The 60,948-nt window shown below is 37.0% G+C and overlaps 1 protein-coding gene across 2 annotated transcripts; it reads left to right on the top strand.

The window, feature by feature from the left end:
* Window positions 1-28,810: 28,810 nt before the first annotated feature.
* Window positions 28,811-57,176, top strand: ASB15 (ankyrin repeat and SOCS box containing 15). Of its 2 annotated transcripts, XM_025380400.1 has the most exons (11): window positions 28,846-28,885; window positions 31,982-32,108; window positions 34,211-34,319; window positions 35,921-35,973; window positions 36,064-36,195; window positions 37,274-37,432; window positions 44,120-44,365; window positions 46,676-46,847; window positions 48,429-48,999; window positions 49,533-49,686; window positions 56,098-57,176. In XM_025380400.1, the coding sequence occupies exons 3-11, from the start codon at window positions 34,213-34,215 to the stop codon at window positions 56,268-56,270; spliced, it is 1,767 nt and encodes a 588-aa protein (XP_025236185.1). In that variant the 5' UTR covers window positions 28,846-28,885; window positions 31,982-32,108; window positions 34,211-34,212; the 3' UTR covers window positions 56,271-57,176. The 2 variants fall into 2 exon arrangements, with proteins under 2 accessions (XP_025236186.1, XP_025236185.1); XM_025380401.1 differs by lacking the exon at window positions 31,982-32,108 and having other exon boundaries at window positions 28,811-28,885.
* Window positions 57,177-60,948: the final 3,772 nt, after the last annotated feature.

A 60,948-nucleotide genomic window follows, 5' to 3' on the forward strand; every position in this document is an offset into this window, starting at 1 on the left:
TGTGCCAGAATAACCATTTCAAATATACCAGGGGAAACAATTCTATTCACAAAGAAATAAAAATCACAAACTATTGAGGAATAAATATGTCAGGAATATTCAAGGCTTTGGTAAAACTATGAAACTTTACATTTGTTCAAAAGAAAAGTTTTGAATAAATTAAGACATATTTTCCTGGGTGAGTGAGAGTGAATATTTTAAATATGTAAAAATATTGAACATATTTGTCAAAATATGTTCATTCTTCCCAAAGGAATCTTTTCTTAGTGTACTTCCAGTCACAATTCCATTTTGACTAGATGATTCTAAGAGTCACCTGAAAGAAACAATGAGTGAAATCAAAATATTTTTAAAAGGAAAATTACGAGGAAAGATCTTCCCTCCCAAATAAAAATAATGTGACCCCAGTAAAGGAAAAGACCAATATATGTATGTGTTAGCATTTCCCTGACTCTGTTATTCAGTTGTAAAATATAATTATCTGAACAAAGAATTCAAATAATCTTGCATTTGAATTTTGTACCAATTCGCCTCTTAGAAATTTATTTTTAAATTTCTGAAAATTGAAAAAAATGTTGTTTCTTAAAAATAAACTGTTTAACTGTTAAATTGTTAAAGAAACAAGCAAATTTATCCAAGCAGAGAGAAAACTTCCTCCCCCTATTCCCTAAACCTCAATTTAGGACACACTAGGATAAAACTGACACATTACACGTAGGAATTCATACGTAATATTGCTGGATTAACATCAGCCCCCTCTGACCTGGATTTCTTACCTATGTTTATGCTTTACATTTTTCCAGCTTTATTGAGGTATAATTAATAAATAAAACTTGTATATACTTAATGTGGCAATGTGATTGTTTGATATACTTACACATTGTGAAATGATTACCACAACCAAGCTAATTGACATATCCATCACCTTACGTAGTTACTATTTGTGTGTGTGTGTGTGTGTGTGTGTATGGTGAGAACAATTAAGCAAACTCTGTTAGCAAACTTTAAGTATACTATAAGTTATCGTTAACTATAGTTATAATGCTGTACATTAGATCTCTAAAACTTATTCATCTTAAAACTGAAACTCTGTTTCTATGAGTTCAACATTTTTAGATTCCACATATAAGAGATATCATGCAGTATTTGTCTTTCTGTTACTGGCTTATTTCACCTACTGTAAGGTCCTCCAGTTTCATTCATGTTGTTACGAATACCAGAATTTCTTTTTTCTTAAGGTTGAATAATCTTCCATGATAAATATATATTACATTTTCTTTATCCATTCATCCACTTATGGACATTTAGGTTAATTCCATCTCTTGCCTTTTCTGAATAATGCCGCAATGAACATGGAAGTGCAAATGTCTTTGAGATACTGATTTCAATTCCTTTAGAGATGTACTAAGAGGTGGGGTTGCTAGATCATATAGTAGATTTATTTGAAATTTTTTGAGGAACCACCATACTGTTTTCCATAATGACTATACCAATTTACTTTCCTACCAAGAATGTACAAGATGTTTTATTTCTCTGCTTCATCATGAACACTTGTTATCTTTTGACTTTTTGACAACAGCCTTCCTAACAGGTGTGAAGGGATGTCTCATTGTGGTTTTCATTTGCATTTCCCTAAGGATTAATGATGTTGAGGACCTTTTCATTCCTGTTGGACACTTGTATATCTTCTTTAGAAAAATGTCTATTCAGATCCTTTGCCTGTTTTTAAATTAGGTTATTTGTTTTTTCTGTATTGAGTTGTATAAGTTTGTTATATATTTTGGGTGTACGGTTTATAAATACTTTCTCCCATAGGTTGCCTTTTCTTTTGTTGATTGTTTCCTTTGCGTGCAGAAACTTTAAAAATTTTATTTGGTTGTACTTGTTTATTTTTGCTTTTATTGCCTGTCCTTTTGGTGTCATATTCAAAAAATTATTGCCAAGTACATTGTCAATTATGTCCCCCCCCAGCCAACCCTGTTTTTCTTCTAGTAGTTTTACAGTTTCAAGTCTTAAGTTTGTCTTTATTTTGAGTTAATTTTTGTATATGGTGTAAGATAAGGGTTAATTTCATTCTTTTATATGTGGATATCCAGTTTTCCCAACATGATTTATTGAAAAGACTATCGTTTCCTCATTGCGCATTTTTTGTGCTTTTGTCAAAGATCAGTTGATTATACATTTATGGGTTTATTTCTAGGCTCTGTGTTCTCTTTTGATTTGTCTGTTTTTATGAAAGTACTATATTGTTTTGATTACTATATATTTGTCTTTGTATTATAATTTGAAATCTTTGTATTATAATTTGAATTGTATTATAATTTGATGCTTTCAGCTTTACTCTTAAGATTGATTTAGCCATTTAAGGTCTTTTTTGGTTCCATACAAATTTCAAGATTTTCCCCCCATTTCTGTGAAAAACATCATTGGAATTTTGGTAAGACTTGGATGGAATCTGTAGATCACTTTGTAGTGTGAACATTTTAACAATGTTAATTCTTCCAAATTCCATTTATTTGTGTCTTCTTTCAATGTCTTTCATCATTGTTTTATGTTTTTCAGTATACTCACCTTTCACCTCCTTGGTTAAATTTACTCCCAAGTATTTTATTTTTGTAGCTATTGTATATAGGGTTTTATTAAAATTTATTTTTCTGATACTTCATTGTCAGTGTATAGAAATACTACTAATTTTTGTAGGTTAATTTTGTATCCTCCAACTTTACTGTATTTGTTTATTAGTTCCAAGAGTTCTTTGGTGAAGTCTTTGAGGGTTTTTTTTTTTCTTTTATATATATATACATGGTATTATGTCATCGCAGAGACAATTTAACGTCTTCCTTTTCTATTTGGATGCCTTTTATTTCTTTCTCTTTCCCAGTTGCTCTGGCTAGAACCTCCAGTACTATACTGAATAGAAGTGGCGAGAGAAGGCTTCCTTGTCTTTTTCCAGTTCCTAAAGAAAAGCTCTCAGCTTTTCACCTGTATGTTCACTGTAAGCTTGCCAAATATGACCTTTATTGTGTTGAGGTACATTCCTTCTACACCTAATTAGCTGAGAGTTTTTAATATTAAAAAAAATTGATATTTGTCAAATACTTTTTCTGCATCAGTTGAAATGATCATGATTTTTATCCTTTGTTCTGTTAATGTGGTGTATCATATTGATTGATTTACTTATGTTAAATTATCCTTGCATCCCAGAGATAAATGCCACTTGAGCATGGTACATAATCCTTTTAATGCATTACTGAATTTGGTTTACTAGTATTTTTTTTTTTTTTTTTTTTTTTTTGAGTCGGAGTCTCGCTCTGTCGCCCAGGCTGGAGTGCAGTGGCGCGATCTCGGCTCACTGCAAGCTCCGCCTCCCGGGTTCACGCCATTCTCCTGCCTCAGCCTCCCGAGTAGCTGGGACTACAGGCGCCCGCCACCTCGCCCAGCTAGTTTTTTCTATTTTTTAGTAGAGACGGGGTTTCACCGTGTTAGCCAGGATGGTCTCGATCTCCTGACCTCGTGATCCGCCCGTCTCGGCCTCCCAAAGTGCTGGGATTACAGGCTTGAGCCACCGCGCTCGGCGGTTTACTAGTATTTTGTTGAAGATTTTTGCATCTGTGTTCATCAGGGACATTGCCCTGTAATTTTCTTTCTTATGGTGTCCTTGTCTGGCTTTGGTATTAGGAAAATGCTGGCCTTGTAAAATGAGTTTGGGAGTATTCCCTCCTCTTCAACTTTTTGCAAGAGTTCGAGCAGAATTGGTATTAATTCTTTAAGTGTTTGTAAAAATTCAAAAGTGAAGCCACTAGGTTTGGGTTTCTCTTTGTAGGGAGATTTTTGATTACTGATTTAATTTTCTTTCTCATTTTGGTCTATTCAGATTTTCTGTTTCTTCATAGTTCAGTCTTGGTAGGTTGTAGGTTTCTAGCATTTATCTATTCCTTCTGGGTTATACAGTTTGTTAGTGTTCAATTGTTCATAGCAGTTTCTTATAATATTTTGTATTTCTGTATTTTTAAATCTGTGATTTTATTCATTTCGTTTCAATCTTCTTTTTTTCTTAGTTAGGCCAGCTAAAGTTTTATTAATTTTATCTTTTCAAAAAGACAACTTTTGATCTTTTCTATTGTTTGTCTTATCTCTATTTCATTTATTTTTGCTATGATTTCCTTCCTTCCTTCCCTTCTTCCTCCCTTCTTTTTTTCTCTTCCTTCCTTCCTTCCTTCCTTCCTTCTTTCTTTCTTTCTTTCTTTCTTTCTTTCTTTCTTTCTTTCTTTCTTTCTTTCTTTCTTTCTTTCTTTCTTTCTTTCTTTCTCTCTTCCTTTCTTCCTACTAACTTTGGGGTTATTTTGTTTTTCTTTTTCTAGTTGTTTGAGGCACAAAGTTAGTCTATTTATTTGAGTTTTTTTTTTCATAACATAGGTGTTTACAGCTATGCTCTTCCCTTTTAGAATTGCTTTTGCTACATCTTGCAGTTTGGGTTTGTTGTATGTCTATTTTTGTTGGTCTCAAGAGTTTTTAAATTTCCCTTTTGATTTCATTTTTGACCCACTGGTTTTTCAGGAGTGTGTTTAATCTTCACATGTTTTTTAATTTTCCATTTTTCTTTCTATTATTGGTTTCTTGTTCCATATCATTGTGGTTGGAAAAGATAATTGATATGAATTCAATCTAATTAAATTTCTTAAGGTTTCTTTAGGGCCTAACATGATCTATCCTGGAGAATGTTCTATGTCCGTTGATAATGTGTATATTTCTATGTAATGTTCTGCATATGTCTGTTAGGTTCATTTAGTCTACAGTTCAATATTTCCTTGCTGGTTTTTCTGTCTAAACAATCTTTTCATTGTTGAAAGTAGAGTATTGAAGTCCCCTACTATTACTGTCTACTTCTCCCTTCAGAGCTCTTAATATTTGCTTTCTGTGTTTAGGTGCTCAGATGTTGGGTGCATACATAATTACAATTGCTATATTTTTTGATAAATTTAACCACTTCATCACTATATAATGAATTTCATCTCTTTTATTATTATTATTATTATACTTTAAGTTCTAGGGTACATGTGCACAACGTGGAGGTTTGTTACATAGGTATACATGTGCCATGGTGGTGTGCTGCACCCATCAACTCGTATTTACATTAGGTATTTCTCCTAATGTTATCCCTACCCCAGCCCCCACCCTCCAACAGCCCCTGGCATGTGATGTTCCCCTCCCTGTGTCCATGTGTTCTCATTGTTCAGCTCTCACTTATGAGTGAGAACATGCAGTGTTTGGTTTTCTGTCCTTGTGGTATTTTGCTGAGAATGGTGGTATCCAGCTTCATCTATGTCCTTGCAAAGGACAGGAACTCATTCTTTTTTACGGCTGCACAGTATTCCATGGTGTATATGTGGCACATTTTCTTTATCCAGTCTATTTTTGATGGACATTTGGGTTGGTTCCAAGTCTTTGCTATTGTGAATAGTGCCCAAATAAACATACGTGTGCATGTCTCTTTAAAGTAGCATGATTTATAATCATTTGGGTATATACTCAGTAATGGGATTGCTGGGTCAAATGGTATTTCTAGTTCTGGATCCTTGAAGAATCGCCACACTGTCTTTCACAGTGGTTGAACTAATTTACACTCCCACCAACAGTGTAAAAGCGTTCCTATTTCTCCACATCCTCTCCAGCATCTGTTGTTTCCTGACTTTTTAATGATTGCCATTTTAACTGGTGTGAGATGGTATCTCATTGTGGTTTTGATTTGCATTTCTCTGATGAACAGTGATGATGAGCATTGTTTCATGTGTCTGTTGGTTGCATAAATGTCTTCTTTTGAGAAGTATCTGTTTATATCCTTTGCCCACTTTTTGATGGGGTTGTTTGATTTTTTTTTTTTTTTTTTTGTAATTTTGTTTAAGTTCTTTGTAGATTCTGGATATTAGGCCTTTGTGAGATGGATAAGTTGCAAAAATTTTCTCCCATTCTGTAGGTTGCCTGCTACTCTGATGATAGTTTCTTTTGCTGTGCAGAAGCTCTTTAGTTTAATTAGATCCCATTTGTCAATTTTGGCTTTTGTTGCCATTGCTTTTGGTGTTTTAGTCATGAAGTCTTTGCCCATGCCTATGTCCTGAATGGTATTGCCTAGGTTTTCTTCTAGGGTGTTTATGGTTTTAGGTCTTACATTTAGGTCTTTAATCCATCTTGAGTTAATTTTTGTGTAAGGTGTAAGGAAGAGATCTTGTTTCAGCTTTCTACATATGGCTAGCCAGTTTTCCCAGCACCATTTATTAAATAGGAAATCCTTTCCCTATTTCTTGTTTTTGTCAGGTTTGTCAAAGATCAGATGGTTGTCGATGTGTGGTGTAATTTTTGAGGGCTCTGTTCTGTTCCATTAGTCTATATATCTGTTTTGGTACCAGTACCATGCTGTTTTGGTTACTGTAGCCTTGTAGTATAGTTTGAAGTCAGGTAGCGTGATGCCTCCAACTTTGTACTATTAGCTTAGGATTGTCTTGGCTATGAGGGTTCTTGTTTGGTTCCATATGAAAATTAAAGTAGGTTTTTCCAATTCTGTGAAGAAAATCAGTAGTAGTTTGATGGAGATGGCATTGAATCTATAAATTACCTTGGACAGTATGACCATTTTCATGATATTGATTCTTCCTAGACATGAGCATGGAGTGTTCTTCCATTTGTTTGTGTCCTCTTTTATTTCATGGAGCAGTGGTTTGTAGTTCTCCTTGAAGAGGTCCTTCACATCCACTGCATATTGGATTCCTAGGTATTTTATTCTCTTTGTAGTAGTTTTGAATGGGAGTTCACTCATGATTTGGCTCTCTGTTTGTCTGTTATTGGTGTATAGGAATGTTTGTGATTTTTGCACATTGAGTTTGTATCCTGAGACTTTGCTGAAGTTGCTTATCAGCTTAAGGAGATTTTGGGCTGAGCCAATGGGATTTTCTAAATATACAATCTTGTCTCTGCAAATAGAGACAATTTGACTTCCTCTTTTCCTAATTGAATACCCTATATTTCTTGCTCTCGCCTGATTGCCCTAGCCAGAACTTCCAATACTATGTTGAATAGGAGTGGTGAGAGAGGTTATCCTTGTCTTGTGGTGGTTTTCAAAGGGAATGCTTCCAGTTTTTGCCCAGTTAGTAAGATACTGGATGTGGGTTTGTCATAAATAGCTTTAATTATTTTGAGATACATTCCATCAATACTTAGTTTATTGAGAGTTTTAACATGAAAGGCTGTTGAAGTTTGTCAAAGGCCTTTTCTGCATCTATTGAGATAATCATGTGGTTTTTGTCATTCGTTCTGTTTATGTGATGGATTACGTTTATTGGTTTGCATGTGATGAACCAGTCTTGCATCCCAGGGATGAAACCAACTTTATCGTGGTGGATATGCTTTTTGATGTGCTGCTGGATTTGGTTTGCCAGTATTTTATTGAGGATTTTTGCATCAATATTCATCAGGGATATTGGCCTAAAATTATCTTTTTATGTTGTCTCTCTGCCAGGCTTTGGTATCAGGATGATGCTGACCTCATAAAATGAGTTAGGGAAGACTCCCTCTTTTCCTATTGATTGGAATAGTTTCAGAAGGAATGGTACCAGCTTTTCTTTGTACCTCTGGTAGAATTTGGCTGTGAATCCATCTGGTCCCAGACTTCTTTGGTTGGTAGGCTATTAATTTGTTCCTCAATTTCAGGACCTGTTATTGGTCCATTCAGATATTCAACTTCTTCCTGGTTGAGTCTTGGGAGAGTGTATGTTTTCAGGAATTTATCCATTTCTTCTAGATTTTCTAGTTTATTTGCATAGAGGTGTTTATAGTATTCTGATAGCAGTTTGATTTTCTGTGGGATCAGTGGTGATATCCCCTTTATCATTTTTTATTGCATCTATTTGATACTTTTTTCTTCTTTATTAGTCTTGCTGGTGGTCTATCTATTTTCTTGATCTTTTCAAAAAACCACCTCCTGAATTCACTGATTTTTTGAAGGGTTTTTTGTGTCTCTGTCTCCTTCAGTTCTGCTCTGATCTTAGTTATTTCTTGTCTTCTGCTAGCTTTTGAATTTGTTTGCTCTTGCTTCTCTAGTTCTTTTAATTGTGATGTTAGGGTGATGATTTTAGATCTTTCCTTCTTTCTCTTGTGGGCCTTTAGTGCTATAAATTTCCCTCTACACACTGCTTTAAATGTATCCCAGAGATTCTGGTACATTGTATCTTTGTTCTTATTAGTTTCAAAGAACATCTTTATTTCTGCCTTAATTTTGTCATTTACCCAGTAGTCATTCAGGAGCAGGTTGTTCAGTTTCCATGTGGTTGTGTGGTTGGGAGTGTTTCTTAATCATTATTTCTAATTTGATTGCACTGTGGTCTGAGAGACAGTTTGTTGTGATTTCTGTTCTTTTACATTGGCTGAGGAGTGTTTTACTTCAACTATGTGGTTAGTTTTAGAATAAGTGCAATGTGGTGCTGTGAAGAATGTATATTCTGTTGATTTGGGGTGGAGAGTTCTGTAGATGTCTATTAGGTCTGCTTGGTCCAGAGCTGAGTTCAAGTCCTGGATATCCTAGTTAATTTTCTGTCTTGTTGATCTGTCCAATATTGACAGTGGAGTGTAAAAGTCTCCCATTATTATTGTATGGGAGTCTGAGTCTCTTTGTAGGTCTCAAAGGACTTACTTTATGAATCTGGGTGCTCCTGTATTGGGTGCATATATATTTAAGATAGTTAGCTCTTCTTGTTGAATTGATCCCTTTACCATTATGTAGTGGCATTCTTTGTCTCATTTGATCTTTGTTGGTTTAAAGTTTGTTTTATCAGAGACCAGGATTGTAACCCCTGCTCTCTTTTTTTGCTTTCTATTTGCTTGGCAGATTTTACTGCATCCCTTTATTTTGAGCCTATGTGTGTCTTTGCATGTGAGATGGGTCTCTTGAGTGCAGCACACTAGTGGGTCTTTACTCTTTATCCAATTTGCCAGTCTGTGTCTTTTAATTGGGGCATTTAGCCTGTTTACATTTAAGATCGATATTGTTATGTGTGAGTTTGATCCTGTCATTATGACGCTAACTGGTTATTTTCCCCATTAATTGATGCAGTTTCTTCATAGTGCCAAAGGTCTTTATAGTTTGGCATGTTTTTGCAGTGGCTGGTACTGGTTGTTCTTTCCCATGTTTAGTGCTTCCTTCAGGAACTCTTGTAAGGCAGGCCTGGTGGTGACAAAATCTCTCAGCATTTGTTTGTCTGTAAAGGATTTTATTTCTCCTTCACTTACGAAGCTTAATTTGGCCAGATGTGAAATCTGGGTTGAAAATTCTTTTCTTTCAGAATGTTGAATATTGGCCCCCACTTTCTTCTGGCTTGTAGGGTTTCTGCAGAGAGATCCACTGTTAGTCTCTTGGGCTTGCCTTTATGGGTAACAAGACCTTTCTCTGTGGCTGCCCTTAACATTTCTTCCTTCATTTCCACCTTGGTGAATCTGAACAGTTATATGTCTTGGGGTTGCTATTCTCGAGGACTATCTTTGTGGTGTTCTCTGTATTTCCTGAATTTGAATGTTGGCCTGCCTTGCTAGGTTGGGGAAGTTCTCCTGGATAATATCCTGAAGAGTGTTTTCTAACTTGGTTCCATTATCCCCGTCACTTTCAGGTACACCAATCAAATGTAGATTTGATCTTTTCACATAGTCCCATATTGCTTGGAGGCTTTGTTTGTTTCTTTTCACTCTTTTTTCTCTAATATTGTCTTCTCGCTTTATTTCATTAATTTGATCTTCAATCACTGATAACCTTTCTTCCACTTGATCGAATCAGCTACTGAAACTTGTTGATGCTTCATGCAGTTCTCATGCTGTGGTTTTCTGCTCCATCAGGTCATTTAAGCTCTTCCTTACACTGCTTACTCTAGTTAGAAATTCCTCTAACCTTTTTTCAAGGTTTTTAGCTTCCTTGCGATGGGTTAGAATGTGTTCCTTTAGCTCGGAGAAGTTTGTTATTACCGACCTTCTGAGGCCTACTTCTGTCAACTCGTCAAACTCATTCTCCATCCAGTTTTGTTCCCTTGCTGGTGAGGAGTTGTGTTCCTTTGGAGGAGAAGAGGCATTCTGTTTTTTGGAATTTTCAGCCTTTCTGCTCTGGTTTCTCCCTATCTTTGTGGTTTTATCTGCCTTTGGTCTTTGATATTGGTGACCTATGTATGGGGTTTTGGTGTGGATGTCCTTTTTATTGATGTTGTTGCTATTCCTTTCTGTTTGTTAGTTTTCCTTCAAACAGACAGGTCCCTCAGCTGCAGGTCTGTTAGAGTTTGCTGGAGGTCCACTCCAGACCCTGTTTGCCTGGGTGTCACCAGCAGAGGCTGAAGAACAGTAAGTATTGCTGCCTGATCCATCCTCTGGAAGCTTTGTCTCAGAGGGGCACCTGCCTGTATGAGGTGTCTCTCGGCCCCTACTGGGAGGGTCTCCCAGTCAGGCTACATGGGGGTCAGGGACCCACTTGAGGAGGCAGTCTGTCCATTATCAGATCTCGAACACCGTGCTGGGAGAACCACTGCTCTCTTCAGAGCTGTCAGGCAGGGACATTTAAGTCTGCAGAAGCTGTCTGCTGCCTTTTGTTCAGATATGCCCTGCCCCCAGAGGTGGAATCAAGCGAGGCAGTAGGCCTTGCTGAGCTGCAGTGGGCTTTGTCCGGTTTGAGCTTCCCTGCTGCTTTGTTTACAGTGTGAGCATAGAACCACCTATTCAAGCCTCAGCAATGGCAGACGCCCCTCCCCCCACCAAGCTCTAGCATCCCAGGTCATTCTCAGACTGCTGCGCTCCCAGCGAGCAAGGTTCCATGGGAATGGGACCCACCGATCCAGGGACAGGAGGGAATCTCCTGGTCTGCTGATTGTGAAGACTGTGGGAAAGGCGCAGTACTTGGACAGGAGTGTACCATTCCTCCAGGTACAGATACTCTTGGCTTCCCTTGCTTAGGAAAGGAAAATCCCCTGACCCCTTGTGCTTCCTGGGTGAGGCGATGCCCTGCCTGGCTTTGGCTCACCCTCCATGGGCTGCACCCACTGCCCAACCAGTCCCAATGAGATGAATCAGGTATCTCAGTTAGAAATGCAGAAATCACCCATCTTCTGCGTTGATCTCGCTGGGAGCTGTAGACCGGAGCTCTTCCTATTTGGCCCTCTTGTAAGCAACTGTGACCTTCATCTCTTATTACAGTTTTTATTTAAGGCTAGTTTTTTTTCTGACATGTATATACCTATCCCTGCTCTCTTTTGGTTTCTGTTTGCATAGTGCATCTTTTTCTATCCTTTCACTTTCAGCCTGTGTGTTTTTTTTTTTTTTTTTTTTTTTGAGATGGAGTCTTGCTCTGTCACCCAGACTGGAGTGCAGTGGTGCAATCTCGGCTCACTGCAAGCTCCGCCTCCTGGGTTCACGCCATTCTCCTGCCTCAGCCTCTCGAGTAGCTGGGACTACAGGCGCCCACCACCAGGCCTGGCTAATTTTTTGTATTTTCGGTAGAGACGGGGTTTCACTGTGTTAGCCAGGATGGTCTCTATCTCCTGACCTCATGATCCACCCACCTCAGCCTCCCAAAGTGCTGGGATTACAGGCATAAGCCACCACGCCCGGCCCAGCCTGTGTGTTCTTAAAGGTAAAGTGAGTCTTTTGCAGGCAGCATATAGATTGATCTTGTTCTTTAAAATCTGTTCAGCCATTCCATGTCTTTTGGTTGGAGAATTTAGTGCACATATGTTTAAAATAATCATTAATTAGTGAGGACTTGTTGCCATTTTGTTAATTGTTTCTGTTCTGTAGTTTTTCTTGTTCCTTTCTTCTGCTTTTACTGTCTCCCTTTGTGATTTGATGGTTTTCTATAGTGGTATGCTTTGATTTCTTCCTCTCACTCTTCTATGTATCTACTACAACTTTTTGCTTTGTGGTTACCATGAGGTTTACATAAAACATCTTATAGCAATCTTTTAAAGCTAGCTGATGTCAACCTAATTTCAATCACATAGAAAACTCTACACTTTTACTCTACCACATTTTAAGTTTTGATGGCACAATTTACTTCTTATTATACTGTGGTATCCATTAACAAATTATTTTAGTTATATTTTTAATTATTTTGTCTTTTAACCTTTGTGCTAGAATTAAGGGTGATCTATACACCAACATTTCAGTATATGAACAGAATATTCTGAATTTGATTATATATTTACCTTCACCAGTGAGTTTTGCATTTTCACAAGTTTTCATGTTAGTAATTAATGTCCTTTTATTTAATCTTGAAGAACTCCTTTTAACATTTTTTTGTGAGGCATATCTGGTGGTAATAAATTACCTCAGCTTTTGTTTGTCTGAGAAAATCTTTACCGCTCCTTCATATATAAATCATGACTTTGCTGGGTAAAGTAAAGTAATCTTGGTTGACAGAGTTCCCCACCTCTGAACACTTTGAATATATTATCCCACTTTCTCCTCATCTGCAATGGTTCTGCTAAGAAATCTACTGATAGTCTAATGTACATTCCCTTGTATGTAATATATCTCTTTTCTCTTGCTGTTTTCAAAATCCTCACTTTGACTTTGATTTTTGACAATTTGAATATAATATGTCCCAGTGAATTCCACTTCGTATTGAGTCTATCTGTGAACTTTTGAGTTTCGTGTACCTGGATGTCAATATCTCTCTCAGGATTGGGACATTTTCAGCTCATATTTCTTTAAATAAACTTTTTCCCCTTTTGTCTCTTTCTTCTCCTTTCCTAAAATGCCCTAATGTTTACATTATTTATGTTGATCGTATCGCATAAATCCTCAAAGCTTTACTTATTTTTTTCATCTTTCACTGTGTAATTTCAAATGACCTGTTTTTGAATTCACAGATTATTTCTTCTGCTTAATCAACTCTGATGTTGAAGTTCTCTATTGCATTTTTCACATATGTATTGAATTCTTTAGCAACAGAATTTGTTTTATATTATTTCTATATCTTTGTTGAATTTCTCATTTTGTGCACATATTCTTTTCCTTATTTCACTGAATTTTTTTATCTGTGTTTTCTTGTAGCTCACTGAGCATTCATTCTTAAAACAATTATTTGGATTATTTGTCAGGCAATTTGTAAATCTGGTTTTTAGCTATTACTGGAAAAGTACTGGGTTCCTTTGGGTAGTGTCATGTTTCCTTAGCTTTTCACGTTTCTTGAAGTCTTGTGTTGTTTCCACATTTGAAAAATTATCTTCTTCAAGTTTTACTGACAGTCTTTGAGAGAAAAATTCAATCACAAGCCTGTTTGACTAGAGATTCTGAGACTCTCTCAGGTCTTCTTTGTGGATTTGCCTACCCACTTGTTTCCTCTTGGGAGTAGGGGAGGAGTCTCAAAATCATATTCTTTCTTTCAATCTTGCAAAGTCAGGCCAGATTTTGAGAGTCTCCCATTTCTTTGCTCTAGGGCAGTGCCCTGAAATGCTCAAGTTTGTGTTCCTTTTCCCAATCTAGCGAGTCAAATAAGCTGACTGTGTTGCTCATAACTGTGTGCAAAAGCTCACACTTGTGAATCTGGGGAGCCAGACATATGTGTAGGGGAGGTGGGGCATGTGAGACATTGCAGACACTTGTTGACTAGTTGAGGGAGTCCCTAAAGGCAAGATGTCCTAAGTAGCTTGTGGACAGGTCTCCTGAAAGAGTCCACAAGGTGGTTAATAGGACACACAGTTCTTTACTGAGTTTCAGTTCCTGATTTCTATAAATCCCCAACCTTCTTCACTGCTCCCAGCCTCTCCTAGCCACTTAGCCATGCTGATTTCTTCAGTTTTATGGGTGGGATGAGAGAAAGGTAGGCCTCTTGGTAGCATCCTGCACAGCTGGAGAAGCCAGTTGCTCACTCACTATGCTTTCACTTTATCTCATGGGAGGAATCATGGCTGAAGAAATCTCTTTTGGCACTTTGTTGTGCTGCTTTGGGGGAAGGGGTAATATGTATAAAGTGTAACTATTCTTCTCATCCTTTCCAATGCTTCTATTCTTGTATTTTATGATCTAGTCATGTGCTGGTACTTCTTCACTGGACTCCTGGACTCCCATAAATGAAGGATTCTCTCATCCACAGGTAGTTATCAAAATTGGTGCATCGTGGGAAGGTAACAGTAAAAATAGAAAATGTATTCCTCTGTCTTGCTGATGTTACTTAATGTCAGCCTCTTACACTTCAAACTGGTTTGACAAAGTGTACAAGTTGTGGATGGAGCCATTAAACAAGCAAGCTTAACCTCTTGGTGCTAAAGCTAGAAATTCAACTGTGAGAACGATGCATCATGGCAACAGAACAGATCTAAGCTGTTTTAATTGTAGTTAGGATGAGGGGAAGATAGAATTTGCTTTCCTAAACTCAATGGCAAACCAATGTTAAAGTGGCTGTTTGCCCTAAATGACGCTTATCACTGTTTAAAAAATGAGCCAGTTTATTAGTCCCTAACTCAAAACCATTCAATTCATGCTCCATTGTGTTTGTAATAAATCCCAAGCTTTTATCCATCGCCCACCTCCCATCTCTACCCTCCCTTGATGAGCTTCACTTTCATTTGTTCTCTAGTCGATCCCTTCACATGGCACATCCTTTTTGTCTCATGACAAAAAGTAAAGATTAAACTTACATTCCATCTTCCTAAAAGTTTGTCCTCTATACCTTTCTGTGTCTGGTTATTCTTTGTGAAAGTTCTCAGCACAGATGTGTTCCCTCTGACTATCCTTTCTGAAGGAAGCCTCCCCACTTCAATGACCAACTGTTGTCATGCTTATTTTCTTCACAGAGTTTACCACAATTCATTTTCTTACTTATGTAACATTCACCTCACCAACCTAAATACAAACTTTTCAGTGACAAGAACTTGATATAGTTCGTTAGTATACCTAGTGCACAACATAATACCTGGCATTGTAGATGCTCAATATTTGTTAAATACTGCACTGGTGAGAATCCCACATTCATGTGCTTCTCTGGGTCCTACCATTCTTGACTTTGTAAAATGCTATTTAGCTAGTGAGCTAATTCACTATTATTTCCCACCCAAAGCCCTCTTGAAAGTATTTGTCTACACTGTGGGTGAATGGGGCATATCTTCAAGACTGGAAAATTACCCAGACATTCCAAGCTGCATAAAAACAACTTAACCAAACCTCGAAACTCAACCTGATTTAATACTTTTTATATTACTGTGTACATAAAGGAAATGTAAAATTTTGCTTTATTTGAATGGTAATTCCATTTTAAATCTTAAAATCAAGCCATAACTAACTCAAATATTTAGTAAATCCAGAAATATCCAGAATATTTTGTCTCAGTACTTTTACTGTTCTACTAAAGATAAATCTAAATCTAGCATAAATCATCACAGTTTTTCTAGTTTCCCGGAGTAATTATTAAACTTACCTTTTATATTGAAAAAAACTTGGGGGGAGGCAAATCATGAGACCATTAGAAATTGTTTTAACATACACAAAGTGGTGGCTCAAATTTGAAATACAAAATATAAAGGCCTGTATCCACAAGAGGCAAGAGTGATATCTTTTAATCGTAGAAAGGATGAATTTACATTGAAATATTTAGGCCAGGTGCTGTGGCTCATACCTGTAATCCTAACACTTTGAGAGGTGGGCAGATTGCTTGAACTCAAGAGTTTGAAACCAGCTGGGACAACATGGTCAAACCCTGTCTCTACAAAAGAAATACAAAAAAAATTAGCCAGGTGTGATGGCACATGCCTGTAGTCCCAGCTGCTCCGGAGGCTGATGCGGGACAATTGCTTGAGCCTGGGAGGTGGAGGTTGCTGTGAATCAAGATCGTGCCAGTGTACTCCAGCCTAAGTTACAGAGGGAGACCCTGTCTCAAAATAATAATAATAATAATAATGTGAAAAAGAAAGAAAGAAAGAAAGAAAATTTTGAATTAGTATGGTAAGTTTTCTTCATTAAATTCATATAATTTCTTCTATAGTATGTACTATTAAAATGCTCTTTTTATAATCAAATATTAATTAAATGTCATTATGCATTAGCAACTTCAATTAGAAATTGGAACAAAACACAAATGCATATGAAAAGATCAATTCTTTTCAGAGAGAATAGAATACAATACTGAATTTTCAATAATTCAAAATTTACTTTGGTTGCCAATATAGAGCTTTATTGTAAGTCCTGATTATAATTATGCTTGGTTTATATTAAATAAGGTACTAAGAATAGTGACAATCTCTTTGCCTTAGCACTATCAATTTGAGATATGTAAGAAGTCAGAATTATAAGAGACTAGAAGAAAAAGGAAGGTTCTTAAATGATAATCCCCCTTACACATGGTTTTACTTGTTACCCTAGTCAAAAAATATTAAATGGAAAATCCTAGCAGGAAACAATTCATAAGTTTAAACTACATGCCATTCTGAGTAGTGTGATGAAATTCTGGGTCACCCTGCTCTGTTCTACTTGGATCATAAATCACCCCTTTGTTTAGCATATTCACTCTGCATATGTCACCAGCCTATTTGAACATTTAGTGGTTTGCCTGATTATCAGATCAATCATGATGGTATCACAGTGTTTGTGTTCAAGGAACCTTTATTATATTTAATGGTGGCCACAAGAATATTGATGCCGATATGTTGTTATAATTGTTCTTCATTGTTAATATTGTTGCTAATTGCTTACTGTGCTTTATTTATAAATTAAACTTTAGCGTAAGTATCTATGTATAGGAAAAAAAACCCAGCATACATAGAGTTCTGTATTCCTTGTGTTTTCAGGCACTCACCACTGTCGATCTTAGAGCATATTCTCCACTGGCCGGGCGTGATGGCTCACGCCTGTAATCCCAGCACTTTGGGAGGCCAAGGCGGGCAGACCACTTGAGGTCAGGAGTTCAAGACCAGCTTGGCCAGCATGGTGAAACCCCGTCCCTACTAAAAATACAAAAATTAGTGAGACATGGTGGCACACACCTGTACCGCTAGCTATGTGGGAGGCTGAGGCAGGAGAATCGCTTGTACATAGGAGGCAGAGGTTGCAGTGAGCTGAGATGGCACCACTACACTCCAGTCTGGGCAACAGAGTGAGATTTCATCTGAAAAAAAAAATCCTTCACAGATATGGAGAAACTACTCTAGGTTGATGATCCATTAATGTGAAACCATTTTCTCTTTTCAAAGCTCGTGTGTGTGTCTGTGTGTGTGTGTGTGCGTGCGTGTCTTTGTTCTCTGACCTCCTCCTCCACAGCCTTCTTAGGTCTCATCTCTCTACTTGTTTGTCTCTACACAGTGGTAAGCTTTTGGTACTAGAACCACATGTCCCACCCATCTTAACATACCCAGAAGTGCCTAGCATCACATTCTGCGTATACTAAAATGTGTGTCTGTATATACAGAATAGACAACCAAATGCAACGTTATCCCTGATGTCCATTTTATGTCCCCAGAAGTATAATATACTTTTATATTTAGACTATAAGTCCTGTATCTGTAGAGGGATTATTAGTTTTACAAAGAACTTTCATAATTATGCTCTTATTTTCATAACAATGATATGAAATAACAAGAACAGTGTTATTACACAGTAGGAAACTGAAGTATAAACCTTTAGATACCTCTAGATGATTTGTCTTAATTCACAAAAACTGACAGATCTTAGACTAAAATACATATTCTCTCCTTTTAATCCAAGTTTGTTTCTCTTAGATACACTTGAAATGCCTTTCACAATATCGAAAATTAAGTGCTTTGTTCACAAAAGGAAGAAAGAAAAAAAGGAAGATCAACCAGCTTTTAAAAAATGTATTATGACTCAACCTTAATTGACTTAAACTTTGGTTAAACAGAAATAACTGTGAACGCATTTGAACAAGTCATCAGCGTTCAACAAAATATTCAACACATATTTGATAAGTGCCCAAAACTTTACTAGACAAAGTGATAAAGTGGTAAATATAACTGAAACCCCATGAAGGATCTTCCCTGCTGTTTGTTCGTCATTGATTTAGTATAACTACCTATAGTGCTACCTTACTAAAAAATACTATTTCCATCACTTGCCTTTGCTTGGCTGCATGGCAACTAAATGGCCAGAGTAATGTCAACTATGTGGATTCTTCCAGGGGCCTGTGACATCAGTGCTGTTGGAGGAGTTCGTTGCTAATAGATTTGACTCATGGTTTCAGTTGTTTGATTTTCAGTCTGGAAAAACAGCGCACGGCATAGCAAAAATAAACAATTACCAAGGTTCTGGGAAGCATACTAGAAATAAAGGATTTGTTTTATGTTTTCATATTTTTTTCTACTGTTTTATGCCTAACTAAAATAAAATGTGCATTTCTTAAATCACAGACCCAAAGGCCAAAATAATGGTCAAGTACAGAAAAGGAAAAAGGAGAAAAAGGAGAAAACCTGAAATATATCAAAGTAGAAATGAAGCCAACTGAGATATACCTAAGTGTTGCTTACTAAACAACAAAATAATAAGATAACTTAAAAACAGAAAAAAAAGAGAAAAATACATAAAAAACACACAAAACAAACAAACAAAAAGTAATAGGATAACTTAAAGTAGAAGTCTCCAAGGTGTTTGAACGCCATTTTTTGTAGAAGGCAAAGATAAAGCTCCAGTTCTGATAAAGCCTCATAAAGAATGGGCTGGATCAGAAAGGACGTAGTAAGTGGCTTTGTAGGGGGTACATGGGATTGTATGACTAATCAAAGCAAGAGCTGTTTTTTAAAATCCAGGCCTGCAAGTGCCACACTCTTTTTCAGGAAGACAGAGTACCTGTGGGCAAAGTGAGGCTGTAGCAGTGGCAGGTGCCTACAATATAATATGAAGACCAAGCTGCCACATTTCTCCCTGGAAATTCACAAACAATGCTACCTAAATTTCTTATTCCCAAAATAGAAATAGGTGGGTCCAAGGACAGTTAGCTTCTAACACTGTGCTTCAACTATTTTAACCTAAGACTCTTCGTATCAGTTGCTATAATTATCATCTTGAAACAGGACATGCATTTCTTGCTATATATAGATAGAAGGAATGAGTATTTGGATGTCAGTGTCATTTTGTGTACCTTCCTTGGAACAATAGTAGTATTCAACTAGTCCTTCGCTGTTAAATCTGACCCCTCCCTGAAACTCATTCTCACCAGACAAAACGAGAGGCACTGTTTGAAAAGCTAGGACTGATTTTGTTTCCCCTTTGAGAAAACCCACAGGAAAAGCCAGCTTCCATAGAGGCAAATGTGGAGGTGATTACTAGCATTATGAATAGATCATTCTTTCAAATATGTGAGTTACTCAAAATATGTCTTATTGTGTGTGCATAGATGACTAACTACTTGAGGAATAGGCCTCATTAAAATGGTGGTGCCATGGTCATTGTATCATCATCATCATCATCAGTCCCACACTACAGATAAATAATCTCAAAAATGTAAATAATGCATCTACAAAAACAGTAAGTGGTAAAACAAGACATGTTCACAGGACTATGTCTTCAGTAACAGGCTCTCATTTATTTTACCACATGGTCTTATTTTGGCTTTTCTATCATATACATTATTTTAAATGTTGCATGGTATAGGTAGATCTATAACAACTATTATATAAATGGATAAAACAGGCAGACCTTCATTGGTTTAAGAGCAGAAAAGTCACTGCAATGTGTCAAGCCATACTTTAAAGTGTTAGGTGCACATTTTCCCATACATTTGCATTATACTCCAAAGCTTTATGTGAATTTCTAATATTGTAAGAAAAAAAAAGTTGTGGCCGGGCGCGGTGGCTCAAGCCTGTAATCCCAGCACTTTGGGAGGCCGAGACGGGTGGATCACCAGGTCAGGAGTTTGAGACCAGCCTGGCTAACACGGTGAAACCCCGTCTCTACTAAAAAATACAAAAAACTAGCCGGGCGAGGTGGCGGGCGCCTGTAGTCCCAGCTACTTGGGAGGCTGAGGCAGGAGAATGGCGTGAACCCGGGAGGCAGAGCTTGCAGTGAGCTGAGATCCGGCCACTGCACTCCAGCCTGGGCGACAGAGCGAGACTCCGTCTCAAAAAAAAAAAAAAAAAAAAAAAGAAAAAAAGTTGTATAAAATTAAAGTGTTTCACAATGCTGGTTGCTTTTCACAAGAATTCTTTATTGAAAAATTCCAAATTAGATTAATAATGATAAAATGTAGACAATGTATACAGTGATCTAACCTTTACCCTTGACTATTGCAATACAAAGTTAATAGTGGTTTAAACATAAAATACTTCTCAGCTTGCTTTGAAGATGACTGAAACGCACCTTCTTTTATCACAGTTAAAGAGGAGTTAGGACCTCTCATTTTGCATTTACAGTTTTCTCAATTTTTGAAATAAAACTGGCAAATTCACTACAATCCACATATTTATATTCATTAACACTGAGCACAAAGAAAATGTCAGAGATGAGAAGAAAAACAAAAGCGTGTAGTGCTCCCAGTAGCCTAAGAAGTACAGAGTTTCAGGAAAAAGGGAAGAATCACTGGCAGCAAATCCAATGAGGGTCTGTAAATTAAGAAATGAAAATGAATATAAAATATGAAATGAGTTTCTAAAGTAAGTCAGAAAGAGGTCACTGAGACCCGCAAGAGGAGTTGTTTTATTGGGGGGGGGGGGGGGGAAGGGGATAGAGGCCAGATGGCTTTGTGAGTGCCCACAGTGGCCTGAGTTAATTCAAGGATAGCTATGTCAAAACAAATTTAAGGAAGACTATTTTCATTGGAAAATCAGTAAGATAATAAACTTAATTGGTTTTTTAAAAGAAAACAAACAACCTTCCTCAATTAAAAATCCCAATTTTTTGCTTGTTTTATTAATACATTTGCTACTCATTTTTTAGACTATGTATGCTCAATAACTTGACCTAAAATTTCCTGATCAGATTGGATGTCACTGACTGCCCTATCTCTGTCTGTATATCAGATCAGCAATTATTAAACAAAAATCAAAGACAGCAAATTAGTATGACAAGAAAATTGTATTTAATGAAATTTGACCTGAATCTGAAAGATGGAGAAAGAAAAATAGTGTGTATTAAAATACGTCAGAAGTGGATTAGGGTCTGACAACGCAAAGACTTACAGATTTGTCTCTTGAACAAATACCTTTAAATTGTGTGTTAATTCTAAGTGGTTTGGTTTTGTTCCGTCAGTAGGAACACTCCCTGCAGCTGAATTGGCAGGTCCTTTGTTTTCATAAGAGTTCTTTGAACCAATCAGGACACAGATAATCTTATTATACCTCTGTAGGCTTCTGTTTCTTTTGATGAAAGTCTAGAGAAGTCATGGGTAATATTTTACTGTGTGCCAGAGACCGCTTATGTTTCACTTGTACAAGGTCAGATCTTAATTTAACCACCAACTGGATACTTAATTTTAGATACACAGAAGCACACATTGGCTCCAGGGCACTTCCTCTGATTTAGGAAGGCAAGTCCCTGGATAAGAATGACAAGATGATCATTCCAAAAGGTGAGATTATGAAATATTTGATCTGTACCTCACCAACTAGCTTATTGAATATTTCATTATTGGTAATATTTTAAACAGATGGAAATACAAATTATAGTAGCTACTCATTACTTTCTTTCTGGTTGATCACCTACAGGCTTACCTGTTTAGGGCCTTTTTAATTAGAGAATAAAGCTAGAATTTGTTTGCTTATAGAACATCAACTCAATTGCATAATTACTAAGCATAAAAAAATTATATCATGAGAAAAACAGATTAAGAATGAATATCCTTATAGAACATGTCAATATATTTACTACAGAATCCCAGAAGGGTCTCGGCTCACCTCTTGGTTTCTAATTTAAAAATTAACTATCTTTTGTGAATAAATAAATCTCTTTTAAGGCTTTTTCATCACTTGTTGAAAAAGATGAATGCTTTCTGCCCAGACTGAAAAATTTCTGTAGTTAGATTTTTAAAAAATAAACTGAATAGAATTGGAAATTTACTCCTGCAAATTATATCACAAAATCTAAAGGTTGGAAAGTCCTTAAAATTTATGTGATATCATCACTCATATTGTTCTTAAATGCACAGTTAACTTCTAAGGAGCTTTCTATATCTAAAATGATTTGACTTCCATGAAGTAGAGCAGTGATGTGGACAAGAATAATCTTATCACTGCTTTGTGCTGAGAGCATTAAGTTATTGTGATAAAAATTATAATTTTATATTTCAGTTATTTTATGAGACTATTTTATTTTCAAATAGAAATTTGCCTACAAGTTTTATATTTCCCTTGGAGTTGTGGGATGAATTTGTTAGGTAGTTGCTTAAACTTGTTAGAAAACTTTTTCTCAGGTTTATGAAGACCTGAGAGCCTTCCGGGGAGATATTAACAGGGCTCCTGTGTTGCAGAGGAACAATACTTTCTCAGTGTAACTCTGAGAAACAGAACCAGAAAAAGGTTAGAAGAGAAGGAGAAACATTATCTTCAGATAATGTTTTGAAGAGATGGATTCAAGTTCACTGGTTTTCCTAATTGTTAGGTTACAAAATAAGACTCTCTTTTCACTAATACCTTCAAAGTAGCTGAGTCATAGTTAGAGTATACTGGTTAAGCGTGGGTGGCCTCCATTGTCAGGTGACTGGGGTGTATCCCACTCTCCACTGCCCACTAGGTATGTGGGCTTAGGTAAGTTACCTAACGACTCTGTGCTTCAGTTTTCTCATCTGTAAAGTGGGGGAGAATTATGTAGACATTAAGTGACATCCATTTAACGCACTTAGTGTAATGCCTGTCACAGGTAAACACTCAATAGATATTAGTTATAATAATTATTAAACTCAATATAAAAATATTTATTAAAGACCTGCTATGCTATGTGCTTGACTGTGTGCTAAACCTTAAAGAGAAATTGGTATTATTTCTGGAGAAAAATCTAAAATACATGATTTAAAGACAGAAAGCTCCCTGAGGACATGGATCCCGTATATCTGTGTCTAGCCCTGTGCCTAGAACATAACAGACATTGAATGTATATTTTTGCATGGACAAATAGGATAGTCTGAACATACGTAGGAAAAAAATAATCACTAAGAATTGGTGGGTTAATTCCTTTCCTTTGTCTTTTTGATTAGCAGAGCAGAAGAATGTAGTATCATAGATAACTGTGCATATTTCAAGATGGTATTTGACAGTATTCCTTGATGACGGTCTTGTTATCAAAAAGGAAACATTAATGCTAGGTGTTGGTGTCTTTAAGAGGATTTGTAGCTGGATAAACACCTTTTCTGGGAGGGTGCAAATTAATGGATCAATGTCAACATAGAAGCCTCTGTCCTGTGCCGATTTCTTTTCAACATTTATCTTTATCGTTGGAGCTTAAGGACATATAGAAGGCATGCTTATTAAGTCAGCAAATAAAACAATACTTGGAGAGATAGAAAATGCGTTCAATTTTAGCAGAAGGAAATAAAAGCCAAATTGAAAAAATATAAAATGTAATAGGAATAAATAGAGTCCTATAGGGTCCTGCATACAATTACACAGAAAACAATGTAGAGAAAACATATGGTTTGTAGAATTTTGGGATACTGAGGTCTAAATCAACTGTGTAACATGATAGTCTAAATACTTATCTGAGCTTGGGCTAAATTAACAGATGTATAGTGTTTGAGAAAAGGAAAGTGGTCACACCCACTTAAACTTGTGTTGGTCTGACTGTAGCTGTTGTGTTGCACTCAGAGCCTGTGGTTCAGTGTCACTTTTAGAAAGAAATGGATAAACAGATGTGTTTACAAGAAAGCAATCAAGGCAGTGCAGGAGGTGAGACCATCTTATAGGAAGAGCAGTTGTCCAGCCTCTGAAAGAAAAGGCTCAGTGGAGACCTGAGAGCCTTCCTGGGGGATATTAACAGGGCTCCTGTGTTGCAGAGGAACAATACTTTCTCAGTGTAACTGAGAAACAGAACCAGAAAAAGGTTAGAAGAGAAGTAGAAACATTATTTTCAGATAATGTTTGGAAGAGATGGATTCAAGTTCACTGGTTTTCTTAATTGTTAAAGCTGGCTAGGTCAGGCACCGTAGCTCATGCCTATAATCCCAGCATTTTGGGAGGCTGATGGGGGTGGATCACCTGAGGTCAGGAGTTCGAGACCAGCTGACCAACATGGTGAAACCCCGTCTCTACTAAAAACACAAAAATTAGCCCAGCATGATGGTGGGCTCCTGTAATCCCAGTTACTCGGGAGGCTGGGGCAGGAGAATCACTTGAATCTGGGAGGTGGAGGTTGCAGTGAGCTGAGATCGTGCCATTGGACTCTAGCCTGGTTGACAGAAGGAGACTCTGTCTAAAAAAAGCAAAAAAATGCTGGCTAAAGGAGAAGCGCTCTGTGAGGAGATAGCAAGCTCCCTGACACTTTGATGTTCAAGCTGAGGCTATTAATGACTTGTTGTGCATGTTTTAAACAAAATTTACAGGTGGGGCTACCTGACGGTCTTTAACTCTGAAAATTGGTGATTCTAGGGAAAAGCAGGGAGAAGAAAATAAAAAGCGGGTGTCAGGGTGAACATTGAACGGTAAGCAATAGAACTAAAACTTTCAAAAAGAACTAGAATCCTACGTTCCCATTCCACAGGAGTTCAATCACAGAATAATAACAGGGAATGTTTGCTGACTACTTGCGACCCATCAGACACAGTTCACCAGGCAGCTAATGCAGGCAGGTCAGGGTTTGAACAAAGATTCGACCATTATAATCAACTGCCTCCAACAGAAAGAAATCAATGGCCTGTACATGATTTCGAAACAAGATATGAAAAAATGCAGTGCCTCATTATTATTTGAATCAATATTGAAGGGAAAAAATTTGACTTGCGCACCAGACAGGATTGTTTGTCATGTTGAACAAAGTACATTATGCCAGGAATGAATATTTTTGGAAAGAATATATGTATATATAATTGTATATGAATATTTAGATGTATATTCATAAGAATAATACTTTTTAAAATGCTCAACATCCCTAATCATTAGAGAAATGCAAATCAAAACCACAATGAGATACCATCTCACACACCAGTCAGAATGGCTCCTAATAAAAAATCAAAAAATAACAGATGCTGGCGAGGTAATAGAGAAAAGGAAATGCTTATACAATGCTGGTGGGAATGTAAATTAGTTTGGCCATTGTGGAAAACAGTGTGGTGATTTCTCAAAGAACTTAAAGTAGAATTACCATTCGATCTAACAATCGCATTTTTGTATATATACACAAAAGAATATAAACCATTGTACCATAAATACACATGCATGCACGCACTCACTGCAGCATTGTTCACAACAGCAAAAACATGGAATCAGCCTAAATGCACAATGACAGTAGACTGGATAAAGATAATGTTGTACATATACACCATAGAATACCAGTCAGCCATGAAAAAGAATGAGATCGTGTCCTTTGCAGCAACATGGATGGAGCTGTAGGTCATTATCCTAAGCAAATTAACAGAGGAACAGAAAACCAAATACCCCACGTTCTCACTTACAAGTAGGAGCTAAACTTTGAGTACATATGCACACAAAGAAGGAAACAACAGACACCAAGACCTACTTGAGGGTCGAGAGTGGGAGAAGGGCAAGGATAGAAAAACTGCCTATGAGGTACTATGTCTATTACCTGGATGACAAAACACTCTGTACACCAAACCCTTGCAATATACAATTTACCTATAGAACAAATGTTAAGGTAAAACTTAAAATGAAAGTTAAAAAAATAATACTTTTTAAAAGTCTAGAGATGTTATGTTTATTGTTACTATAGGTAATCAATGTAGTCAAAATATTTTTTACTCACCCTACAACTCAATTGCACAAACCAGAAGTAGCTTTTTTATTGACTGTAACTGGCCTCACCTTTCTCAGGAGCCACCACTCACTCATTAATGGAAAATAAACTTCTGGTTTCATGCAGACAGACACAATAACTTAGGTAATGCAGCCTGTGCTTGGGTGATTCAGAAAAATGAATTGCTCTTTCAAATTTCTGCTCCTTCTAACGCCAAGAACCTCTCTTCACAAAGTTCTACCTGCTTTCCTGTACATTTGGGCACTCTCTTTTCTCGAGGTCTCCAAGATTCCTGGCCTGCTCAGTCCTGAGAGGTAGATGCCAAGCTAATTTTCCTGAGAGGGCTTTGTAAGCTTTGCCTCTGTAAAGTCCATCTTAGTTCCCTTTTCTTGTTGCTATTGGTGGTGAAAACTCTTAAAATCTACACCCTTAGCAAATTTCAAGTATACAATACAATACTGTTAACTATAGTTACATTGTTGTACATTAGATTTCCAGAATTTATTCATCCTGTTTAACTGAAATGTGTACCCCTTGGCCAGCACCTCCTAGCCCCTGGCAACCAACATTCTACTCTTTTTTCTATGACTTCAACGTTTTAGATTCCACAGATAAATATCACAATATTTGTCTTTCTGTACCTGGCTTTTTTCATTTAGCATAATGTCCTCTAGGTTGATCCATGTTGTCACAAATGGCAAGATTCTCTTCTTTTTTAAGGTTAATAGTCCATTTGTAAATACGTAGCACATTTTCTTCATTTATTCGTCTGTCAATGGACATTTAGGTTGTTTCTATATCTTGGCTGCTGTAAATAATGCTACAACTAACGTGGAAGTGCAGATATCTCTCTGAGATAGTGATTTCACTTCCTTTGGATATGCATGCAGAAGTGAGATTGCTGGATCATAAAACAGTTCTATTTTTAAAATTTTGAGAAACCTTTGTACTGTTTTTCACAATAACTATACCCCCAAAAAAGATCAACTATGTGCCAGAATGGGTAGTTTACTTAGCTTAACAGTGGTGAATATTTCACAATGTATACATATGTCCACTCATCAAGCTGTACACAATAAATACATATAATTTTAAATTGTCAACTATACTTCAATAAAGTTGGGGCAAAAATCCATCATAGTTCCTTAAAAGTGGTTAGTCATAGTTGGTTAAATAAACATCATACTTAAACTGACACTTTACGTTAACTGACATATAATGTTAAATATTCTTCAAGTATATAAATTTAAATAACTGTGTAGTATTTCACTTTTTATGTGTACAATAATGTCTTATACAAATTTCCTATTTTGGGACATTTATGTTGTTTCTAATATTTTGGCAATTTAAACACAGCTGAGATAAACATTCTCACATACACATCTTTTTTTTACATCTTTGATTACTTCTTTTATTTATTTACTTATTTAGTTTTTAAGACAGAATCATGCTTTATCACCCAAACTGGAGTGCAGTGGCGTGAACATGGCTCACTGCAGCCTCGACCTTCTAGGCTCAAACAATCCTCCCACCTCAACCCCCCAAGTAACTGATACAACAGGTGCATACCACCACATCCGATTAATTTTTGTATTTTTTGTAGAGATGAGGTTTCACCGTGTTGCCCAGGCTGGTTTCAAACTGCTGAACTCAGGCAATCCAGCTATCTCAGCCTCTCAAAGTCCTAGGATTACAGGCGTGAGCCACCAGGCACAGTCTTCTGACTATTTCTATAAGATAGATTCCTAGATGTAGAATTACAGACAAAGGATAGGGCTTTTAAAAATCATTATATCATATTAGCTTGTGATCAGGGTATGTCTACTAATAAGTTGTCTTTTCATGGACCTATCTTACTTTACTCTTTGCTATTCTGTGAGTTTATATTCCCCTAGAAACCCATGAGTTTGTGAGTCTAAAGCTCCTTCCTAAACTGTTGTGAGTGTAGTCCTCAAAAGCTAACATGCATCTTCCTACAGTTCTGTTATAATTAAATTTGACTTGGAAATCAATAGTAAAGAGTAAATATTTCTTTTTTCTCTAGTTTTTCTTGGTGTTTTTATTTTTTTAACTCATCTTCATACTAATTTCATTAAAATTTTTTACTTTTGTAATATGAAACTAGAGATAAACAAAACTACTAAACAGGTTCTATCGTTACATAGAAATTAAGCATCAATCAGTGACGCCCCAAAATTTGAAGATAATTTGGCAAAAATATATCTGTGACCTACAGAGGAAACACAAGGCTAATTTTAAGAGTTGTGTTTATTTAATTATACAATTATTCGTTTGTTTAGTAAATACTGAATTTTTATCACGTGCCAGATATCATGTTTAGTTTCTACAGATCATTTTGCCTTTTATATCTTTTTCTAAAATATTGAGTTGTGTTTCTTTGAAGGAACATAAAAGTAGCATTTGTTTTTTAGACAAAGATTGTTTGTGTGAGTGCACGTTTTCAATGTATCAGAAGAGCATACTTTGTTGTTAAGAAAGATGCTATTTAAACTGATCTAGTTCTCCCCATCATGCATAGGATTTCTCTTCAGTAGAAAAGGCAAATGCCATAAAGAGGGAATTGCATAAGTTATTGCTTGTAAGTGAAAGTTACATGTGACTGTGGGGTAAAACCCAATTCTGACAGAGTTACACTTCTATCTGAAATTTCTGGGGAACTAGTTGATTTTGTTGTTTAAATCATCCTAACAAATCCATTCATGTGATTTGCCACTTCAGGCTATGCAATTCTTAAAAAATAAGTGTTCAGTCACCAAATAAAAAGCAAAGTGACAACAGGATTTTATTTCTATTGATTTCTCCACATCTTTAAAAGTATGCATACAAATGATCAAAGTGCATAAAAATGAGACTTAGTATTGTTTTGTATATAACAACTGTATTTTTTTGACAGTACCAAAAAAAAAAAAAAAAGTCTTTTAACTCTTGCCCTTCCTCTGATAGGATAAATCCTGATGATTCTCTCAGGGACCTCTAGTAGATGAGCTCGACACTCAAGAACCATAGCAGCTTCAAGGTAAAAGAAAAATTCCCAGGGAATCAGTGTCCCCCATTCCACATAGCAGAAATCTGCATCTCCCTCAGAACCTCAGGGTTTCTATTTGGGCTGGCCTTGGATAAAACTGTAAAGAAAACCAAGTTGTACTCTATTGCCCTTTTCTTATCCCTTCATATCACTTCCCACTAGATCCTAACCTTAAACTTTCTGCCATCTTCCCAGCCTCACGTACTCCAGTAACTATCCCAAGACATCTTGGTTCTAAACTAGGGGCCAGTATGTTGCTATCTAAATTTTAAAAGGGACACTGGAAGATGGAACAATACGCCCTAAAGGACAGAATCTCTTGCTGATGCAATAGAACGACACTGATGTGACAGGTGCTGGGGGCAGTGTGTTATTTATGGACACAGAGCCCTTCCTTGCACCATGGAAGCAACTGTCCACTCTGCTTACTTTCAAGACCAGCCTTGTTTAGGACTCACGGAGATGGTTTCAATTTTGTTATGCCCAAGACAGAGTGTGAGGGTAGGTGGGGCAAACAGATCTGCATGTAAGCAGGAGTAAACCAACTAAACAATTCACGAGGAAGAAATTTGTATTTATCTTTTTCAGGGAAAGGGAGAACCTTGGTTCCGTGCTGTGGGAGCTATTGTATTTCAAAGGAAGCTCTGACAGGTGTCAAAAATTTATCAGCTACCTTTACAGGAAGGCAATAGCTCAGATCATGGTTTGGAGGCAGTTTAGCAAAACTGATGCAAAAAGGTGTCATATACTCATGTTCACTCCTGCATCAGACCTTGCAACATTACCAACCTCCTGACCATTTCAGTCAGGCACCAACTGGTCTGTTGATCCTGTTGTTTGGACTCCAAGGCAAAAAGTACAGAATGAAGGCAAGCTTAGGAACCTCAGACCACCCTAAGTAATATAAAGCCTTATTGCATGGAGCCAAAAAAAAAAAGATTTATGTGTCCCTGGAAGCTATTTTTTATTTTTGGAAGTGATTGTCATCAAAAGCTGGCTGTTAAAAGCAAGATCACAGTGTTTTCTTTTAAAGGCAACAGACTGTGAGATATTTTCCTCTAACTTCTGAAAGACCTTAAAAGGGAAGGTATTGCCTTCTTGGTCCAGACTCTACTTACTCGTTCTGAGACATTTGGTGGGTCATTTAACCTCTTGAATCTATAATACCTACAATACAGAATTGGAATGAGAATTTAAAACAAGGTAATGTATACAAAATGCTTTCCACAGTGCTCAAAACAAGGTGAGCACTTGATAATTTATAGTTATTATTACTATTGCCAAATGTATCAAAAAATTTACATGATCACCAAAGTTCCTTTTCTCACTATCTGAATTAAGGATTTTACTTAGCCTATCTGTAAAATAAACTAATACTTATTGATATCTGAGAAATATATTTGGCATTTAGCATTTAGGAATCCTTAATTCAGTGGTTTTTTACCAGGAGAACATGAAAAAACCTCTGAGATTCCATAAGTTCCTTAAAATTTCATGCAAAATTTTGAGTGGACGTGTGTCCCTCTGGAGAGAGAATCCATAGCTTTCAACAAATGTTTTCATGACCCTAAGCAAGGTTAACCAGTGCTTTGAATGAAGAGGCTGATGGTACAATATGATTGCATCAGTTACTTTGTAAATCAGCTACTTATGGAGAGCAAATGATTTCTCTTTTATTAAGAGTCAGTTTCTCTAAGCCAGGCATGGTGGCTGATGCCTGTAATTCTAGCACATTGGGGGGCCCATCTATACTAAAACTACAAAAATTAGCCAGGCATGGTGGCCAGTGCCTATAATCCCAGCTACTCGGGAGGCTAAGGCAGGAGAATCGCATGAATACAGGGGGCGGAGGTTGCAGTGAGCTGAGATTGTGCCATTTCACTCCAGCCTGGGCAAAAGAGCAAAACTCCACCTCAAAAAAAAAAAAAAAAAAAATCAATTTATCTAGACTCAGATGCGAGACACCCATACATATATCTTAAAGATGTTCAAATATTGTCTGACCTTTCCTCATGCTTCTGAGTAGTGCTTTATAGAAATAATTTCCCATAGACTGTTGCTGGCCCTTAGGTGGGATTGAGTCCTAGCCACTCAAGGAGGTTTAGATAAATAAGTTACTTTTTTTCTTTCTCTTTTTTTTTTTTTTTTTTTTTTGAGATGAAGTCTTGCTCTGCCACCCAGGCTGGAGCACAGTGGCGTGATCTCGGCTCACTGCAAGCTCCGTCTCCCAGGTTCACGCCATTCTCCTGCCTCAGCCTCCCGAGTAGCTGGGACTACAGGCGCCCGCCACCACGCCCGGCTAATTTTTTTGTATTTTTTTAGTAGAGATGGGGTTTCACCGTGTTAGCCAGGATGGTCTCGATCTCCCGACCTCGTGATCCACCTGCCTCGGCCTCCCAAAGTGCTGGGATTACAGGCATGAGCCACCGTGCCTGGCCAGTTACTCTTATTTATGAGATAACACAGGCTCCATAGAGAACTGAGCTGGTCTTAGATAAATAAGTTACTCTTCTCTTGCCTTTATCATTGTGTCTTGATGTCTTTAAGTCCATTCCAGTAATGCTCCTTTGACTGACTGTCTGGCACCTTAGTACACCTGCATGCAGATCTTCACTTCATCTCAAGCTTTCAGGAAAAGGCTGCAGACACCTGTGCTAGATTGGAGTTGTTCTGCATAGAAAGTGTTCCCATCATTTTCACCCTATGGTCATTAGAGATACCAAATAGGAACCTAGGTAACTTCCTTTGTGATAGTAGGGGAAAAAAACAAAAACAAACAAACAAACAAAAAACATTGAAATAAAATACTTTCCACAGACCAGCTCAGTTCTCTATGGAGTCTGTACTCTCTCATACACTGAAAGCCCAAATTTCAAACAGGGTTGGATTTAATCTGGTGATTTAAATAGGTGAAAGGCTCTGTATCCTATTACTAATCCCAGAGCCATACAATCCCCCCTATCACCCCAGTAATATCACTGAGAAAGTCACCAGGCGAGGCCGCAGGTTGAACTTTGTCATCTACTGGTGCTGGCTGACAGACTCAGTACTTGTCTGCTAGTAATGAGTCAACAACTTTTATTCCAGTGACCACAGACAGCAGCTGTTTGCTATAGTTGACAAGGAGTAGGAATAGAGGGAAAAGATAGAAAAAAGAAAAGAGATTTTCTTTCCTCTCAGAAAACTAATGGTCCAAGTGAAAACACAAACACAAGTATGTAAAGAACTTGTAAAGCAAATACAGAATGAGTGAGTATAAACCAAGACATTGGAAAAATATTACATAAGAAGATATATTCACAGACTAAGACAACTAGAGAGGAACTGAAGAATGACACCAAGGGTTTCCATAGGAGGAATGTCTTGTGCTAGCCTTGACACAGTGTGAACCATGGGTGGGGATCAGCTGAGAGGACCTCGTGAATAAAGAGGAATATTATGGAAAAGAACAGAAGAGAGACAAATGAAGCTAAGCACAGAGTGAACGATCAAATTTGTTTAGTTACAAAAAAAAGAAACTCCATATCCGAAGGAAATGGTCAGTTCTAAGAACAAAGAGGAGCCTGGATTATGTTTCAATGCTCACTTATTAATTCATTAATTCATTTATTCAACACATATTTAGACAGCACGAACCAGGAGATGATGCTTCTCTTGGCACTGAGGTCACAGACTAATTCCCTGCTATTCCTGAGTTACATTCTAAGGAGAAGAGACACACAATGAACCAATAAACAATACATTAAAAAGCAAAATACCATTTACGTCTACGTGGTGAGTAAGATCTCTAGTGTGGCTTTTGAGGAGTCACAATGTGAGGCTTGGTGGAGCATGGTGACTATCTCGTGTGTGGTCTCTGAACATTAGCACTGTTCTATACCTTTGGTTCTGAGGTGATATTAAGGCCACTGCTATAGAACAATGAACAATTAATCATAATATTGTCAATGAGTTCTGCCCACAGGTTAGAGGCCTTGGATGTTAGCATTTATTATCCAATTATCCAACCTTGAGGAAGAATGAGAAGAGGTAAAGCATGTGTCAACTGTGTTTTGGAAATTGCCTGCAGAGTACCCTTTTGTTTTTCTGTCATTCAGAAGACACACTATAAAGTAAAATTTCATATACAGACTATAAAAGGCTTGAAAAGTACCATCAATCAAAGTTAATTTCATGTTAGCCAGTCAACTCAGCTATAGAAATTTTATTTCTATATTTACTAAATGTCCTCTCTAAATAAAATAAAGCAATTAATTCAATAGTAAAGAGTAAGATAGTAAATTCATTCTCCTAATTTGATATTTGGGAGAAATAAGCAAATGAAGACTAATTTACATTTTTCTGTATTCTCTTCAGCGAGATGGGCCAGTCAAGAGCAGTGGCTTGTAACTGAACTGTGTAAGGGAGTTAATAGGGACTCTATAGGAGGCCTGGTTTCTGGTCTATGGATGATGTTAAAATGGTCCTTATCCTTAAGGAAGTTAAAATTATCCTTAATGTTCAAATGATGCTCTGAGACCAATCAGACTTTGCAGTTGACCATTGATGGTTTGTAAAAAATGTAAAAGGTGCCAGGCATGGTGGCTCACGCCTGTAAACCCCAGCACTTTGGGAGGCCAAGGCGAGCGGGTCACAAGGTCAGGAGTTTGAGACCAGCCTGGCCAACATGGAGAAACCCCGTCTCTACTAAAAAAATATGAAAATTAGCCGGGCATGGAGGCATGCACCTGTAATCCCAGCTACTCAGGAGGCTGAGAAGGAAGAATTGCTTGAATCCAGGAGGCGGAGGTTGCAGTGAGCCAAGATGACACCACTGCACTCCAGCCTGAGTGACAGAGCAAGATTTCATCTCAAAAAATAAAAATAAAAAAGAATGTAAAAGGATGACTGTTCTCCATTACAGCCACTATCCATCTTATCCTCATTGGATCAATGTTTAAGTTTTTAATGTGCTATGTACACACTCTCCAAGAAAACTGATGGGCCAAAATTGGCATCAATCAGAAGCTCAGGAAAAAGTGAATTCTTATGAGCCCAACTGCAGTCATTACTGAAAAAAAAAAAAAAAGTCAAAAGTTAGAAAGAGAAATGCTCAAAGGGCAGGTTATTGAAGGTTTTAACAGTTAGACCATTTAGGTTAATAAAATCAACTTCACATGTAATGTGGATTAAAATGTTACCCGCATTTGTATTTGTTAACCAGGAAAACAAAAATGCATTTTAGTTTTTCACTATGCATTTTTCATGTTTATTCTGTGTACTGTTTTGGGCCATTTGTTGATAATAAGAACTCGTCTCCTTCAAAATTACATGCAGGAATGGATACTAATGATGACCCTGATGAAGACCATCTTACAAGTTATGATATTCAGCTAAGTATTCAAGAATCCATTGAAGCCAGCAAGACTGCGCTTTATCCTGAAAGGTAGTATTCAAACCAACTATCCTCAGCACAATTTCTTTATGGCATTCATTTTGTTGTGAGATAAAATGAACACCATTTCCTAATTCCTCCTCTAGGAAAACTGACCTTTCCTTTCTGATAGGGAATCTAACAGCTTTCCAAGGGCCACTGTACATAAGTTTTAGCAATCTGATCTTCCACAAATCCTCACCTCATGTGGGAAACAGGAAAAACCCTATGTGGAAAATTCCTAGATGAATTTGGTTGTATAGAATTGCCTATTTTCTAAATTAATATAGATTCAAAAAGGGCAATGAGTAATTTGAACATATTTGCAAGTACAGTTTATACAACAAATATACAGACAGGTTGGTATACAGAGGTCTGTACACTCTAGAGCTCATTCTGCTACTGATTCAGCTAACCCTTTATAGGTAATATATTCCATTGTTGTATGTTTAAAATATGAAGAATAATGCTAAACCACGTAGCCCATTAGTTAATGAATGAGAGAAGAGTTGCAGGTTTTTATTTTATATGACAAAGTAATATTCAAACTACCACCTATTTGATTATCTACTATCTAAATGATAAGAATTAATAAATTAAAATATACCTAAAAGTGATGTATTATGTAGGTAGGATTTATTGAGTCTAAAACTGCAAAAGTAAATTTCTTTCTTAAAAAAAGACATTATACATCTGACAGAATTAAACTAGTTTACCTTTACTTTTTGTTACAGTGTTTAAAATCTTGTATTCTGGAATTTAGTAGTACTTTTGAAGAGATCCAGTGTTTAAAAATGGTTGCTTTTGAGCTTTGAAAAAATAGACGTAGTACATTGAAATTCCTGGTCTGAAATATCTCCCTTATCTCCAACAAGCTTTAGAACTTTAGCGCTCCCTGGAAGGCATTCACAACCCTGGTATGCTAGCAGATGTTTCTGCTTAACAGAGTTAAGTAAATTTGTTATGGAATTCCTTCTTCCCACTTAACAAACACACACACCAGAAAACTTCCATGAGGATTTAAATCATGACCTGCTGGGCCAGTGATTGGGAGTTTGTTTAGTAAATGCCCTGCCTATTTTCACATGTGGAACAGTTGATTTAAAACTCACATATATAGTTTAGACCATAAGCTCCCAAGTAAGTACCTTATTAGCAATTATGAAGTTCAAAGCAATAAACATTTTTTGAGCATAGAATTTTAAAAATTAGAAAAAGCCCTAGAGATCTATTAATTCCATCATTTTTCAGATGAAGAACCCACATCCAGAAAGGCTAATTGGCCTCCCCAGAATCACAAAATCAGGCTAGGATCTGAACCTGACTCCAATTGTTTACTCCTTTTTTATTGCTTTGAGATCTCTCAGAGATAGCATTGTACTCTTCTATTTCACCATCTTCACTAATATTCTTAGATCAATGCATTGTAAATATACTCTGTGTCTGACTCCCGTACATTTACTTTTTTAAGGAGATAAAATCAGTTGTATGCGTCTCATTTGGATCTTGATTATTAAAATTAAGCTTAAAAATGCAATATAAATTAAAATCTTTGGTTCCTTGAAATATATCACTAGTATCTAGTATAAATATGGTTTTTCTTTATCTCATAGATTTGTACCCCTAAGTGGTCAAAACAGAAAACTTGTGGAGGCCATAAAACAAGGTAAATGAGTGTACCATCTACAGTGGGATGGACTGGAGATTCCACCTTGCAAAAACAGAGATTAGTCATCAGTTGATGTGTTTAATTTAGGTCACATTCTTGAGCTCCAGGAGTATGTAAAATATAAATATGCAATGGATGAAGCTGATGAAAAAGGATGGTTTCCATTACATGAAGCTGTTGTTCAACCCATTCAACAAATACTTGAGATTGTTCTGGATGGTAAGAGAACATAAAACACGTTTGACCAAACCAGGGCAAGAATATTGACATGCTGATGTTATAAGTGTTTTCAGTGAACATAACTAGCAGAAAGAAAAGGTGGATTAAAATATTATTTGGAATTTGAAAAAGGCAGCACCCGTGTTTTAAACTCAGAGTACAAAAATTAGGACATTTTTTGACATTCGGGGTTTACCTTTTGCATCCTTTTACCTATGAATGAGACACAGGTTGGTGGAAAGGTGTGGTTATCACATAATAGTGATAAAAGTTTCTGTATGTCATGAATTAATTGAGTTATATATAACACTCTTTTCTTTTGGAAGTCAATTTTAAATTTTTCATTTTGAACTATCTCTTGAGTTAACAGTTTCCAAAAGATTCTTATATAGTACAACAGGGAGTACTGAAAATATTTGTCTTTACATTACATTGATTTTTTTTCTTAATGTAAGCATTAAAAAATGTTGTGGCAAATCAAGCCGGTGTTAAATATTAACAATAACTTTTATGTTCTAACACAGTGTTTTCACATCTCAGCATCTTACAGAACACTTTTGAGAGTGCCCTATTGTTCAACTTTCACTGTTGCATGACAGCTGTATGTTCTGGGAGATACACACTTGATTATTAGCCAGCCACCTAGAAAACCAGACAGCTAGACAGACAGATATAGATGATGTTAAGGATCATTTTGACACAATGATACCTACATTCAAGTACATTCTCTTTCCCACATTCACAGACTGCATTTCACAAACAAACAATTTCAGTTACAATATAAATTATAATACAAAGAATTGAAGCACTGTTTTGTAACGTATCAAGAAATGAGACCTAGCGCGCCATTTTCAAAAAAGCAGCTAGAAACAAATTTTGGTTTTCTAGCTGTCAATTTGATTAGCAACTCCATGTACATCTACTTTATCCTCACCGTCATTTGGTAAACTTTTGTCAGTCTTTTCATTTTCATCAATTGACTTTGTTCAATCTGATGTATATAATATTGGGTTGCTCTGATTTGTTTGACATCCTGTCAGTATTTTCAACTTTTCAACATAATGCTTTCATGTCACAGCATCCTATAAGACACTCTGGGAATTCAAGACCTGTGATGGAGAAACACCCTTGACTTTGGCAGTCAAAGCTGGTCTGGTGAAAAATGTAAGAACTTTGTTAGAAAAGGGAGTGTGGCCCAACACAAAAAATGATAAAGGAGAGACCCCCCTTCTGATTGGTAAATGACCTTTTTTTCTAGAACTTTTATCGTTTGAAACAAATAATAATTATTTATTGGAAATCACTGTATAATGGCTAAAATTGTGATCTCAGTTCCTTCCATTCCCTGAGCTACTTGCTTAAACCCCCTGTCTTCTGTCCTGTGATTTTGTTTTCCTATACTACAAGGATGTGAAATATGAAAGATGGCTATATCCTTCAGTATCCAGTTGTAGAGACTGCAACTGACCAGGAGGGATCTGAATTAGTTTTTTGAAGCCAGAGATAGCAATTTTAAAGGAATATTCTCTAGGTAGGATCCACTTGTAAAGAGGGTTGCATGTGCAATATGTAGCCAGAAGCAAGAGGTGGAAAGGGATTCCAAAGGGAGAGATCAAGTTCACATCAGACTGATCAGGCAAAGCTGGAAGGAAGGGGAGCCAGCAGATTCTGAGCACACAGACACAGAGCATGGCACCTATGAGGGGTACACTGTGACACAACAAGGGAAGAATGGGAAACGTGAAGGTGACATTTACCAGCTCTGTCTCGTATATCCTGCTATTTGTTGAACAATAAGAATTGGCAAGTCCGTTTGTGAAAGGAGAGAGTGATAAGATTAACTCCAAATGACCCAGAGATAACATTTCCTTTCTCTTAGGGACATAGGATGGTGGAGTAAGAATTTGGTGTTACCATGGAGATTACTGGGTTTAAATCTTAGCAGTCATGGGCCTCAGTTTTCTCAAGTATAAAATGGAAATACAACACCTACCATGCAGAATTGTGATTAAAAATGAGAGAAAAAATATATAAAAGCTTTCACATGTAATAGATGCTCAAGAGGGAAGAGCCATTATGAAGTTGTCTGTGTGGCAGGAGGAGGAGAGGGAAGAGGAGCAGGAGCAGGAGGAGAGGAAGGATAGGACATAAGATTATTTACCAGCAATCACAGAGAAAGACATTAAAGGTCATAGCTAGTTAAGAACCATCACAGCTCCTGCTCACAGAGGAATCACTTAAAAAAAATTAAGCAGCCTGAATATTAAGAAAATCTGAATATTGTTAAGCAAACTTGGATAAATCATGAATATTAGTAAAATATTTATATTTGATGGCATTGATTCAACAATATCAATGCAAAAAACATGTATTAAGAAGTCACATTGGCCAGGCACGATTGCTCACGCCTGTAATCCCAGCACTTTGGGAGGCCGAGGCGGGCGAATCACGAGGTCAGGAGTTCGAGACCAGCCTGGCCAGCATGGTGAAACCCCATCTCTACTAAAAATACAAAAACAAAAATTAGCTGGGCTTAGTGGCAGCTGCCTGTAATCCCAGCTACTTGGGAGGCTGAGGCAGGAGAATTGCTTGAACCTGGGAGGTGGAGGTTGCAGTGAGCCGAGATTGCACCACTGCACTCCAGCCCAGGTGACAGAGAAAGATTCCGTCTCAAAAAAAAAAAAAAGTCACATTAAGCTAGAGAGTGTCCTGGGCAGTGTGGATATAAACATGAATGGACGAATCTTCCTCCTCTCAGAGTCTAGGAGGAAAGTTAAATGTAATTTAAATGGAAAATTAGTGTTATAAGTGCTATAATAAAGTATATATTTAAATTACATTAGGAGAATAAAAGAGCAGTAAATCTGTGAAGGCTTCGAAGAGCCTTGCTCTTGGATTGTCTTGAGGGTTGTATAGGGGAACATCAGCAGACAGGAGTGGCAGACTCCGAGGCAGGTGTTCTGCCCCAGTATAGCTTGCTCAGTGAAGACGGTCTCCACAGCGTGGTGTCATTTTGGCCTGGTTCCTTCCTTCTTGCCTACTTTTTTTTGAGACAGAGTCTCACTCTGTCGCCTAGGCTGGAGTGCAGTGGTGCAATCTCGGCTCACTGCAAGCTCTGCCTCACGGGTTCATGCCATTCTCCTGCCTCAGCCTCCAGAGTAGCTGGGACTACAGGTGCCCGCCGCCACACCTGGCTTATATTTTGTGTTTTTAGTAGACACAGGGTTTCACTATGTTAGCCAGGATGGTCTTGATCTCCTGACCTCATGATCAGCCTGCCTCGGCCTCCCAAAGTGCTGGGATTACAGGCGTGAGCCACCGTGCCTGGCCCCTTCTTGCCTACTCTTGCTCCATGTCAGAGCTTTCAGCCTTCACAAATTCAGATAAGATGGGAAAAACAATCTAATCCATATAGTTAGAATACAGACAAAGCTTCTGTAACAAAAACCAAAAACAGATCCACAAAGCAAACAAATAAACAAGAATGACTTAAAGAGAAAGAAGTCATTTCTCTCTCACACATTGCAGAATGGCCCAGGGTTGTGAGAGTGGCTGTATCAACATTACAGTGTGTTTCCAAGGTTGTTCCCAATGTCACCATTTTCCAGGCAGCAGGAAGGAGGAAAGAGGAAGCTCTAGGCAAGCATCTTCAATTTAAAAAGATGACCTGGACAGTGCACATGGCCTTTCCCCTCATGTCCCATTAGTTCAGATTTTGTCACAATGCCACCACACCTTGGGGCAAAGGAGGCCAGGACATTTAGTGTCTACCTGGATGGTCTGTGGCCAGCTAAATACTTGGGGCCTCTGTGGCTAAAAGGAAAAGGGGAAGCATAAATACTGAGAAACCAATGATAGTCTCTGCGTACATTTTAGCCTGCCTTTAAATCAGTCACATGACGCTTTTCATAAATAAACCAGAACTCTTTTCCTGAGTAGGCTCGATAGACACTAAACAGAATATGTATCTGTGGGTGTTGATTCGCCACTAGTAATGCGGCCTGTTTTGTTTGTTTGTTTGTTTTGTGACTGAGTCTTGCTCTGTCGCCCAGGCTGGAGTGCAGTGGCGCGATCTCAAAGCTCTGCCTCCCAGGTTCACACCATTCTCCTGCCTCAGCCTCCCAAGTAGCTGGGAGCTGGGACTACAGGTGCCCGCCACCACACCCAGCTAATTTTTTGTATTTTTAGTAGAGATGGGGTTTCACCATGTTATCCAGGATGGTCTCAATCTCCTGACCTTGTGATCTGCCCTCCTCGGCCTCCCAAAGTGTTGGGATTACAGGCGTCAGCCACTGCATCCGGCCCACGACCTATATTATTTTTTAAAGCCCAGAATATGCCACAGAGTATTTGCAACAACATCTGTGTTGTTTCTATAGATCACCTTGAATTTCTGCACAAAAAGGATACACTTCCAGAATTGTATACTGCTTCACTTTGCAAATAGAGAATTATTCTCCACTTGTAAGTTTCAATCCACTTATTTCTTAAAGGACAACTAAGCCGTGATTATCACTCCTTGTTTTCTTTTGGCTTCATTTATATTTTTCTTTAATGCTTAAGGCCTACAACAGAGCAGTAAACATTTACATGCATTTCAAAGTTCCATGTTGGTTTCATTCTCTGTGCTAGCAATATCTAAAGTGTAGGAAAGGAACTCTATCACTGAATTATCAGAATTGAAATAGAATTAATTTTAGGAAACAATATATTTTAAAAACTAAGTGGTAAGATCAAGAGAGGACTACAGTTTCCATGAAGTTAATATTCTGGAGGTGCTCGTGTACGTCCTCATCAGCCACACATCTGGGGAAGAGGGACTTTTCCTGGGTTACCTTAATCAGCACCTTTGTTGTGGAAGCCATGCCAAGTCTTCTTAGGTTTTACAGGAAAATGGATTATTCATGGCACTTCCTCAGTTTGTTCTTGAATCTATGGTCTTCTTTGGGATTTGCTATTCAGAGTCCCTTAACTTGTAGAGGAGAGATAAGAGGGAAAAAAGTATTTATTCTTTTTGTCTATACAATGCCATGTTAGTTTTTCTTATCCTAATGCCATCATCCTTCTCTCTATTTATGAGATACCCTTAGAGGGCCAAGAAAAAAATCATTTTTGGTCCATCTAGGGCCCTTATTCCCTATCAGTTATCTGGCCCTTCCATATTTAAGGTAATTTGATGTACTACAGTCATGTTATACAGTTACTTGCTGAGTGGTAGATACCTGATTTGTGATGATCTGACACTTACTAAAGGTTTTTGCACTTGGACTCCTTCTCTGCCCACTCCCCTGGAGTTGGTGTCGCCTTTGCCTAGTTGGATAGGCACAAGCTGATCCTGGCCAGTGAAGCCCAGAGTAAGGAGGATGCTCAGGGATCATCTGGCATAACGCTTCAGTCCCACTGCCCTCCATTCCTGATGGCCTTACGCCATTCACAGATTGGTTCATTTTGCTTCAGACATTTTCTTTCTCACAAATCAATATACATCCTCTTCACTCCATTTCTGCTTTTAATCCACCAGTCCTTGTCAAGATAATCAAGATAACCCTTTCCTATCATCTATGCAAAATTCTTAATCTAATTCCCTAAACTCTTCAACTGAAAGTCAGTTTTAAGCATTACTATTGAAGCTATAAATTTAAAAACTTAATAAAGAATTTGAACATTTCTGAAAAAAATTCTAAAGAATTCTAAATTTTAGAATTTTAAGTTCTAGAGAAAAAAATTTATATATAATATGTAAACATATATATCCATATGTAAAACAAGACATTTTAAAATTATTTTACTTAATCAATTAAGTTACACCAGTACCGTGCTTTATGAGTTTTCATTATTTCAGTCATTTATTGCTTAAGAATGTCTTCGTGAGTTAGCTTGGAAGGGGTTTCCTACTATTTGCATTATTCTTTCTGTGGGAAATATATTCTTGATTTCATAAAACTAAATTGGAAGTGAAGTTATGATTTTTTAAAAACGATTTTAAGTTGAAGATGACACATTTATGCAGTTATTTTCATGAAGAGAAACTATTTTAATCAATATGTTTTCTGAGTCAGACAAAAGGTTAAAAGATGATGGGCAAAGAGGCTCATTATTTTAATACATTTTTTTCTCTAATTATAAAAACTGCCATCAGAGCAAGAAGATCCATGAGGATCTCTTAGTTTGTTTAGTTTACGTGATGTTTGCTCTGCAATAACACCGGCTAGCATGAGGTAATTCACTGTAATTAGAGCTGCCAGTGACAGTTGGGCAATTCAGAGAGAGGCATTTGTCAACAGGTTCTACTTTAGACAAGAAGAGGGAGAGAAACTGGAATCTCCTGCAGGGATAGCTTGCCTGCTCCCAAATGAAGTAGGCAAAGTTTGTCTTCACCCTCCCATTACCACATTGGGAGCTGCTTTCCTCGCCTTGGCTTTAGATCCTTTCTGCATTCTGCCTCCTGGTTACCCCGGAATGTTCCATGCGGCCTCACATCTTCTTCTACGTTTGCCAGTATAGCCCCAGACTTTGAGTCTCTCTTTAAATAGAAGGTAGCATAGGCTTCTTCTCTAGGCCGTAAACTCTACGAGTGAAATCCAAATCTGTCTATTCTTCCTGTTGTCCACAGAGCATAACACAGAGCCTTTAGCAGAACCAGCCGTGTTAACTGAATAGTAAATGAGCGAGTGAATGAATGAATGAGTGAATGTGACTGTGTATATCGTCATTTGTAGGGGGTAGCGCTCATCCTAATCTGTTTTTTAATAAGATTTTACTTACAAGGAAAAAAAAAGTTACATTTTTAGAAGTGTATACATCTAAATGGGGACAATCTCTTAATAATCCAAAAGGGGAAAAACCTTATAACAGTATAATTTCAGCCATTAGAGACGAGCAGAGAAGGAGAGAGACAACTGATTTGGCGAACCTCCTTAAGTACTACATTAGCCCTCACTTCACTCACTGGGAGCAACTGGCCTATGTAGATTCTAAACGATCTTATTGATAATTACCCATTAAAAATACCAGAAAGAGGGCCAGGAGCCGTGGCTCACGCCTGTAATCCCAGCACTTTGGGAGGCCAAGGTGGGCAGATCACGAGGTCAGGAGTTTGAGACCAGCTGACCAACATAATGAAACCCTGTTTCTACTAAAAATATAAAAATTAGCCAGGCTTGGTGGCGTGCACCTGTAATTCCAGCTACTCAGGAGGCTGAGGCAGGAGAATTGCTTGAACCCAGGAGGTGGAGGTTGCAGTGAGCTGAGATTGTGCCATGGCACTCCAGCCTGAGCGACAGAGCGAGACTCTGTCTCAAAAAAAAAAAAAAAAAAGAAAGAAAGAAAAGAGAAAGAAAGAAAAAGGAAAGAAAGAAAGAAAATATATATGTAAGAAAGACAAGTTCATTCAATACTTACTGCTATCTTTTGTGGCGAGGGAAAAAACCCTGTTTCTATAGGGGAAACCTGATGAACATTATTTACATATGAGGTTCCCGGATCCTAAGAGCGATCGAATAATAATAATAGTCAGTTACTGAGCTCCTGTTATATACTAGGTACTACACTAAGAATTTTACATACATTATTTAATTTGTATAACCCAACAACAAATGTTATTTCCATTCTGTTGGTGAAGAAATTAACGTTTAGAAAGAGGGCACAGAGCATCCTATCCTGGTGATATATGTTATTTTCTGTGAAACTCTTACCCCTCCTCCAGGTCTTAAAGGAAAGGTAGTATCATCTTGTAAACTTATATTTCACAAATATAAACTTGGGTATGAGAAATAGAAGGGATATGAGAAATACATTATTTTCCTTGTAGAAAAAAAATTATTAGCTAGTATCTATTTCAATGTTAAATTCAGTAATTAGTTTAATACCCCCTAAAGTATTTGTGTTAATATACTTACTGTTGTTTTTAACAATCATTTTCAAGCTGTCAAAAAGGGCTCCTATGACATGGTATCAACTCTGATCAAACACAACACCAGTCTGGACCAGCCCTGTGTCAAGCGATGGTCAGCAATGCATGAAGCAGCCAAGCAAGGCCGAAAAGATATCGTATCTCTACTGCTAAAACACGGAGGCAATGTCCACCTGAGAGATGGATTTGGAGTCACACCATTAGGCGTTGCTGCCGAATATGGTCACTGTGATGTGTTAGAACATCTAATCCACAAAGGTATGTGAAAAGGAGTTACACTTTCCTGACTTTTGTCCTGCCTCTCGAACTCTCCTTTTCTCCTCACTCTTCCTCCCCTGAATGTAACTAGGGGAGCTCCTTTTCCTCTGCTAAACGGAACTTGACATCAGATTTTCTCACCTGGTCCCTCGATAGACCCTTATTCTACAACTCAGCTAAGCCCTATGCATTGTGATCTGCACATTTACCAGCCCAGTCCTGATTGCTCTCGAGAAAGACAGTTCAATCTGCACATAGATGGCTCATCAGGGCCTCATGTTCATCTTCTCCTAAACTGAATTCCTCCTGTTTTTCCACTTTTCTGATGTAATAATTGCTCTTGACAGGATCAAAAGGTTGGGTTTATCTCTAATTCCTCCATCACCTGCTTTCCTAAATCCAATCAGTTGCAAACTCTTGTAGCGTTTCTCTTGTCCTCTCATTGCAATCCATCTGCCATCCTGATCAGGTCCCTCAATCCTCCCTGGACCAGTGCAAATACTTTCTAACCATTTTCTGGGTTTCTAGTCTCCCATCAGAGAATCACAGTACATACTGCAACTTGTCTTCCCTCCCTAAAGGACAGCTACAATAGTGTCAACTATCCAAAAAATAATCCCTACTGCATCATCTCAAATTGTTTTACCACGTTTATCCCTCACTGCTCCCATCTTGTATCCTACACTCCAGTCAAAATACACTAGCAATATTCCCAAACATACCTTACATTCCTTCTCTCTGGGTTTGGGTCAGGTCCTTGCCTTCATCTCTTCAGCACAATTCAAAGTCAATCTCTTGAGACACCTCCTCCCTAAATCCTTTCCTAATTCTTCCCACAAGATTGTGACATTGCCCTCCTTTAAACTCTCCAGGTGCTTTATACAACTACAGAACCATGAGTTAAGGAGACCTAACTCCTAAACTGGTTGAGCCACTACTCACTGTGAGTCCCTAGCCTTGTTCCTTCAATATCTGGTTCTCAGCGTCCTCATCCACAAACGAATGCTAGCACCACATGATCCCCACTGATTCCCTATGGGAAAAAGACTAACATTTTTGAGGTCTCCCAACACAAGCACATTTAAGTATCAAATAAGCCCTGTGAAGTAAGCTGCATTAATCATTCACAGATGTGGAGATGGAGGTGCACGGAAGTAAACGGCTGGCCCCCAGCTCTCACCATAAGCAGCAGAGCCCCTGTGCCCTACATCATGTCTCCTTGTCTTAATGTCAGAGTCACTGGAATATCATACAGTTTGTGCTGTCTGATATTTTGTTTCATTTCCCCTCTAAGCTCCTTAGAGTAGTCACACTTATTCTTCTTGGGGTCACACACACTGATTGCACATAAGAGGACAATAAAGTATTTGTTAACACTTTATTAACTGTAAGTATTTGTTAAGTTAAACTAGAGGGGGCCAGGCGCCATGGCTTATGCCGGTAATCCCAGCATTTTGGAAGTCCAAGGTGGGTAGATTACTTGTGGCCTAGAGTTGGAGACCAGCCTGACCAACATGGCAAAACCCTGTGATGGTACACGCCTGTAATCCCAGCTACTCAGGAGGCTGAGGCAGAAGAACTGCTTAAACTCAGGAGGTGGAGGCTGCAGTGAGCTGAGATCACACCACTGCACTCCAGCCTGGTCGACAGAGTGAGACTCCGTCTCAAAAAACAAAACAAAACAAAACAAAAAAACCAAAAAATTCTTGTCTTTAAATTAAAAAGTCTAATGAGCCTTTTTCGGAAGAATTTGCCTAGCAAGAAAATTGACTTCATTTCTCCCATGATTTTTGGCCCAAAGATTTTCTAATAAAACGAAGCGTGAGGCATTCATGACTGTTTTATTGAAAATATAGAAAACATAGAGGCCCTTAATTCTGTACTTTTTAAGTCCTAACCAGAAATGAACACAACAGGCTTTGTGGGGGGTGTTTGTTTGTTTGTTTGTTTTTGAGATGGAGTCTCACTCTGTTGCCCAGTCTGGAGTGCAGCGGCGTGATCTCGGCTCATCACAACCTCCGCCTCCCAGTTCAAGTGATTCTCCTGCTTCAGTCTCCTGGGTAGCTGGGACTACAGGCGTGTGCCACCATGCCCAGCTAATTTTTGTATTTTTAGTAGAGACAGAGTTTCACCATGTTGGCCAGGCTGACCTCGAACTCCTGACCTCATGATCCGCCCACCTCAGCTTCCCAAAGTGCTGGGATTACAGACGTGAGCCACTGCACAGAGTCCCACAACAGGTTGTTTTTAAGGGGATTGTTTAAACAATACTATCCAGTTATCATCATGCCACATGTTTTATACGGCCAGGTGGTGATGTGCTTGCTTTGGCGGATGATGGGGCGTCGGTGATGTTTGAGGCAGCAGGAGGTGGCAATCCCGACTGCATTTCCCTCCTGCTGGAATATGGAGGAAGCGGAAATGTACCTAATCGAGCAGGGCATCTTCCTATACACCGAGCTGCCTATGAGGGGCATTATCTGTGAGTGATAAATTATAGGATAATTACTTGAGTTAAAAATGCAAATTTGTATATACAGTATAATCACAAGTCTATATGTAATACCTTTCAAAATCTGAGGAGAAATAGGCATAATCTTCAGGTTTTGATGCTCCATATTTAGATATCTAGAGCTCATTTAATTTTCCTCCTTTTGATATTCTTGTACTTCCAAAAAATGAATTTATAGTACTTTTATAATGAAAAGAAATTTTCTTTTAGAAGGAGTTAAGCCATAAGTGAGAATTCTCCACAAGCCACTCAAGAGTGCCTTTTTGTTTACAAACGTATTTAACAAAAGGCTACAGAGTTTCTAAAAATTTTGCCCTTGACAAAGGATTAAAATTTGTAACGATACTATCAGTGTTATTCCAATTATTTCCTAACATATCCAAGATATTATAGTATAATGTCAAATATATTCTTGAACAGAAAAGTTTCGTTATAAGTTTAGAATTCTTCATTCCATACAAATGGTTGAATAGATTCTTAAATCACAAAATGTACAAAATTAACACATTGGTAGAAATCTAGATCACTATATTAAACTACCCACCATGAGAAGATGGTTTTAGGCAATTAAATATATTTCATAAGATCAAAAACTTTGAAGTAATTGGGCTTTATAGTTTTCAGTGGGCCATTGGTTAAGTGGCCAGTGATGCATAATTGATGCTAAGTGACATGTTGTTAGAGTTTACTTGGATTTAATCCCAGTGTTCATAAATTCATAAAGTAGGCACAAGAGATCAGGTTATCCTTGGCATGTGGCTCTCATACATGTCTAGCTGGTTAGTCAAGTGTGAAACTCACAACTATATCACATGTACTTAGAAATATAAACTGTGGTTGGTTATCTCAATTGGACTGATGCAAGGTTGATGGAATATTAAAGACTCTTCTTTTGGCTAATAATTCAATTGCAAGTTATATGGAAGCAGACAGAATGTACGTGGTCAATATTTAAAAATAGATTGTGTAGGAATTAGTGAAAGAGAAATAATTCATAAGAATTCGAAAAGGCCCAAATTCTCGTCCTGTTCTACATCTAACTGTGTGACCTTGGACAATCATTTTGCCTCTTCAGACTTCAGATTGTTCTATTAAATGAAGCAGTTGGACTAAATGACATCCAGCGTCACATCCTATCACCCCATGATCCTAATGGTCAAGATTACGAAACAGTCCTCTATGGCATTAGAAAGGCTTACTTTTCTCCTACATTTTTAAAAATAGTATTGGTTGTCTGTAAATATTATATTGTTCAGGGGAGAACTGGAAGATGGGGAGGGTTCCCGAGGAACCACAATTCTAGGAAAAAACGTATAAGATGCAGTTTCCTAGGAATATTGAGAACAGAAAGCTAAATCAAAACTGAGCTACAGTACACTAAACTAAATAGTTGTACCTCACAGACAAAGGTTAAATGTTTTACTACAAAGTTATCTAGAGAAAATAAGGGAAACTATACAATTTGCATTCACTTATCTAGTTAGAATGGTAGTTTATTTAATTTCTTGATTTTCTTTATGGCACGTAGATATTTGACTTTTTTTCTTTTAGTGCACTGAAATATCTTATCCCAGCAACATCTAAAAATGCAATTCGGAAAAGTGGGCTAACACCAATTCACTCAGCAGCAGATGGACAAAGTGCACAGTGTCTAGAGCTGCTCATTGAAAATGGTTTTGATGTCAACACTCTACTTGCTGACCACATTTCCCAGAGCTATGACGATGAGAGGAAGACTGCGCTGTATTTTGCCGTTTCTAATAATGATGTTCGTTGCACAGAAGTCCTTCTGGCTGCAGGTGCAGACCCAAACTTAGATCCCCTCAACTGTCTACTTGTGGCAGTGAGGGCCAATAATTATGAAATTGTCCGGCTGCTTCTCTCCCATGGCGCCAATGTCAATTGTTATTTTATGCATGTGAATGACACTCGTTTCCCCAGTGTCATTCAGTATGCCCTAAACGACGAGGTAATGCTGAGGCTATTGCTGAATAATGGCTATCAAGTGGAGATGTGCTTTGACTGCATGCATGGTGACATCTTTGGAAATTCATTTGTGTGGTCAGAGATAGAGGAAGAGGTGCTGCCAGGATGGACATCTTGTGTAATAAAAGATAACCCGGTGAGTTACGCCTTTTCTGCTTTATATTGGGTCATCATCCTAATTTAAGACCCATTCATTCAATTAGGGATGTTACAAGACAAGAAAAATAAACTCTAATTTTTCTATTTTAGTTTTTCTTCAACTTTTGTTTGCAATGATATGGGGATATAAGCATAAATCTAGCCCCCCGCCAAAAAATAAAAAGATGCTGTTTGTGTTTTCTTGACTTGAAAACTGAATGTAGAAGAATGTGAAAATGTAGGCAATTAGTCACTTCTGCCTGTTTGGTGGAATATTGGGGCCAGATGGAAAGAAGCGTGACTCCTCCATGCTTTGCTGACCACAGTCACATCAAAGCCAGGCGAGTCTTCAGGGCTGACGGTTTCACAGAGAGAAGCAAACAATTTATTTTTAATTTTTGTTCATTACAAGGAGGGATCTTTTATTTTCTGTAATAAGACAAAGAGTAATTTTTCCATTACACAATTGAGTGTTTATGTATATGGTATATTAAAAAATATTACTAAATTAAATTTTATCAATTCTCTCAGTTCTGTGAGTTTATTACAGTTCCTTGGATGAAGCACTTGGTAGGCAGAGTTACTCGCATACTAATAGATTACATGGATTATGTTCCTCTGTGTGCTAAACTGAAGTCTGCACTAGAAGTACAGAGAGAATGGCCAGAAATCTGCCAAATACTAGGTAAAAACCAAAAGTTTCACCTACAATTTTTAAATTAAGAACACATATGGGGGAAATTTCTTAATGTCTTCTTTGATACTTTTTCTGTGCTACTCTACTGTATTTCCAGAATTATCTGGGTTTTAAAACCATCCTTAACACCTCCTCTGTTGTAAGATACATATTTTCATTTTTCTTTTTATTTTCCGGCTTTGTAATTGTGTAATGAGTAATACTACAACTATATTAACGTACTGATTGCAATTTATTTTTAAAATTAACTTCTATAATATCATACAATATGTAGACTGCAAGCTCCACGTGGCTAGAGATCTACTTTATTTCTTGTTATATCCGCAAGGCTTAGCATAGTGCCTAATAAGTAGTACATTTCAATAAATATGGTGTAAATGAATTAATGGAAGGGATTAGAATTATTCTTTTTGACATGCTTTCTCTGAGGTCTTTATTGACAAAGTCCTATCATCATAGGTTAGTATTTATAGACAGGCCATTTTGTCTTTTCTAGATGAAAGTTTATCATGAAAATGAATTATACAAGTTTCAGTGAAAGTACATTTTAAAATAATCCCAATACAAATAAAACCCAGAAAAATATCATAGATTTGAGATGCTTTCACTTTCAAAATATGAGTTTGGGAAAATAAACTTTCAAAAACTAGTTGGACATCAATTTCATGAAGCCTAAAGAAGCATTATAGAATTTTATATGACATTTAAATAATTTGGCATCTTTAATATACCTGAATCAGCCTTCTCTTGGAATTAGTTCTATAATAGAAGAGATTTTGCGGCAACTGAAACAGGAAACTTGGAGAATCTGAAGAGTAATATAGTGTTGTTAGCCCAGAAATTGAGCTCTGGGGTCAGATAGACCTAGAATGAAATGGAATTCTGGCCTTGCCTCGGAGTAGGATTGCTAGATTATAAAATGCATATGTAATTCAGGACTGATGTTTTCATGAAAAAAAGCAACAATTTATTGTTACCATTTTTGCTTCTCTAAGTGGAAGAAGATTTTTTATTTCCTATAAAAAGACCAAGATAGACATTCTAGTTGTGTGACTTTGAGCAAGTTACTTATTCTTATGCCTAGGTTTTCCCATTGCAAAGTAGATGTAGGATAGTATTAACCTCATAGGTGGTTGTGGGAATCTAAAGAAATAATGCATATAAGGTGCTTAGTGTCTAGAATATTTAAATTACTTAATAAATTTAGTTCGTTTTAAAACTAAAGTAGCGTTTTTATGTTTTTATTATATGGTAAGTTCATGTGAGGTATCTGAAATGTATATGTACAGTGTGCTATGAAATATTGTAGAGTTAAGTATTATCATACTTATTTTTTACAAATAAAAAGCTAAGGCTAAGGGAAATTACAAAATAGTCTAGACTCTATGCATTCTTGAAAACCACTTCTCTAAGTTCCCTTCCTGGACTTAGGTCTCATTGAGAGTAAAATCAAAAATCAAGCAGGACAGAAACAAGAAAGGACCCACAAAAAAGTGGGGGTGGCAGACAGAGCCGGGAAACCGCAGAGATCTAACCACCACATTTTGGGTCATTGCAAGAAAATAATAGAGTAAGAAGCTCTGTAAAGTTAGAAGAGCTATCTGCTACCAAGCATCCTTCTAAAAATTCAAGAAAACTAAATGCAAATAAAAATGAACAACAGAAAATATCACAGTCAAATCCCATAATAGTAAGAAAAAATAGAAAGAACAGAATGATATCCCCACGGGCAATGAATACGTAACTAAAAAAACACACTCTCCGAACAATCAAAATTCAAACCTGCTATTTCAAAATGAGCTAAAAAGCATGAGGAAAATAATATCAGATATGAATGAACAACATGAGTCAAAATTTGAAAAATTCAGAAATCAGGTAACAACTGAGGAAAGAATGAGGAATAAAAATTAGAAAAAATTTATTTCAAATGTGAAGACTGAACTAGAATGAAAACAAGAACTAGCAACACAGTCGACAATACATTGAGAGTTATAAGAGGATATGAAAGAAAAAGTTTAAATCAAATATAAATGAAGAAATAGATAAAAGGATTTATATATATATATATATATATATATATTTGTCTATTTCAATAGGTTTTGGGGAAACAGGTGGTGTTTGGTTATATGGATAAGTTGTTTAGCGGTGGTTTCTGAGATTTTCATGCACCTAATCACCTAAGCAGTGTACACTGTACCCAATGTATACTCTTTTATCCCTGGCCCAACCTTCCCCCTGAGTCCTCAAAATCCACTGTATCATTCTTATGCTTTTGCATCCTTGTAGCTTAGATAAAATGATTTGAAAGACAGTTAAAAACATTGACGACAAAGAATAGTCAATACATGGATAAGATTCCTTGAAAAGGAAAACCAAATCAAGAGAACATAACAAATGCAAAAAACTAAGTTTCAAGAAAAACTTGTAATAAAAAAGAAAGATTTGAAACTATAATATACAAAATACTATATCCTTTGGGCACATAGGCAAAAAGAACAAGTGACTTGTAAGGGAAAATATAGATTATTATTAAACTTTTCATCAACAATACTTTATGCCAAAAGAAAATGGAGTCACATATTTAAGACTCTTCATGGAAGGAAAATGTGAGCCAAGGATGCTTACGCAGCAAAATTGACTTCCAATGATCAATGTAGGCAAACTGTTGTCAGTATGCAAGAACTCAGGAAATATTGTTCCTCTTACTGATGTCTGAATGATCCACTAAGAAATGGCCTTTAGACAACCCAAAATGATTAGTGAGATATCAGCATGAGAACTAGTATTAAACAGGACTAACACTAAACAGAATGCCAAGACTAAGTGAGAGTTAAAAGGGAGAAGATGCAACACGTAATGGTTATATGCGCTGATAAGACAGATACAGCACAATTATTCATTTTTGAATATTAGTAAGTAGATTAAATAATATTTAATAATTAAAATACATATTTTTAAATATCTTAAAATATTGATGGTGATATAATATTAATATTGTTATGATGAGGATGAGAGATATATTCAGCAAATGAGTAATTAAGGAACATTCCAATTCCATTCTTTGTATCCTTGAAACCAAAGATTGTCAGTGTGTCAGAAAGAAAATACAGATGTAATAGAGAAGTGATTAAAGAAAAATCCTGTAGTCCTGAATTTGAATTAGAAGTAACAATATAAACTCATAAGCTATTGTATCTTGAAAGCATCTGTGTGCATGAGGACTATGCTGTGGGGGGTGGGGGTGTGTATGTCAGGGGTGTGTGTGTGTGTGTGTGTGTGTGCATCTGTCTGTTTACAGATAAGTCTTAGAAATAATGATAAACCCAGTAGCAATGAGCATTCCTACGACACAGATTTTGGCCTGGAAATGCCATTTCCTACGAAAAGAAACCAGGGTTTTTGCTGGAGGTTGTTTTGTTTTTGAGAAATGGATGATTGCATCTGGGGAAGGAAATGATTAAGATGAACCTGGAACATCTGGTCATACCAGAAAGCAAAGAAAGCAAAGACTACACGATTCATGACAAAAGAATTCAGGGGCTAACTTGAAGAGGCTCCAACTGGCCAAAGATGGGACAATTTAAGTTTCAAAAAGGGTAATGATTTCAATGAATTAAAACCAATCTATTTAAATATATGATTTGTGGGTTTCTTTTCTTTTTTTCTTTTTTTTCCTTCAACTTGTATTTTAAGTTTTAAGGGTACATGTGCAGAATGTGCAGGTTTGTTACACAGGTAAACATGTACCATGGTGGTTTGCTGCACAGATCATTCCATTACCTAGATATTAAGTCCAGCATCCATTAGCTATTCTTCCTGATGCCGAAACTCCCCCAGCCACCCTCCGACTGGCCCCAGTATGTGTTGTTCCCCTCCACGTGTCTGTGTGTTCTCATCATTCAGCTCCCACTTATAAGTGAGACCATGCAGTGTTTGGTTTTCTGTTCCTGCATTAGTTTGCTGAGGATAATGGTTTCCAGCTCCATCCATGTCCCTGCAAAGGACATGATCTCATTCCTCTTTATAGCTGCATAGTATTCTATGGTATATATGTACCAAATTTTCTTGATGGGCATTTAGGTTGATTCCATGTCTTTGTTATTGCAAATAGTGCTGCAATGAATATACGTGTACTTGTATCTTTACAATAGAATGATTTATTAAATATACATTTATTTAAAAAACTGGTCAGCTCCAGAAGATGATAGAAAATCAACTCATTATCTTAAAAACTTGTAAAAAGAAAGACTTAAGCATTTATTCTGCTTTACATATATATACACACACACATATATATATAAACTGTGCCATTAGTAACTAAAGAGTAGATGAGCAAAAACCTTCCTTTATAAAAGTATTCTAAATAATTTTAAAAGATATAATTAGATACCACCATTATATAGCCCCCAATAAATTAATGGATGTAGTCAATGAGAATCAACATAGCCCCCAAAGAATGAACACAGAACTAGCTATAGTTTTGCCAAAGAGATCAAACCCAAGCCTGATTAAGTATCTGGAGCCAGTTACCAATTTGCAAGAAATAGAGGAGACAGTGGGACATGGAACTGCACCACGAAAATGCAATCAGCAAAGTTCAGGCTGTGGGAAACTACAGAGCATTTGGGTTCTTCAAAGATTAGTTGAAAGGACAAGAAGGGGATGGAGAGCATAACCTGCAGATTAGAAAAGACTTAAAGGACATAGCAAAAATTTTAAAAATATATTGTCAATACTATAGTGCAGGCATAGTGCACTTAGATGATGAAATTCTAAAGAAAGTGATTACAAGTCAGAAGAGTAGTTATTTATGGCAGGGGAAAGGAATAAGGAAGGATGGATTGTAGAAGAATTTCTTTGGTCTCTGGCAAAGTCCTATTTCCTATAGACCTAGGAGGTGATTATAGCTGTTCAATCAATAATTACTTATGTAACTTACGAAACTATACATGTGTACTTTATTTTATTTTGCAATAAAAAACTTAAAACCTTCTTTTTTAGCTTGGAGATTGCAAAGGGGAGAAAAATGCTGAGGCTTAGATAAATTAATTTCTCAAAGTAATAGACATAGAAAATAACAAAGTGAAGATTTGAACTCTTGTTTGTCTTACTTGAAAACGCAGACTCTAGGATACCATTATACTTCCTGTCATAGAAAGAACAGATTTTGCTTCTAAATGGAAATTGATTGCTCACTTTTTTTTTTTTTTTTTTGCAAAATACTTACCAATTCTGATGACTTTGGAAAGACAATCCAAGTAAGAATAAGGGCAGAAAGTTTTTTTATTGTTTCCATCATATATTATTGTGACTAGAGTTGAAGCCAGTTGATTGCTATGAGTGTGATTAACCACTGGATGTCAGGAGTCCTCCAGCTATCTGTAAGGCAGCGTATTTGTTAGGAAAAAAAAATCGTACTTTTTTTTTAGATTTTTTTTTCTGCTTATTTTGGTAATGTTGCATCAATAACTTTTGAGAACATTGTTTTTAACTTTAAAAGATAAATTGTTTATATCATCGAACGTAATTGAGATGTGATCATGTTTATTATTGCATTGAATGACAGTTAATATTTATCGAATGGTTACAATGTACTGAGCACTTTTATAATACTTTACATGACTTGTTTAATCTTCAAACAACCCTATGAGATAAGTACTGTTGTTATCCTTATTTCACAGATGGGAATACCAAACTCACAGACATCAAGTGATTTGCCCAAGGTCACACAAATATTAGGGGGCAGAGCTAGGAGTTTAATCCAAGCTGACCAGGTCCAGAGCGCACATCTAAGCCTGAATGCTATGCTGCTCCTTCATTCATTCATATTGCTGCTATAAAATATCAATCTTGCAATTATAATATAGATAAAGTAAGAATTGAAAATATCAGATATTTAAATAATGTTAGTATATTTTTTGAGAATATACAAGGTTTAAGTATCAGACACTGGAAACAAAACTCAGATTGGATTATTCATGATATGTGGAATCATCTGCATCTATGTTTCATGGATAATTATTTATCAGACAGATTGGTAGGAGAAAGAAAGTAAAGAAATCTATCTCTATAATACTTAGCTCTAAAAAATAAAGAAGAGATGTGAGCATTTGCTTTCTTAAGTGCATTTATTAATTCCACAAATTCTAGTTGAACACCTACCATGAGCCAGACTCTCTTCCTGGCACGGAGACAGACTAAATATCTGCCCTCGTGGAACTTATATTCTAGAGGAGTAGACTAGAATGTTCAATTACAATTTGAATTTCACTTAAAATCACATTGCTAAAGTGTACATACATGTTTTTCAGAATACACTACTCATGTTATTCTGAAATAGTTATATCTTAGGGGTGAAGCCACTATTAAAAAAATTTTTTTTGCTTATTTTCCTTTTAGAGAATCCTTGTTCATTGAAGCATTTGTGTCGGTTAAAAATTCGAAGACTTATGGGTCTCCAGAAACTCTGCCAGCCAGCCTCAATGGAGAAGCTTCCTCTACCACCAGCTATTCAAAGATACATATTATTTAAAGAGTATGATCTCTATGGACAAGAGCTAAAATTGCCATAACTTAGTATTTTAAAATGTGATTTTAAAAAATATTTTGAAATGTGATTCCCTCAGATAATTTCTTGTAACTATTTTACATCCTTAATCCTTAATTGTAAAGTGTATCTAAATGCATTGACAGTTTTATAGTTGTATCATGTGTTCTTACAGGAACACCATGATTTATGTCTTTAAAGACATTAGCATTTTTTAAAGATAGTATTTTGAACTTAGATTTGTATCTTTGTTTGCTACAAGTCATCAAACTCTCTCTATCAAGTGGCTCCTACAATATCCACATCAAGTCTCTATGTTTAAAAAACAGATAACCACTTTCTCAAACCCACATCTGCCAGTTGCTGGTCGGATTCTCCTGTCTCTCAAGGTCTTGCTGTGTAAAAGAGCTCCTCCTGCCTGTAAGTTCACAGACTGTGATCTGGCATCTACCCCTCCACTGCTTTTCTCAAGGTCCCTGACAATCTCTTTGTTGCTAAATTTCAGTGAACATTCTTCAGTTCCTCTTCCAATTGATTCCTACAGCATTCAACATTGTTGCCTGTTCCTTGCTTGAAATGATACCTCTTTCCTTGTTTCTTGCAAAACCTGTTCCCTTGGGTGTCCTCCCACCTCCCTGGACACTCTGTCTCTGGCTTCTTTCTGCCTAGCTCATCTCTAGCCAATCTTATAGTTGTATATCTTAAGCCCTCTTCTCTTTGTTCTTTAAGTTATATATCCTAAGCCCTCTTTGCTTTGTTCTCTGGGAAATTTTATTCACATCCATGGTCTTAATCATTTTGCTAGAGACTACAAAATTTCTATCCGAAGCTCAACTCTTTCTCTCATGTTCTCCCGACCTATGTAGACAATTGACCTAGTGAACATTTGAACACAGAGACACCTCAAATTCAACATGTCCCCAGATGAACTCAAAAAAAAAAAAAAAAAAAAAAAAAAAAAAAAAAAAAAAGCTCTTTCTTGAGCTCAATAGTTAGCACAATGCTCAATTCAGTTTCCAAAGAAAAAAGCCTGGACGTTAGGCTTGACAATCCCATTTTCCTCACCCAATAAGACAAATCACCAAATCCTATTAAGTTTGTCTCCTGAAGTCATCTTCCACTCACCACCCCTCAACCCCACCCCCATTTGGCCCTAAGTCTATTATCTTCTTTTTCCCTGGAAAATACAGTGCTGCTTATCTGGCTCCCCTGCCTCTGTCTTGCCCTGTCCCAGACACTTTCTACACACAGCATCTCAGAATAGCCTTTTACAAATATAATAGACTTTCTCTTCTCTGCTTAAGATCATTCCCATTGCTCTTCAATTCCAACGTTCTCACTTGAACTTTCATGATCTAACTCCTGCCTTCTTCTCTAGCCTCATCTCTAGATGTCTCCCTTTCCTCCCTTCCCTTGAACCTTCTAGAATTTTATTTTTTAAACAGTGATCCCCAGACTTTAAGGTGTCATACACCAACAGGTTTTGTTGTGTTGATTTTTCAAAAAGAGTCATTAAGAAATACCGTCTACTATCACCATCATTTCATAAAAGAAGGGTCATTTTAATGCCAGAAAATAAGATGGTTGTAAACTCAGTCATTCAAGTTGAATGACTTTTACTTTGAAAAGACCTCACACTGCTCTCATTTCTCCACTGATGAGTGAGAATTTCACTGTGAGCCATCAAATATCTGAGGACCTTTGTATGGGCAACCACTGCTGTAGAATAGACCATGCTCTATTTTAACCTCAGGGTCTTTGCATTTCCTTCTCTCATCTGGAACTCTTTCCACTTTTTCTGCACCCTTTCACCTGATCAAATCCCTCTTACCCTATAGGTCTCAGCTGAGATGTTGCTTCCTCTAGGATGGGAAGCCTAAGCACAGAACTTGTCATGCTATATTACAGCTGCCTGTGTTCCCTGCTGTCTTCCCACTAGACTATAAGTTCTATGAGCGCAGGTTCTATCTTTGTTTTGTTTTCTAGTGCTTTCTCAGGGCCAAACACATTCCCTAGAGCATGGAGTTCAATAATTATTTGTTGAAATACATTGAATAAGTGACAAAAATAATCAGTGACATCATGGTGAAATAATAGTTTTAAATTTCTGAGTGAGTTATGTAATCTTATAATGTAATTATTTAATGTTATTTTTCTTAGATTTTAATAATGTATTTTTCTTATATTTATTTTTACCTTGTTACTATATTCTTTCAACAGTAATATCTCACTGGTCTGTAAAGTTTTCAAGTTGTATGTAGCTTTAGTTACCTTTGAAAGATAAATAAGTATGAAAAAATTGTACAATTAGGGCTATAATTTTAACTTCTTGTATTCCCTAGAGGACATTTTTATATGTAAATTAAACTGTAATGTATTTATCTTTAATTGTAACATCTTGTATACAAGATTTTATTATTCTTGTGTTGTACTCTTAGATGTGGTTAAATGTATTGTTACCTAAAAATATTACTCTAATAAAAAATCATATTGAGGTTATAAGTCCGTTTTATGATACTTCATATATTAAACTTTTGCTCACTAAAGCTTTGACATTTTATTTGATATATATTTGTATAGATAATATTCAAAAAATACTTGGATATAAAGATATGAATTAACTGCACATGCTATGGGTTTTAAAAGTGGGTTTTTTGGCATTTATGAAGCAAGAGAAAAATGCGTCTTATGAAAAAGAAGCAATTGCTATATCTAAATCAGATTTGATCTTTTGCTCACCATATTTTGGGTTTTTCTAGCAGTGTATTTGTTTTTGAGATGGCTGGATGGAAAAAGGAATTAATTTCCATCTCATTAGGACTCTGTTTCTTCTAGAGTATGTCACTTTATCCGGGAAAGGGTAACAGCTGCTCCTACCCAGTCAGCATTAGAAGAAGCCAAACATTCTACAGTGGAGCCTGTCTAACCACTGTGGAATCAACATGGCAGAGTTTGGATGCCATCTTCCCCCATGTTGCCAAGATGTCTATGACTGTTTTAGTCCCTGTGGATTTTGTTTTGTATCACACAGAGGATCCGGGTGGAAAAAAGCCGATCTGAACTCTCATTAAACATGTTTTATCTTTCCATAGGCCATCATTAAATAGGATCTCCATTTCTGGCTAAAGATAATTTTAAGAAGGACATTGAAACCAAGTGCCTCCTGAAAAATATGATTTAATCACGTTAATTAGCCACAGAACATGCTTCCCCGTAATAGGGTGTCAGTGCAGAAGATGTGAAAACGATTGTATCAATGTGCAGCAAATATTCATAGGTAACGCCGCCTTTAATGCAGGCTTTTGAACAACCAGAAACTTTGGGACAGACAGCACGGAAACTCTAACAAGATGGAGTATCTTATGACACAGAGAACATACGTATGTAAGCCCTTCTCTTGTCACTGACCTTTTACCAGAAATTCCTATGCAAATTTTGGTTTCAAGTTTCATACTCTTATGTATATAGTCACCTTCCAATCAGAAATTACTTAGGAATATAAAAATTATAAGCTGCTGCAGCAACATGAATGCAGCTGGAGGAGGTCATAATCCTACAAAAATTAATGCAGGAACAGAAACCAAGTACCACATGTTCTCACCTATAAGCGGAAGCTAAACATTGAGTACACATGGACATAAAGATGGGAACAATAGATACTGTGGACTACTACATAGAGCAAGGTGGGGAGGAAGAGAGAGGAGGGAGGGGGAAAGGGAGAGGGAGGAGGAGAGGGAGGGAGAGGGAGGGAGAGGGAGGGTGAGGAAGGGGAAGGAGGGGGAAAGGGAAGGAGGGGGAGGAGGGGGAGGAGGAGGGAGGAGGAGGGAGGAAGAGGAGGAGGGGGAGGAAGGGGGAAGGCAGAAGGGGGCAGGGGTTGAAAAACTACTTAACGGGTACTATGCTCACTACTTGAGTGAAGGGATCCAGACCCCAAACCTCAGCATCATGCAATATAACCATGTAACAAACCTTCACATGCACCCCCGTATCTAAAATAAATGTTGAAATTATTTTTTAAAAATGTAGGCTGCTTCAAGTTTTTTATGAAACAACATGCACATTATACACATATATACACACAAGTACATCACACATACATATGTAATACACACATAGACATACACACATGCATTGAAATATGGCATGATATTGCAGTACTGTAGGTAACGCAGTTGGCAAGGACACATATTTTGTACTTAAATAGATATCATGTTAAGTGGAATAAGCCAGACACAGAAAGACAAATATCTCACTTATATGAAGAATCTTAAAAAAGCAAACTCATGGAAGCAAAAAGTAAAATGGCGGTCACCAGGAGGCAGGAGAAGAGGGGATTCAGGAAATGTTGGTCAAAGGATACACAATTTCAGGAGAAATAAGTTCAAGAAATGTATTGTACAACATTGTGACAACAGTTAAAATAGTGCATTGTATACTTGAGAACCTCAAAGAGAGTAGATTTTGCGTTCTCATGACAAAAAAAAAAGTATATGAGGTAATGAATATGTTAATTTGCTCAATATAGCCATTTTACAATATACACATACTTCAAAGCATCATGTTGTATACCATAAATATATACAATTGTTGTCAACTTAAAAAATACAAAAAGATACCACAAAAGATATCAATTACCTTTACAGTGTCTTAAGTTTATACAGATAAATAGTATCATTAAAATATAAAAATAAAAACAGACTATG

The sequence above is a fragment of the Theropithecus gelada genome, chromosome 3 (assembly GCF_003255815.1).
Source record: "Theropithecus gelada isolate Dixy chromosome 3, Tgel_1.0, whole genome shotgun sequence".
NCBI lineage: Eukaryota > Metazoa > Chordata > Mammalia > Primates > Cercopithecidae > Theropithecus > Theropithecus gelada.

Coding starts and splice junctions, on each gene's coding strand:
- ASB15 (XM_025380401.1), top strand. CDS start 34,213: ATGGATACTAATGATGACCCTGATGAAGACCATCTTACAAGTTATGAT. Junction 34,320..35,920: donor ACTGCGCTTTATCCTGAAAG/GTAGTATTCAAA, acceptor TTTATCTCATAG/ATTTGTACCCCTAAGTGGTC. Junction 37,433..44,119: donor AGAGACCCCCCTTCTGATTG/GTAAATGACCTT, acceptor ATCATTTTCAAG/CTGTCAAAAAGGGCTCCTAT.